This window comes from Anomaloglossus baeobatrachus, chromosome 9 (assembly GCF_048569485.1).
Source record: "Anomaloglossus baeobatrachus isolate aAnoBae1 chromosome 9, aAnoBae1.hap1, whole genome shotgun sequence".
NCBI classification, from domain to species: domain Eukaryota; kingdom Metazoa; phylum Chordata; class Amphibia; order Anura; family Aromobatidae; genus Anomaloglossus; species Anomaloglossus baeobatrachus.
The window spans coordinates 215,738,667-215,810,755 of record NC_134361.1 but is presented as its reverse complement, the minus strand read 5'-3'; the positions used below and the strand labels follow the sequence as shown (position 1 = coordinate 215,810,755).

The 72,089-nt window shown below is 49.0% G+C and overlaps 1 protein-coding gene across 1 annotated transcript; it reads left to right on the top strand.

Annotated features, from left to right (window-relative positions):
- Nucleotides 1-16,313: 16,313 nt before the first annotated feature.
- On the top strand, nt 16,314-63,048 carry LOC142251551 (ectonucleoside triphosphate diphosphohydrolase 8-like). The gene is made up of 10 exons (XM_075324454.1): nt 16,314-16,384; nt 22,277-22,403; nt 27,662-27,779; nt 31,794-31,944; nt 36,333-36,492; nt 41,453-41,683; nt 57,716-57,985; nt 60,275-60,385; nt 60,470-60,607; nt 61,003-63,048. Exons 2-10 carry the CDS (start codon nt 22,278-22,280, stop codon nt 61,180-61,182), a joined length of 1,485 nt encoding a protein of 494 aa, XP_075180569.1. The 5' UTR covers nt 16,314-16,384; nt 22,277; the 3' UTR covers nt 61,183-63,048.
- Nucleotides 63,049-72,089: the final 9,041 nt, after the last annotated feature.

Here is a 72,089-nt window from a genome sequence, read left to right as displayed (position 1 = left end):
CAGTTACCAGCTTGGTTAATTCTTGGACTCGTGTCAGTTATTGCCTTATACTGTGAGTGCTCCTGCACCACCCGGTCCAAGTGGTGGACTGCACCCGTTACTCCCCAATCCATCACACCGGGGTCCTGGGACATCAACACCCTACCCGTGGAGGAAAAATCACCACCTTGCTGCCCATTACCATCCCCGGGATCCTGTGACCGGCAGCGGCGGTGCTCTATTACCTCACCGCACACCACGGGTGGCGTCACGGAACATAGACTACCAAATCTCACCTGTATATAATGCCCCTTTTGTTGTGGTGCCTGGGATCACAGACCGGGTCACGCCACCGTGATACCTTCAGAAGCGACCCCTTGGCCCGGATCTGAGTACCCCCTATCCCTGGACGACACATCAGTATTTAGCGATTTGCAGAGTGGGTAGGGTACAGTGGTGAACCTCACATCTGTAAAGCCGCGATGCACTCGTTTAGGTGACCCCGTGTGCGCCCTCCACAGCTGTGCCCCTGCAGGGACCTTCTCCTTACAATCAGGACTTGTCAGAGACCACATCCTGTTTGTGCCAAGTGTGAATCACTTTCCACTTCTTCATAAAGTTAAACTTATGATCTTAAGAAAAGATCTTCAGGGCAAAACGTGAGGTCCTGATACTTGCGGCATGCTTGGGGTTGGCACCAATGCCTCAGCCATTGCCGGTGCTGTGGTTTATTTCTGCGCACCCTTCTTTTCGTGTTTCGTCATATTGACAAAGCTACTGATGCTTTAGAGGTGGTTGGAATGAGAAGGTTTTCATGGGAATTTCAGGGACAAAATAAACTGTTAATCTCTGGAGTCTGCAGCCTTGAGGAGCGACCTGATGGCTTAGCGAGGAGAAATCCACTCGGAATTCCATAAACTGAGCTAGGACTTGTTCCCGACCTTCCCCTTGAATCAATGAAAGCTTTTAGACCTTACTGTCCCTCCACTAAAACTCATTGTATCCCGGTAAATTGCCCGCAACACTCAATTAATGGCATTAAATAATAAACAGAACCTCCTAATAGGGGACAAGGGGTAAAGAGCATAAAAAAACAAGTTAGAAGTCCAGACCGGGGGTGATTTTAAATGTACATCTGGAACAGCTCAAAAAACCCATACAACAGGGGCCCCTCGTTATATGGATGGAGGCTTATATTGCATCAAAGGGAAGTATGTACCACTTAGAGCAGGGGTGGGCAATTAATTTTCCCATGGGGCCGCATGAGAAGTTGGGATGGTTTTAGAGGGCCAGACTAATATAATTAACTCGGTTCTACTATATATATATATATATATATATATATATATATATATACACACATATACACACGCATATATACTGTGTGTATATAATATATATACACATACACACAATGTATACATACATACACACACAATCCCCATATACTACATCACTACACCCGCCACATTCTACACCTGTAATATACATCCCTATACACTACACCTGTAATAAACTACACCTCTATATACTATACCACTATACACTACATCACTATACCCCTTTATACACTTGTATTATACTACACCCCTACACCCCTATATACACCTGTATTATACTACACCCCTACACCCCTATATACACCTGTATTATACTACACCCCTACACCCCTATATACACCTGTATTATACTACACCCCTATATACACTTGTATTATACTACACCCCTACACCCCTATATACACCTGTATTATACTACACCCCTACACCCCTATATACACCTGTATTATACTATACCACTACACCCCTATATACACCTGTATTATACTACACCCCTACACCACTATATACACCTGTATTATACTACACCCCTATATACACCTGTATTATACTACACCACTACACCACTATATACACCTGTATTATACTACACCCCTATATACACCTGTATTATACTACACCACTACACCCCTATATACACCTGTATTATACTACACCCCTACACCACTATATACACCTGTATTATACTACACCCCTACACCCTTATATACACCTGTATTATACTACACCACTACACCCCTATATACACCTGTATTATACTACACCACTACACCCCTATATACACCTGTATTATACTACACCCCTACACCACTATATACACCTGTATTATACTACACCCCTATATACACCTGTATTATACTACACCACTACACCACTATATACACCTGTATTATACTACACCCCTATATACACCTGTATTATACTACACCACTACACCCCTATATACACCTGTATTATACTACACCCCTATATACACCTGTATTATACTACACCCCTACACCCCTATATACACCTGTATTATACTACACTACTACACCCCTATATACACCTGTATTATACTACACCCCTACACCACTATATACACCTGTATTATACTACACCCCTATATACACCTGTATTATACTACACCACTATATACACCTGTATTATACTAAACCCCTATATACACCTGCATTATACTACACCACTACACCCCTATATACACCTGTATTATACTACACCCCTACACCACTATATACACCTGTATTATACTACACCCCTATATACACCTGTATTATTCTACACCACTACACCCCTATATACACCTGTATTATACTACACCACTACACCCCTATATACACCTGTATTATACTACACCCCTACACCACTATATACACCTGTATTATACTACACCCCTATATACACCTGTATTATACTACACCACTACACCTCTATATACACCTGTATTATACTACACCACTACACCCCTATATACACCTGTATTATACTACACCCCTACACCACTATATACACCTGTATTATACTACACCACTATATACACCTGTATTATACTACACCACTACACCACTATATACACCTGTATTATACTACACCAGTATATACACCTGTAATATACTACACCACTACACCACTATATACACCTGTAATATACTACACCACTATATACACCTGTATTATACTACACCACTATATACACCTGTATTATACTAAACCACTATATACAACATAAAATCCAGATATTATAGGCAACAACTCGGAGATACATATTAAACACAAGGCGCAAGAGTCTTTAAATTTACCAAAATATAGAAATACCCCATAGACACCGTGATACAAATGTATAAAACATTTTATTTTATAGTGCGCAGGGTATTACAGTACATACAAATTAATAATCATGAAAAACCAGATTGAGTAGGTGAAGGAAGAGGGGAGACCCCCACGTGACCCAGGAAATATATCAAAGTTGTGTCGGACCTGCTGAACCAAATGATTACAAAACTTATTGTGGCAACCTGATGACCATAAGGATGATCCTATATAAGGGCAAAACCATCCACTGGGCAGCTGATACCAGAACCCATGGCCTGGGCCTATGGCCTTAAATCAGGTCATAACTCAAAGGGCCTATATGTGGAGCTGCACAATGGACGGAAAACCTACTAAGGCACTGTTATCACTCAATACCAATTTACAAGGAAAAAAGGTAAAAAGTGCCCAAGCAGTATCATGTAAGTCAATCATTAATGAGGCATACAGGCTTACCACAAACAGTTAAAGCGTCCGAAAATCCTGGAGGGCATGTGGGGACCGACGTCCCGACACGTGTTTCGTCACAATGCTTCGTCGGGGGACGATGATAAAAAGAGTGCCAGGAATGGAGCTTAAGAAGGGAGCCTAATTGGTAACACGCCTCCATTACACCACGCGCACCTGAAGTGAATAGCCGCTGCAGACCGCGCCGTGGCTCGGTATCGGCGGCCGGAAGTCAACGGAGCGAGAGCTTCCGGTGACGTCACTATGCGATACTTCCGGTTCTCCGCCGCAACAGACGTTGCCACGGACGCGAATCAACAAGCGGAACCCACTGCAGTGCTGGGTAAGATGGAGCTGCCCCTGTAGAGATAACAGTCCCACCCCCATCAATAGCAGTGTGGTATATAGTACATATAAACATTATTAAATCTGTACAGAATCACATAATGACATCATCAGTGGAATACATATTATAAAGTACATACATATCAAAAAATTCTTTTGTTCATGTACAGAGAAAAAGAGAAGAATAGATAAAATGAGAAAGCAGACGTCTGCAAAGAAATGGAGAATAAAGAAAAAGATAGACAAAATGTAGGCATAAATATATCACCCACAATTCCAAATATTACATGTCCATGTATATCGCAGCTACAAGGGTAGCAGCCGACACGTTGGAGACCACATCCAAACAGGGGAGTACTTTTGGCCACATAGTGACTATGCACCAATGTATCCCTGAGACTCCTCCCCCTCCTTGCCGTCATCAGGGGGCGTTCCGGCAAATAGCCACGTAGAGAGGGCTCAGTAAGGAGAATGGCCCAATGTTTATTTAGTACAGCCCTGATTTGGTCCCACTGTCGGCAATAGGTGGAAATGAATCTTGCCACTGGACTAGATGTAGATTTTGTAATTGCATTCCCAGCTAGCAGCTGGTCCCGCTGGGAATATTTGGCACGCTGATAGCCTTTTTTAATGGATCTCTGGCTATACCCCCTCATCACGAACCTCTCCCTCATATCCCCTGATTCCGATTCAAATCTCTCATCCGACGAGCACAGCCTGCGTAAGCGCAGGAACTGGCCCGTCGGAATGGCATTCACCGTCGACCTGCAGCCTTTAACAGAGGCGTGAATTGCTGCGTAGCCCCCTATGTGTCTTCTATCATTCTTGGGATTTTAAGCGTTATTCTTTTCATGCTGTATATATTGGTGGTCTTTTGACTCTTTTAACAGTGTGTCTTTTTCTTTGTTTTGCTTTAAGGGACCTTCTTGTCATGAACCTTCCTCCTTAGCCGCCGCCCCCCCCCCCCCCCCCCACCTTTCCCGTCCAAGTGTCCCCTTCATGAGGGTTTTGTTACCAATCCTGGCCTGGAAGAAATGGAGATTCGCATATGTTTGCAGTACCTATAATTGGGAGGCCATGGAACTGCGATATACATGGACATGTAATATTTGGAATTGTGGGTGATATATTTATGCCTACATTTTGTCTATCTTTTTCTTTATTCTCCATTTCTTTGCAGACGTCTGCTTTCTCATTTTATCTATTCTTCTCTTTTTCTCTGTACATGAACAAAAGAATTTTTTGATATGTATGTACTTTATAATATGTATTCCACTGATGATGTCATTATGTGATTCTGTACAGATTTAATAATGTTTATATGTACTATATACCACACTGCTATTGATGGGGGTGGGACTGTTATCTCTACAGGGGCAGCTCCATCTTACCCAGCACTGCAGTGGGTTCCGCTTGTTGATTCGCGTCCGTGGCAACGTCTGTTGCGGCGGAGAACCGGAAGTATCGCATAGTGACGTCACCGGAAGCTCTCGCTCCGTTGACTTCCGGCCGCCGATACCGAGCCACGGCGCGGTCTGCAGCGGCTATTCACTTCAGGTGCGCGTGGTGTAATGGAGGCGTGTTACCAATTAGGCTCCCTTCTTAAGCTCCATTCCTGGCACTCTTTTTATCATCGTCCCCCGACGAAGCATTGTGACGAAACACGTGTCGGGACGTCGGTCCCCACATGCCCTCCAGGATTTTCGGACGCTTTAACTGTTTGTGGTAAGCCTGTATGCCTCATTAATGATTGACTTACATGATACTGCTTGGGCACTTTTTACCTTTTTTCCTTGTAAATTGGTATTGAGTGATAACAGTGCCTTAGTAGGTTTTCCGTCCATTGTGCAGCTCCACATATAGGCCCTTTGAGTTATGACCTGATTTAAGGCCATAGGCCCAGGCCATGGGTTCTGGTATCAGCTGCCCAGTGGATGGTTTTGCCCTTATATAGGATCATCCTTATGGTCATCAGGTTGCCACAATAAGTTTTGTAATCATTTGGTTCAGCAGGTCCGACACAACTTTGATATATTTCCTGGGTCACGTGGGGGTCTCCCCTCTTCCTTCACCTACTCAATCTGGTTTTTCATGATTATTAATTTGTATGTACTGTAATACCCTGCGCACTATAAAATAAAATGTTTTATACATTTGTATCACGGTGTCTATGGGGTATTTCTATATTTTGGTAAATTTAAAGACTCTTGCGCCTTGTGTTTAATAAACCACTATATACACCTGTATTATACTAAACCACTACACCACTATATACACTTGTATTATACTAAACCACTATATACACCTGTATTATACTAAACCACTACACCACTATATACACTTGTATTATACTACACCACTATATACACCTGTATTATACTAAACCACTACACCACTATATACACCTGTATTATACTAAACCACTACACCACTATATACACCTGTATTATGCTAAACCCCTATATACACCTGTATTATACTAAACCACTACACCACTATATAGTACACCACTACACCCCCCCCATATACCACACCTGTAAAACTACATTCCCATATACTGCACCCCTACACCCCAAATATTTGTCAACAGTTAACCCCCCCCCATTGCCCCCGCAGGTTACTAGTAACCACTCACCTGTCTTCTTATTGTCCCCTCCTCAGGCTCCTCCGTACATTCCCCCGCTGAGCGGCTTCTCTTTTACATGCCCAGGCTGCGCCAACGCTGTATTCCTAGGAGCCGCTGCTTCTCTCCGTGCGGCCCTGGCTGCTGCAGCGTCTTCTGCTGCCGGGCGGGAACTTTTCAAATGACACACGTGCGCCGTACTGACGATATCAGGGTGCGCGTGTGTCACACAGAGCATCTGCCGGGCAGGGAACAGAGGAAAGATTCCTGCGTTCCGCTGCCTGCACTGACTGTGCAGAGCTGCAGGATCTGTCCTCTGTTTCCTACCCGGCACGCAGCGTGTGATGAGGGCAATCTGACCACAGGCCTCCTGGAGTCTGGAGCTCCGGACAACAGGTCAGATTGCCCTCATCAGTGACCGGCCAGCAAGGACGCCCTGAGCCAGGCGGGCTGGTCACAGAGAGTAGGCGGGCCGGATGTGGCCCGCAGGCCGCCCCTTGCCCAGGTCTGACTTAGAGGATCTGAAATCTACACCGTGTGCAGAATTATTAGGCAAGTTGTATTTTAGAGGATTTTTTTAATTATTGATCAACAACTATGTTCTCAATCAGCCCAAAAGACTCATAAATATCAAAGCTTAATATTTTTGGAAGTTGGAGTGGGGTTTTTTTAGATTTGGCTATCTTAGGAGGATCTGTTTGTGCAGGTGACTATTACAGTGCAGAATTATTAGGCAACTGAATAAAAACCAAATATATTCCCATCTCACTTGTTTATTTTCACCAGGTAAAGCAATATAACTGCACAACATTTAGAAATAAACATTTCTGACATGCAAAAACAAAACCCCAAAACAATGAGTGCCCAATATCGCCCCCTTTCTTTCTGATGACACTCAGCAGCCTTTATCCATAGATTCTGTCATTGCTTGATCTGTTTACGATCCACATTGTGTGCAGCAGCCACCACAGCCTCCAGACACCACAGCCTCCAGACACTGCTCCCAGAGGTGGACTGTTTTCCCTCCCTGTAGATCTCACATTTTATGAGGGACCACAGGTTCTCTATGGGGTTCAGATCAGGTGAACAAGGGGGCCATGTCATTATTTTTTCATCTTTTAGACCTTTACTGGCCAGCCACGCTGTGGAGTAGTTGGATGCATGTGATGGAGCATTGTCCTGCATGAAAATCATGTGTTTCTTGAACGATACCGACTTCTTCCTGTACCACTGCTTGAAGAAGTTGTCTTCCAGAAAATGGCAGTAGGTCTGGGAGTTGAGCTTTACTCCATCCTCAACCCAAAAATGTCCCACAAGTTGATCTTTGATGATCCCAGCCCATACCAGTGCCCACCTCCACCTTGCTGGCGTCTGAGTCGGAGTGGAGCTCTCTGCCCTTTACTGATCCGGCCTCTGGCCCATCCATCTGCCCATCAAGAGTCACTCTCATTTCATCAGTCCATAAAACCTGTGAAAAATCAGTCTTCAGATATTTCTTGGCCCAGTCTTGACGTTTTATCTTCTGTTTCTTGGTCAGAGGTGGTGGTTTTCTTCCTTCCTTACCTTGGCCTGTCCCTGAGTATGGCACACCTTGTGCTTTCTGATACTCCAGTAACGTTGGAGCTCTGAAATATGGACAAACTGGTGGCAAATGGCATCTTGGCAGCTTCACGCTTGATTTTCCTCAATTCATGGGCAGTTATTTTGCGCCTTTTTTGCCCAACACGCTTCTAGCGACCCTGTTGGCTATTTGCTTGTTCGGTGATCACGCTTCAACAGTTTGGCAATTTCAAGACTGCTGCATCCCTCTGCAAGACATCTCACAATTTTGGACTTTTCAGACCCTGTCAAATCTCTCTTCTGACCCATTTTGCCAAAGGAAAGGAAGTTGTCTAATAATTAAGCACACATTATATAGGGTGTTGATGTCATTACACCGCACCCCTCCTCATTACAGAGATGCACAGCACCTGATTTACTTAACTGGTAGTTGGCTCTCAGCCTATACAGCTTGGAGTAGGACGACATGTAGAAAAAGTATCATGGGATGAAAATACTCATTTGCCCAATAATTCTATAATTCTGCACACAGTGTATATACTGTGTATATCTATATATCTCTCCCGTTTTATATATATATATATATATATATATATATATATATATACAGTTAGGTCCAGAAATATTTGGACAGTGACACAAGTTTTGTTATTTTAGCTGTTTACAAAAACATGTTCAGAAATACAATTCTATATATAATATGGGCTGAAAGTGCACACTCCCAGCTGCAATATGAGAGTTTTCACATCCAAATCGGAGAAAGGGTTTAGGAATCATAGCTCTGTAATGCATAGCCTCCTCTTTTTCAAGGGACCAAAAGTAATTGGACAAGGGACTCTAAGGGCTGCAATTAACTCTGAAGGCATCTCCCTCGTTAACCTGTAATCAATGAAGTAGTTAAAAGGTCTGGGGTTGATTACAGGTGTGTGGTTTTGCATTTGGAAGCTGTTGCTGTGACCAGACAACATGCGGTCTAAGGAACTCTCAATTGAGGTGAAGCAGAACATCCTGAGGCTGAAAAAAAAGAAAAATCCATCAGAGAGATAGCAGACATGCTTGGAGTAGCAAAATCAACAGTCGGGTACATTCTGAGAAAAAAGGAATTGACTGGTGAGCTTGGGAACTCAAAAAGGCCTGGGCGTCCACGGATGACAACAGTGGTGGATGATCGCCGCATACTTTCTTTGGTGAAGAAGAACCCGTTCACAACATCAACTGAAGTCCAGAACACTCTCAGTGAAGTAGGTGTATCTGTCTCTAAGTCAACAGTAAAGAGAAGACTCCATGAAAGTAAATACAAAGGGTTCACATCTAGATGCAAACCATTCATCAATTCCAAAAATAGACAGGCCAGAGTTACATTTGCTGAAAAACACCTCATGAAGCCAGCTCAGTTCTGGAAAAGTATTCTATGGACAGATGAGACCAAGATCAACCTGTACCAGAATGATGGGAAGAAAAAAGTTTGGAGAAGAAAGGGAACGGCACATGATCCAAGGCACACCACATCCTCTGTAAAACATGGTGGAGGCAACGTGATGGCATGGGCATGCATGGCTTTCAATGGCACTGGGTCACTTGTGTTTATTGATGACATAACAGCAGACAAGAGTAGCCGGATGAATTCTGAAGTGTACCGGGATATACTTTCAGCCCAGATTCAGCCAAATGCAGCAAAGTTGATCGGACGGCGCTTCATAGTACAGATGGACAATGACCCCAAGCATACAGCCAAAGCTACCCAGGAGTTCATGAGTGCAAAAAAGTGGAACATTCTGCAATGGCCAAGTCAATCACCAGATCTTAACCCAATTGAGCATGCATTTCACTTGCTCAAATCCAGACTTAAGACGGAAAGACCCACAAACAAGCAAGACCTGAAGGCTGCGGCTGTAAAGGCCTGGCAAAGCATTAAGAAGGAGGAAACCCAGCGTTTGGTGATGTCCATGGGTTCCAGACTTAAGGCAGTGATTGCCTCCAAAGGATTCGCAACAAAATATTGAAAATAAAAATATTTTGTTTGGGTTTGGTTTATTTGTCCAATTACTTTTGACCTCCTTAAATGTGGAGTGTTTGTAAAGAAATGTGACAATTCCTACAATTTCTATCAGATATTTTTGTTCAAACCTTCAAATTAAACGTTACAATCTGCACTTGAATTCTGTTGTAGAGGTTTCATTTCAAATCCAATGTGGTGACATGCAGAGCCCAACTCGCCAAAATTGTGTCACTGGCCAAAGATTTCTGGACCTAACTGTATATATATAGTACAGACCAAAAGTTTGGACACACCTTTTCATTAAGGCTAGTGTCACACTTGCATTGAATGGTATCCGTTGCATTGCGTTGTGTGACGGATGCAACGGATGTGTTGCATATAGTGGCACAACGGATGCAACGGGTGCTGCAAAACAACGGAATCCGTTTTGATTTTTTTTTTTTTTACAGTTTTACCGGCGGCAGACTATTGTGAACGATCAGCTGATCGCTCCCTGCAGCCGGCCGCCGGGTGATCAGCTGATCGCTCCCAGTAGCCGGCCGCCGGGTGATCAGCTGATCGCTCCCTGCAGCCGACCGCCGGGTGATCAGCTGAGCGCTGTCACTTGCCGGCGCCCGGGCATGCCGGCGGGCAGGCACTCAGCTGAACGTTCGGCAACCGCGAGCCAAAATAAAGTTTGTGATTTTAAAAAAAAAAGAGCATGCGCAGTGAAATCCAGAGGATTCCGCTGGTCAAAACAACGTTACAAGCTGTGTTCCTCCCGCTGGGCGGAAGCAACGGAGCGTCGCCCAGCGGAAGCAACGCAGGTCCTTTTGGTACAATCCGTCATCCATACAAGTCTATGGGAAACAACGGAATCCGTTAACGGATTCCGCTGTTTTCCAAAAGGGCGGATTGTAACGGAAGGAAAACAACGCAAGTGTGAAAGTACCCTGTCACGAACCACCGGGGGGGGTCACTCAGAAATCCCCCGCGCTGGCTACCAGTACGTCACAATCGGGGGGTAACAAGTGGGGGTCACCCCTCCTTTATACCTCCCGACCGACAGACAGAGCACATGACGCGCTCTCTAGCGCCCCTCTTATAGTCAGGCCAATTATGGAATTGCCCGACAATAAGCAAGGAGGCCGCTATACTACTTATGCCGATTATTGAAGGGTCCCCGGTGAGAGTAGGGTATATATTCCCCCGACCTCCGCGGGCGGAATATATAAAACCTCCCCGAATCTCACTGGCCTCCCCACAATAATCCTTGGCACAACTCGCTGCCACCAACCGCTTCACGGTAACTATTAGCCGAACACACAGACGTGGGATTCAAGATCGAGATAACAGAACAGCCCAAGATTAATTATATAATTTAATCAGCCTAAAGCACACTAGAAACTACAATATATACAATAGGGGATCTACAGAATATACATAGGTCAGAGTACAGTTACAGATAAAGCATGGTTTACAAACAGGCATACACAGTTCCAGCAGTTACCTTGTGCGTCTGGCCACAGGGGGGCGCTGCAGACCAGGTTTCTAGGATCCTTCCCACAGATGTTTCCTACACGTGACCCCCAGCGAAAGAACACTGGAAAATGGCCGAAGTAGGGTTATCAACCTGGGCAAATCCAGGTCCCCTCCTACCTTAGTGACCTCAGAGGGAGCACTGCTCCACCCCTGGCTGGAGTTATGGACAATATCCACAACAGGGGATATGGCCATAACTTGGCCTGGGAGCGTCGTAGGCAGACGCCAACGCTCTCATTGTGACAGTTATGAATTTAGCTACAGAACGAGAGGACTCATGACTTGTCTACTAGTTCCCCATTGGCTGATATCACGCCTGGGGTATTTCCCCAGGTCCTGCTCCCATAAAAAGGGTGTGCCAGCATCGTCCGCATGCGGAGACACCATTTTTATGGTTGCCATATTTATCGGAAATATGGCTTGCGAGATATGAACCATTTTTTACTGGAGTCGTTCTGTCTGGATAGTTCCATAGCCTTATAATGAGATACAACTCTTGTTACAGGGTGACGGCAGGGGGTCATCCTGCGTCCATTGTTCCCAAGTCATCTAATCTCCATATCAGAGGAGATGGCTGTTGGAGGTGTAAGTGGAACACAGACCAGTTCCTTTGACACCTATCTGCTAAACAAACAGTTTATCCCTGTGGTAAATTTTCTGATTGAAGGAGTTGTGTGAAGGAAAGGGGGGGTGACACCAGGAGAGGGCTTCCTGACATAACTTGAATATCATGATTTATCGTCATATCTCCGGATTTACCTCACATACCCTAATACAGTTTTCTTTATTTTCATGACTCTGAAAATTGTAGATTCACATTGAAGGCATCAAAACTATGAATTAGCACATGTGGAATGAAATAATTAAAAAAGTGTGAAACAACTGAAAATATGTATATATATGTATATATATATATATATATATATATATATATATATATATATATATATATATATATATATATATATATATACATATATATATATATATATATATATACACCCAGATGCAAGTGTTAAAGGAGAATTAACTTCTAGTATCTCAGTAGCATCCTGGGAGGAGCTGATATCAGTCACATATGGATGTCAGCGTCTTCGGAGGTTGCTGGCACCGACGATATGTGACATGAGGTTATCATCACGGTACCATAGGGTGCACTACTGTGAGCCTCTCCCCAGTCCAAAATTGCTGATTAGGGAGAAATAGATTATATTAAGCCGCACATGAAACTTTAAATAATATAGATCTTCTGGTTTGCGTTCAGTCACATGCAGCCACCATGCTCCATAGAGTAAAGTATTATGAAAGTGATGCTTTATAGAAGTATCATACAGAGCACATAGAGTGCCCACAGCACCCAGTACAGGGTTTCCGCTAGCCCATTTGCCCATTTGCCGCCTCTAAGCATACATCTGTCACATGCAGGACGTCTTAATGCCTCTTTACATGTTGGATGACAATTATCTAAACCCAACGATTTTTACAGGACTGAGTAACCAGTGTTTGGGGTCCTCCTGACTTTTTCCCGACAGATGATATAAGGGGGAGAGAAGGATCAGGGAGTTGCAATTTCAATAATTGATCCTTTTGCTTTCGGGTTAGAAATGTCCCTGCCAGCGCTATTTGGCAGCAGCTTTTTCTGCTCTTAAAGTGGAAAACACATGACTGCTTGGCCAAGCTGAGAGCGCCTGTGTATGGGGGAGTTGGGAGAGATAGAACATTTTGGTAACCGTTCTCTCTTCTCTCGTGTATTATGGTCAGCTTTAGGCTAGGTTCACATTTCCGTTAAAATGTATCAGTCACAATCCGCGGCTCTGGTAAACAACGGCAAACAGCCGTTTAGCGGATTCCGTTGTGTCCCATAGACTTGTATGAGTGGTGGATTGCGACTCATGACCTTGCGTTGCATCCGCTGCGTCGCGGTCCCTTTTTTGACTGACCGCCTGGCGGAAACAACGCAGAATGTAACGTTTTTCTGGCCGTCAAAATTAATGCGCCACGCAGGAATCCATTGGCATCCGTCAAGCTTGTAATGGATGTCTATGGTGCTGGATTCCGTCGTAATCCGTTTTACAACGGAATCCAGCGCAGGATTCCGTCATGCTCTACTGAGCATGCCCAGCATGTTTGGCACACCCACTGGGCTGTCCCAAACACAAACGGATCATGACTGATCTGTCAAAAAACGGACACACAGCGGATGTAACGGGCGCGACGGATCAGTTTTTTCACAGGATTCCTGTGAAAGGAATCCTGTCAAAAACACATCCGTTGCGTCAGTTGACATCTAAAAAACAACTGATCCGTTGCTGAGGGACCTGACTGATTTAAAACAACGGAAATGTGAACCTAGCATTATGAGTTATGGCTGCCATTAATGTATATCTACAGATGCGTTAGTACTGGTGAGTATATAAACATGGAAGCTTAATGGTTAGCTGTGGCATAACCTGAAGCTTATGTACTCCAATGCAAAATGTCCAACAGGGTCCCTGATTACCACAGGATTTAAATAGTACTGGTCTTCTCTTATCCAAAGGGACATTTTGGGCCCCACAAGGCTCCACCGGCGCCACTGCAGCCCATGCCCTCTCTACAGTTACACCCCTGGTGCCTAGTGCTGTGGCCTTTCATCTGAGCTATCAATCAGGCAGATCTCACCAGCGACCAGTGACCAGCCACCAGCGACTCGTGGAAACGATGCTGCTCTTGGTAACCAAGGAAAATATCGGGTAACTAAGCAAAATGCTTTGCTTGGTTACCCAATATTTACCCTGGTTACCAGCGCACACCGCTTAGCGCTGGCTCCCTGCACTTGTAGCCAGGGTACACATCAGGTTAATAAGCACAGCGCTTCACTTAGTTACCTGATGTGCACTCTGGCTACATGTGCAGGGAGCCAGCGCTGGCAGCCTGAGAGCGGCGTACGCTAGTAACCAAGGTAAATATCGGGTAACCAAGCAAAGCCCTGCGCTTGGTTACCCGATGTGTACCTTGGTTACCAGCGTCCGCAGCTTCCAGACGCTGGCTCCCTGCTCCCTGCACATTCAGATCGTTGCTCTCTCGCTGTCAAACACTGGTGCGTCACAAAAACCATGGCTCCGCAGCGATCTGGCTATGTGAGAAGTACCCCTAACTTGGTTTGAGAGCGTTTTGCAAGACAAGCAAAGCTTTCTAAAAATTTGTAACTTGGTTTAAGAGCAATGCTTTCCAATAAGAGTAAATACTCACCGCACACACTTCCGGTTCCGTCCTTTCACCACGTTCTGGCCAGATCTGGAGGTAAATTTCTGTACATCTGTACTGTATACCATTGTACAATACAGTATATACTATATAGAATGTCTATCAATTTGCATTTGTGGATACAGTATTGTACTTTCTTATTGATAACCAGTGCAGCACATTGCTTGTATTGTACTTCCCGCACACCAACAATTCTATTGTAAGATAATGTGCACTTTAATTTGCTTTATATGCTTTTACTGTACAGTATTTTGTATTAGTGTACTGTAATAGTTTTATATGAATACAGGACATTATTTTGTATTACTGTAATAAGTTTGTATAAATGCAGTAAATATTTTTGGGTTGTGGAACGAATTGTCTGAGTTCCAATTATTTCCTATGGGAAAATTCGCTTTGATATAAGAGTAACTTGGTGTAAGAGCACACTGCCGGAACCAATTATGCTCGTAATCCAAGGTTATGATAAATACCCTGTTTTTCCAAAAATAAGACCTCCCCCCAAAAATAAGCCCTAGCAGGGATTTTCAGCATTTTCGGAGCAAGGCTTAACTATAAGCCCTCCCCCAAAAATAAGCCCTAGTTGCACGTCAATAATGAATTGTCCATACAGCTAAAAAAGTTTAAGATACTGCAGGACACTTCATTATAGACCGCAGATACCCCGCAATCATACCAGACACCGAGCAGGAGGACCTGCAGTGAATCATACACCCACACACATCCGATTTCACACACAAACATCAGATCACACTCACACTCACCACATCCAGGGACACCGATTTCTTCTTGCTGGCAGAATCCTGAGAGGCTGTGCAGTGGAGCGCAAGGACCTGCCGCAATGCTAGCTTACAGGACCTGCGGACACGTGACTTCCTTCCATCATTCCCTGCGGCCGGACGCATTATGTAACGCTGGATGTGAGGAGTGTGTGTGTGATTTGCTGTGTGTGAGTGTGTCAGCCAGAAGCAGGGGAGGACGGCGTGCAACACCCACCGGAGATCACAGGGAGGACTTAGGAGCCACGCAGATGTCCAGGTCTGGTAAGTATGAGTCTACTGGGTGTCTGCTTTTTTGGGGGGTAAGCTTACCCCCAACCTCTTTCTCCAAGAATAAGACCTCCTCCAAAAATAAGCCCTAGTGCTTTTTTGGGGGGCAGAAAAAGTATAAGACAGTGTCTTATTTTTGGAAAAACACGGTATCAACATGAGATTTGCATGTAAAACAGCTCCTTGCAGCATTTGGCAATGGGAGATAGTGCAGGGCTAGGGCATCTCGACTGTGGTTTTGATAGGCTAAAATGCATCAGGAATGAAAGGAGTTAACCGTCTTTATCTAAGTATAACCCCACTTGTAGTGGCAGCACAGCTCTGGCTATGGCTGAACTTTCCCTGCGCAAAGTGGGAGGGGAAGAGGAGAATTTAAATTGAGATTTGGAGAACCAGCCTCTCACTTGTCTTCGGGTCTCCTCAGCATCTCAGGAAGGAGCGACTCTGGGTCTGTTCCAGGTTCCAGGTATGTTGGTAATGAGATCCGCAAACACTCCTTGTTTAATCTCCGATTTATTCTTCAGATTACAGTTTATTTTCTCAGCAATGCAGCAGAGGATAAGTAACCTGGGTGCAATATTATCTTACCCCGTGCCCTTCTTCAATAATAATATTCTGACACTTTATCAATTAAGCTGCATTTCTTCACCCTCTTAATAAGACGTTGGTATATGCTTTATTGCTCCACCAAAAAAATCTGTGCCAGAAGAGCTTACAATCTGATTGTTATTTTTTTATATCAACTCCAAGAGTCATTCAATGGGATTAAACGACTAAAAAAAACTCTCACAAAGAACGTAAAACTCCAGAAAGATATCGCAGGGAGCCGGATTAGAAGCTTGGAACCCATAGGCGTCTTGTTACTGACTCTCCTCAATAAATCATGGGGGGTCCCAAAAGATCTGAATACCCCAATCCTAACAGAAAATGAAGTTTACTTATAGTATCTTTCCAATAGTTATCCTGATACTTATGTGATGAAGGTTATTAGGTGCTAAATGTGATACAATGTTTCATAATGTACTAGTGTAAATATAGAGAAAGAAGCGTCCAGGTGCTCGGATTCCCAGAGAAACGTCCTGTGTTACCGTGTGGAAGTGTCCATGACCGAGCCGTGTACAGGATATTCTATATATTAGTAAATATATTACAGGAATAGCCCATATCACTATATACTTATATACAGGAGATGCCCAGGTTATACCGACTGTACATATATAATTATATACAGGAGATGCCCAGGATATACCGGCTGTACATATATAATTCTATACAGGAGATGCCCAGGTTATACCAGCTGTACATATATAATTATATACAGGAGATGCCCAGGTTATACCGGCTGTATATATATAATTATACACAGGACATGCCCAGGTTATACCGGCTGTACATATATAATTATATACAGGAGATGCCCAGGTTATACCAGCTGTACATATATAATTATATACAGGAGATGCCCAGGTTATACCGGCTGTACATATATAATTATACACAGGACATGCCCAGGTTATACCGGCTGTACATATATAATTATATACAGGAGATGCCCAGGTTATACCGGCTGTACATATATAATTATATACAGGAGATGCCCAGGTTATACCAGCTGTACATATATAATTATATACAGGGGATGCCCGGGTTATATCAGCTGTACATATATAATTATATACAGGAGATGCCCAGGTTATACCGGCTGTACATATATAATTATATGCAGGAGATGGCCAGGTTATAGCAGCTGTACATATATAATTATATACAGGAGATGCCCAGGTTATACCGGCTGTACATATATAATTATATACAGGAGATGCCCGGGTTATATCAGCTGTACATATATAGTTATATACAGGAGATGCCCAGGTTATACCGGCTGTACATATATAATTATATGCAGGAGATGGCCAGGTTATAGCAGCTGTACATATATAATTGTATACAGGAGATGCCCAGGTTATAGCGGCTGTACATATATAATTATATACAGGAGATGCACAGGTTATACCGGCTGTACATATATAATTATATACAGGAGATGCCCAGGTTATACCGGCTGTACATATATAATTATATACAGGAGATGCACAGGTTATACCGGCTGTACATATATAATTATATACAGGAGATGCCCAGGTTATACCAGCTGTACATATATAATTATATACAGGAGATGCCCAGGTTATACCAGCTGTACATATATAATTATATACAGGAGATGCCCAGGTTATACCGGCTGTACATATATAATTATATACAGGAGATGCCCGGGTTATACCGGCTGTACATATATAATTATATACAGGAGATGCACAGGTTATACCAGCTGTACATATATAATTATATACAGGAGATGCCCGGGTTATACCGGCTGTACATATATAATTATATACAGGAGATGCACAGGTTATACCAGCTGTACATATATAATTATATACAGGAGATGCCCAGGTTATATCGGCTGTACATATATAATTATATACAGGAGATGCACAGGTTATACCAGCTGTACATATATAATTATATACAGGAGATGCCCAGGTTATATCGGCTGTACATATATAATTATATACAGGAGATGCCCAGGTTATATCGGCATGGTGCTCATATCATTGCATCGATGTCTTCCCCTGCTGCTGTTTGGTCTGTGCCAGCTGTGGTTTTGTATGGGATGTATACTTAGTATCATATATTGGAGCAGGCGGGGGGGGGGGGGATGTCTTTTATGTCTTTTCTGCATAGTTGCTTCATCCTTTTCCAGCTACATGGTAACACCTCCGCACAACACAGGCTTGTAAATGGGTCACACTATGCGGCGCTCGCAGGCACGTGCAAATTCACCACGTGTGGCAGAAATACCTGACTCTGGAATCTCATGCGTTGGTTATGACACGTACATGGCACCGCTACCCTCATCCTAATGTGGACTGGGTTCATAACGCTTAAAGGGGTTGTCCATGAGTTGTGTCTGGTCGTGCAGATAAGCTTCACTGAAGTAACAGAGGATAAGCTGCAATACCACATACCGCCTGTGGACAGGTGTGGCGCTGTTTTGGGGATGAGATCAGCCATGTCTTTCTAGTCCCGTGTTGATGGTTATGCTGTTTCCTAGTACTTTTATCTCACTTGCAAATGCAGTCTGCGCTGGTGGGTGTTGTACCGCCTGTGATATTTACATGGCTTATTTCTGAATTACGCAGGGTTAATCTCACTTCCTTATGTAACTTCTTTGCAATGTGCTAAGAATCTGCTAAATGTGGAAAGACTAATTTTAGTTTTCTAGTTTCAGCAAAAAAACAAACAAACCGCTGGCTCAATCTGTCATTGAAAAGTTGTGCAATTTTTGTCATATACTCTGTATAGTCCTGCTTGCTGTCAATGAATAGAAAAACTGAAAATCTGTCCTGGTCATGACAAGTTCATGGTGCGGGGAGAGTATTGTAGCAAGGTGTGGGGATGATCATCAGACCAACAGGACAGGCATCTCGGCTGAACGATGCTTTGTCCGATTGTACGGCTGACAGTCGGATGGTGCCCCAATACACATTAGATGGTTGTCAGCTGAACGATGCTTTGTCCGATTGTTCAGCTGACAGTCGGATGGCGCCCCCATACACATTAGATGACTGTCTGCTAAACAAAGCTTTGTCTGATTGGGGGCCCCTGCTGACCATCATCCGAGCAAACACATTAGATGACTGTCAGTTGAACAATGCTTTGTCGAATTGTTCAGCTGACAGTCAGATGGCACCCCCATACACATTAGATGGCTGTCGGTTAAACAGTGCTTTTTCCGATTGTTCGTCTGATGGTCAGCCGGTGCCCTCAAACACATTAGATGGCTGTGGGCTGATAGATGGTTTGTCCGATTGTTCGGCTGACAGTCGGACGGTGCCCCCATAAACATTAGATGGCTGTCAGTTGAGTGATGCTTTGTCCGATTGTTAGGTGACAGTCGAATGTCGCCCCCATGCACATTCGATGGTTGTCGGGTGAACGATACGTTCTGCGCTTGTTCGGCTGATAGTCGTATGACGCCCCCATACACATTAGATAGCTGTCGACTGAACGATGCTTTGTCCAATTGTTCGTCGGACGGTGCCCCCATACACATTGGATGACTGTCAGCTAAATAATGCTTTGTCCGATTGTCCAGTTGACAGACAGATGGTGCCCCCATACACATTAGATGATTGTCAGCTGAACGATGCTTTGTCCGATTGTTCGGCTGACAGTCGGATGTTGCTCCCATACACATTAGATGGCTGTTGTCTGAACGATGTTTTTCTTGATTGTTCTGCTGACAGTCGGATGTTTCTCCCATACACATTAGATGACTGTCAGCTGAATGATGCTTTGTCCGATTGTTCGGCTGACAATCGGATGTTGTTCCCATACACATTAGATGGCTGTCGTCTGAACGATGTTTTGTTTGATTGTTCGGCTGACAGTCGGATGACGCCCCCATACACATTAGATGGCTGTCGTCTGAACGATGCTTTGTCCGATTGTTTGGCTGACAGTCGGATGTCGCTCCCATACACATTAGATAGCTGTCGACTGAACAATGCTTTATCCGATTGTTCGTCGGACGGTGCCCCCATACACATTAGATGACTGTCAGCTGATCGATGCTTTGTCCGATTGTTCGGCTGACAGTCGGATGTCGCTCCAATACACATTAGATGGCCGTCGGCTAAATGATGCTTTGTCTGATTGTCCAGTTGACAGTCGGATGTCGCCCCCCCCCCCCCCCATCAGCCGACATTAGTCTAATGGGTATGGGGATCCTAATAATTAGGGTTGGCAACACAATCTTTAAATGTTTGGGAATTCTGAATAAACAAGGTGGGGTAGACATTTTTTTTATTTTTCATTGACTTCATGTGGTTTGAGGTTTCCCTTCCATCTTGAAGTCATAGACTTGATGTGGTAAAATTCACCTTGATGAATGATTCCCATATGAAAGCATAAAGTGAGTGAGGTATTTGGGCCCGGGTCAGACCATATCTCAGCTTGTTATTGTAAGCATCTGGAGTTTAATGGGTGGAAGATTAAAATGTCTTCAATATAAAGTGCAGCTGGTGAATGCGCCCAGGTCTAATGCTCCACAGACAGCGCATGGAATGCGAAAAATTAGAGATATACACTAATTGCAGGGGATCCTTATACTAAGGGGTACTTCTCACATAGCGAGATCGCTGCTGAATCATTGTTTTTGTGACGCAGCAGTGACCTCATTAGCGATCTCGCTGTATGTGACACTGAGCAGCGATCTGGCCCTGCTGTAGGATCACTACTCGTTACACACAGTGCTGGTTCATTTTTTGGACGTTGCTCTCCCGCTGTGAAGCGCCCATCGCTGTGTTTGACAGCGAGAGAGCAACGATCTGAATGTGCAGGAAGCAGGGAGCCGGCTTCTGGCAGCCTGCGGTAAGCTGTAACCAAGGTAAATATCGGGTAACCAAGCGAAGTGCTTTGCTTGGTTACCTAATATTTACCTTGGTTACTAACGTACGCCGCTCTCAGGCTGCCAGCGCTGGCTCCCTGCACACGTGGCCAGAGTACACATCGGGTAACTAAGCGAAGCGCTGTGCTTAGTAACCCGATGTGTACCCTGGGTACGAGTGCAGGGAGCAAGCGCTAAGCGGTGTGCACTGGTAACCAGGGTAAATATCGGGTAACTAAGCAAAGCATTTTGCTTAGTTACCCGATATTTACCTTGGTTACCAAGCGCAGCATCGTTTTCACGAGTCGCTGCTGGCTGGTGGCTAGTCACTGGTCGCTGGTGAGATCTGCCTGATTGAGCAGGGAGCCGGCTTCTAGCAGCCTGCGGTAAGCTGTAACCAAGGTAAATATCGGGTAACCAAGCGAAGTACCTTGGTTACTAGCGTCCGCCGCTCTCAGGCTGCCAGTGTTGGCTCCCTGCACACGTGGTCGAAGTACACATCGGGTAAATAAGCAAAGCGGTTTGCTTATTAACCCAATGTGTACCCTGGCTACGAGTGCAGGGAGCCAGCGCTAAGCGGTGTGCACTGGGAACCAAGGTAAATATCGGGTAACCAAGCGCTTGGTTACCCGATATTTACCTTAGTTACCAAGCGCAGCATCGCTTCCACGCGTCGCTGGGGGCTGGTCACTGGTCGCTGGTGAGATCTGCCTGATTGACAGCTCACCAGCGATCCTGACAAGGTCAGATCGCTGGTGGGATCGCTGGAGCGTCGCTAAAGTGTGACGGTACCGTAAGTGCAAGAGTTCTCATCTAATTTACAGCAAAGCTTCAGATTTGTATTAGGATTTGCCTTCTGCATCTAATTATCTATATCTAATCTTCTACCTTTATCTCTGGCAGGATGGGAGTAGACGCCAAGCAGACGGGCATCCTGGTGCTATTGGTTGCGTTGGGTGTATCTGTAATAATTGCCCTCGTTCTGTCCCTGGTGAGAAGTGGTGAGGTCCCTGTTCCCCCTGGAACCAAGGTAATTAGAAGTTGAGAACTATATAGCGATTCCATAAAACCCCTTAAAACTGTTGTTTTCTGACATGACTCCAGAACGAGATCTGGTTACTCATAAAATCGTATCTCGTAAAGTGAACGGTTTACGAGTCCTGCCCGGGCTCTGGCTGGACTCGTAAACTGCACATTTCAGGTCCAAAAGTTTTATTGTTCATTATTTGGGGAGAAAATGGTCAACAATAACTTCAGAAAGCGCCAATCTGAATATTCCCAAAGCTGGGGATCAAAGAAAATAGATACAAAAGAAAAGATATCCAGAAGAAGAAGAGAAAGGAAGAGTAACGCCGGGTTTAGACAGGCAGAATGCATTTAGAGGGACTCTGTTACCGCCCAAATTTTAATAATACTATTGAGACCTTCATATGTAACCTCTATGAAACATTTTAAGTTACTGTAGATTTTAGTAAATTTCTTAAAAGTTTACTTACAAAAGTAAATGAGGGGGATCTGGTGCACCCTTGGTGTGGCCAAGTGCTCGGTGCACAGTTCCGCCCCCTCAATTACTATATCCTCACCCCACTGGCGGATACAGACAAGAGTGGTCCTATAAAGCTACCGCTAGGTGGCCCTGGGCCTCCGGTAGAAACAGAACTCCTGAGTGCAGTAAGACAGAAACCCACTAGAGGTCGCTAACAGAAGAGGAGCGATAGTCAATCAGTCAGGGTCTATGCTGGGGTGACACGTCTGTACTGAGGAGAGAAGAAGCCAAAGTCAAAGAACAGAGCCGAGGTTGGATACCGGGAGAGCAAGTAAGCAGAGGGGAGGGAGTGGAGGACATGGAACAGGACAGGAGGACAGGGAGGAAAGGCGGTAAGGTCGGGAAGGGGGGGATGGAGGTCAGGACAGGCTCGGGAATCGGAGGTCAGGTCAGGGAAACGGAGGTCAGGTCAGGTCGGGCAGGAGGGACGGAGGTCAGAATGAACAGTTCTGGGTAACAGGACAAGAAATAGAGAACTTCTCTTAGGAACAGTGCACGCAGCAGAGCCGGAAATATTACTGGTGGCGTCCCGGAGGTAGCAGCACCACTATATGGCGGCGCGACTCCCGGAACAAAGCCAGAATGAACAGGCCCCCTCCCAAGGGACCTAAACCCCGGAGGCAGGATACATGCACCGGCTCAGAAACAGCAGAGCCCTGTGTGAATCATGACAGCGCCCACGTGCATTAATACTATATTGGCCATTTTCAATCCAATAATTTATCAAAATACACAATTACACCTGCTTTGGAGGCAGAAATTGGCCCCCTAATCTCTTGGGCCCCTGTGCGGCTGCAGCAATCATATGTCCGCCCCTGCTTATGGTGATTGACAGAGCTCACTTTGGGACACTACCTGATCTAAATCCATAGCCCTGCGCACACTGACACTGCACGGGTTGAGTTTTCAGCTCCTTCCCTGTATGTAGTGGCCGCCCACTGAACACAGGATCACAAAGCAGGAAAGGGAGATGAGAGCACGCACAATGTCAGTGTGTGTGCGCGTTCCCGATGCCCTCTCCTGTGTGCAGCCAGCACCTACTGCTGTGTGATCCTCTGTGGTCTAAATCCAACATGATTCTTCCTTTCTCTGCTATGTTTCTTCTGGATATATTTTCCTTATTTTTCTTCTTTCTGTTGTACAATTATCCTTGAACCCCTGTAGGGGGAATATTGAGATTGGTGCACTTGGAACATACTTTTCCAAAAATCAGCAAATAGGATTAAACTAAGGAAAGATACAAAGCCAATTGTCAAGCATTTTATTATGTACAAAACCTTTTACTATCAGGCAGATCCACCACACATGCCATACTGTACTAGGATGCTGAATCCAGGCAGTGCCATACTGTACTAGGATGCTGAATCCAGGCAGTGCCATACTGGTACTAGGATGCTGAATCCAGGCAGTGCCATACTGTACTAGGATGCTGAATCCAGGCAGTGCCATACTGTACTAGGATGCTGAATCCAGGCAGTGCCATACTGTACTAGGATGCTGAATCCAGGCAGTGCCATACTGTACTAGGATGCTGAATCCAGGCAGTGCCATACTGTACTAGGATGCTGAATCCAGGCAGTGCCATAGTGGTACTAGGATGCTGAATCAAGGCAGTGCCATACTGTACTAGGATGCTGAATCCAGGCAGTGCCATACTGTACTAGGATGCTGAATCCAGGCAGTGCCATACTGTACTAGGATGCTGAATCCAGGCAGTGCCGTACTGTACTAGGATGCTGAATCCAGGCAGTGCCATACTGTACTAGGATGCTGAATCCAGGCAGTGCCATACTGTACTAGGATGCTGAATCCAGGCAGTGCCATACTGGTACTAGGATGCTGAATCCAGGCAGGCCATACTGGTACTAGGATGCTGAATCCAGGCAGGCCATACTGGTACTAGGATGCTGAATCCAGGCAGTGTCATACTGTACTAGGATGCTGAATCCAGGCAGTGTCATACTGTACTAGGATGCTGAATCCAGGCAGTGCCATACTGTACTAGGATGCTGAATCCAGGCAGTGCCATACTGTACTAGGATGCTGAATCCAGGCAGTTCCATACTGTACTAGGATGCTGAATCCAGGCAGTTCCATACTGTACTAGGATGCTGAATCCAGGCAGTGCCATACTGTACTAGGATGCTGAATCCAGGCAGTACCATACTGTACTAGGATGCTGAATCCAGGCAGTGCCATACTGTACTAGGATGCTGAATCCAGGCAGTACCATACTGTACTAGGATGCTGAATCCAGGCAGTGCCATACTGTACTAGGATGCTGAATCCAGGCAGTGCCATACTGTACTAGGATGCTGAATCCAGGCAGTGCCATACTGTACTAGGATGCTGAATCCAGGCAGTGCCATACTGGTGCTAGGATGCTGAATCCAGGCAGGCCATACTGGTACTAGGATGCTGAATCCAGGCAGTGCCATACTGGTGCTAGGATGCTGAATCCAGGCAGGCCATACTGGTACTAGGATGCTGAATCCAGGCAGTGCCATACTGTACTAGGATGCTGAATCCAGGCAGTGCCATACTGTACTAGGATGCTGAATCCAGGCAGTGCCATACTGTACTAGGATGCTGAATCCCGGCAGTGCCATACTGTACTAGGATGCTGAATCCAGGCAGTGCCATACTGTACTAGGATGCTGAATCTAGGCAGTGCCATACTGTACTAGAATGCTGAATCCAGGCAGTTCCATACTGTACTAGGATGCTGAATCCAGTCAGTGCCATACTGTACTAGGATGCTGAATCCAGGCAGTGCCATACTGGTACTAGGATGCTGAATCCAGGCAGTGCCATACTGTACTAGGATGCTGAATCCAGGCAGTGCCATACTGGTACTAGGATGCTGAATCCAGGCAGTGCCATACTGTACTAGGATGCTGAATCCAGGCAGTGCCATACTGGTACTAGGATGCTGAATCCAGGCAGTGCCATACTGTACTAGGATGCTGAATCCAGGCAGTGCCATACTGTACTAGGATGCTGAATCCAGGCAGTGCCATACTGGTGCTAGGATGCTGAATCCAGGCAGTGCCATACTGGTGCTAGGATGCTTAGTCCAGGCAGTGCCATACTTGTACTAGGATGCTTAATCCAGGCAGTGCCATACTGGTACTAGGATGCTTAATCCAGGCAGTGCCATACTGGTGCTAGGATGCTTAGTCCAGGCAGTGCCATACTTGTACTAGGATGCTTAATCCAGGCAGTGCCATACTGGTACTAGGATGCTTAATCCAGGCAGTGCCATACTGGTACTAGGATGCTGAATCCAGGCAGTGCCATACTGTACTAGGATGCTGAATCCAGGCAGTGCCATACTGTACTAGGATGCTGAATCCAGGCAGTGCCATACTGGTGCTAGAATTCTGAATCCAGGCAGTGCCATACTGCACTAGGATGCTTAATCCAGGCAGTGCCATACTGGTACTAGGATGCTGAATCCAGGCAGTGCCATACTGTACTAGGATGCTGAATCCAGGCAGTGCCATACTGTACTAGGATGCTGAATCCAGGCAGTGCCATACTGTACTAGGATACTTAATACAGGCAGTGCCATACTGTACTAGGATGCTGAATCCAGGCAGTGCCATACTGTACTAGGATGCTGAATCCAGGCAGTGCCATACTGGTACTAGGATGTTGAATCCAGGCAGTGCCATATTGTACTAGGATGCTGAATCCAGGCAGTGCCATACTGGTACTAGGATGCTGAATCCAGGCAGTGCCATACTGTACTAGGATGCTGAATCCAGACATATCTGTTGTAGAAAGATCGGAAGCTTGGTTGCTGAAATATCCTTGATCAAAGTTGCAGAAATGACCTGCACTTTGATAGAAAGGTGCATTGGGGACGGGCCTTTGTGGGTGGGGTTCTCAGTGTATATTCTACCTCCTGCGTCTTGTATTGCACGCCAACAGTACCAATGGTGGCGTGGTGTGCATGCAATACAATTTAAATAAAGCAAAGAGTGCATGCAATACAAGACGCAGGAGAAGGAATATACACCGAGGACCCAACTCACAAAGTCCCACCCCGATGCACGTGTGAATCAAAGTGCAGTGCATTTCTGCAACTTTACAGTAGCCCATGAGTGTGTCTGATAAAAAAAAAAAAAGATTCTGAGAGTTTCCAATAACACCTAGCAGAATTATAAATGTAGCTCTGGAGTACAATACAGACTATAAATGAGGTTTAGTACGAGATATCTTATTGTGGACATGCCCTTTAAGTATATGAAAGCACCCTTGCAGTACTATAGCCTGGGCATGTGGTCTTGTACAGTCACTTGATATATGGCATAATTGCAGATTCTTCAATATCAAAGTCCAATGAATATAAATAGCCCAAAATAATCACGTAATAAAGTTTGAGAAGTTAATGTTCTTTTAATTTCCAGCTTTGCTCCAGTTTCTGCCTGTGTGGACGTCCTCTATGTAGCGAGCTGATTACTGCCGTGGGAACGCGTATAAGTCATGTGTTTTCAGAGGACACAGCTCAAGAACAAATATTTAGAAAGTGCAGGGATTCTGCAGAATTGCAAATTATAAGCTGGACATGGGTTACGGCACCGCCCAGAGATTAAACAGTCACCGGCCTCATATAGTCCTGTCCGAAAAAGAATGTGACCTCCCTGTAATCCAGAATCCCATACGATCACTGCCCATTACTATAATACTGATTGATGGGACACTGTACACACAATGCCCGCTTGTGTCTTTTGCAGTATGGGATGGTGTTTGATGCCGGCTCGTCCCACACATCGCTTTTCATCTATCAATGGCCTACAGACAAGGAGAACGACACTGGGATTGTGAGCCAGACTCATGTGTGCGATGTGGACGGTGAGTATGATGGGTCAGAAGTCGCATATTTGTTATAGTCGTTGATTGAATCTTTGAGATAGTTGTAGCATCAGAGACCGATCTGCCCTGAAAGATATCTAAAGGGGTTTTATTATATTCATATATATATATATATATATATATATATATACACATACACACACACACACACACACACACACAGTATATACACAGTGTGTCCACCCATATCCTGTCCACCGCCATTAACTTGAGAACGGCGGCAGCTATAGGCATAGATATGCAAGGTGTCGATTCGTATTGAATTGATGATGCACTACAACTTTGTAATTCACTTTTTTTCTCTATCTCGTTCCATTTTCGAAATAAAAATGCAAACTCCGTTGTTTTCCACCAGGTGGCGCTATAGGTGGTTTCATTGCGTAACGCATGGCTACTTTACTATACCTAGACACAACTTCTATGCCTATAGCTGCCGCCGTTCTCAAGTTAATGGCGGTGGACAGGATATGGGTGGACACAATGTATGTATATATATACGTATATATATATATATATATATATACTAGCTGTACTACCCGGCTTCGCCCGGGTTAATAACTGCTGTTAACAAAATAGAATGTATTAACAAAAATGTATTCTGCACACAAAAACCACAAAACAAATAGATATAAATGTAATTATAATGTCTGTCTCCCCCTCTGTATATATCTCTCTGTCTGTCTCTTTCCCTGTCTGTCTCTTTCCCTGTCTGTCTCTGACTGTCTCTGTCTCTTTCTCTGTCTGTCTCAATCTCTTTCACTGTCTGTCCATCTCTTTCCCTGTCTATCTATCTATCTTATCTATCTCTGTCACTTTCCCTGTCTGTCTCTTTCCCTGTCTGTCTCTTTCCCTCTCTTTCCCTGTCTATCTCTTTCCCTCTGTCTCTTTCCCTGTCTGTCTCTTTCCCTCTCTTTCCCTGTCTATCTCTTTCCCTCTGTCTCTTTCCCTGTGTCTGTCTCTTTGTCTGTCTCTTTACCTGTCTTTGTCTGTCTCTTACCCTGTCTGTCTCTTTCCCTCTCTTTCCCTGTCTGTCTGTTTCCCTGTGTCTGTCTCTGTCTCTTTGTCTGTGTCTGTCTCTTAACCTGTCTCTCTCTTTCCCTCTCTTTCCCTGTCTGTCTCTTTCCCTGTCAGTCTGTCTCTTTGTCTGTGTCTGTCTCTTTGTGTCTGTCTGTTACCCTGTCTGTCTCTGCCTCTTTCCCTGTCTGTCTCTGTCTCTTTCCCTGGCTGCATTGTGACACGCCAACATTCCATATAAGGGCGTGGCTGCGCATTCTTCTGAAGTTTTGGCTGCACTGTGGCTCCCAGCTCCATTCGCTTTAATGGAGGCAGATTTTTTGGTGAATAACTGTAAAGCGCGGGGTTAAAATTTCCCTTCAAAACAGCCTATGACGCTCTCGGGGTCCAGAAGTGTGAGTGTGCAAAATTTTGTGGCTGTAGCTGCGACGGTGCAGTTGCCAAACCCGGACATACATACATACATACATACACACACACACATTCAGCTTTATACATATATATATATATATATATATATATATATATATATATTTTATTTAATTTACTTAATATATTATCGCCCTCAGAAGAGCACAAGGTTAGTCCTGTCCTGAGGATACAGTAGTATCCGGACAATACTCTATGAGCTACTCTAAATTATTGCTACAATGTATCAGTTTGCGGTCCAGAGTGTTGCTAAAAAAAAAAAAAAAAAGTATCTTCCCTTTGATCACGATCACATGTCCAGCGCTGAGACCCTCAGAGCCATGCCAGTGGCTCATCTTACAATGCTGCTCTGTAATAAACCACTGGTGAGATTTACAGCGCGACCATAGCTCGATGATGAAGCACCTGCACCAATCCCCAAAATATGAGACCCCCCAATCCCCATCCCTCCTGCTGAGAGTCAAATCCAGGCATAGCTTGTATAGAGAAGCAATCTTACTCTGTTCATTTTGTCTATGACAGGACTACCCCTTGGTGTGGACTAAAGGCCCCGTTACACGCGTCGATTTATCGTGACACGCCCAGATCGTATTTACGATTTACCGGTATCGCTTATAGGTCACTTATTTGCTGTCACACGTAACGATCTCAAAATCGACGCATCAGCGATCAACGATATATTGTTGGACCCCGGCGGTCGTTTGCATGTTGTTCGACGTTAGCAGGGTGTCAAACGGAGCAATATGTCGGCTGCTTCCCCAAAGCAAACAATTTTTTAAAAATGAATGATGTGTCAACGATCCACAATTTTCATCCTATTTGCGATCGTTCAGAGACGCTCGTAGGTGTCACACGCAACGACGTCGCGAACGATGCTGGATGTGCGTCACAAAATCCGTGACTCCAACGACATATCGTCAGATAAACCGACGCGTGTAACGCGGCCTTAAGAAGCAGCAGTAGTGTTAGATCCTCAGAAATTCCTCGTGTTCTCCTTACTGATATGATAAAAATAGCATTTCCTCATATAATTGTCTTTCCATCTTCCACAACTCCTCAGCTCTCCTTCCTATAAACCAATGGTTCCTCTAGTTTTCAGCTCATGCGTCATTGACTGCATTCCAGAGTCTCGTCCATCTGCTCTTTGTGAGTCGTTGGGTCGTGGTTATTCTCATCACTCCCTGATTTCCTCCGCTCGGGTCCTGCCTTGTATACACATCTGGATATCCTAGGGACAATGCTCTGCAGTCTAGTAATACAATGAACAGACTTCTTCTGCCCATTTACTGGTGTGATAAACCCCATATGACCAGCTCTCCACATTCGGCTTCCACCTGCCGGGTGTGTGTTCTTCATATGTTTCTAATATTTTTCATTTATGGGAATTAAAACGCCCTTTTGGTAATGGATAAGTGTTTCCAGGAACCCTCTAGATTTTAGCCAAAGTGATGTTGGATGATTGCTGATGCCCCTCGAACTCAACGACACAGACTTTTTCAATGTGTGTCGTGGGTTAAAATTTCTTACATTAGCCAGACGTATTGTTCTTCTGTGTGCTAACTCATGTTTGCTAAACTATTGTTTCTACCAGACCCTTCGGAGCAATCATTGTAATGTAGTTGTGTATTGCTAATCTAATGTAAATTACCTTAGTAGCCATTGTCTAGTCTGTGACTTGCAGACTACATGTAGATATCCTCAGTCTTTCTATCCACACCATTTAAATGAACATTATCCATGCAGCTTGAAATTGATCCAATAAGAGAAGCAATCTTGTACAACCAATCCGATAAGGGCACAGTATATCCGAAGGGAAGGCTATGGCTATAAAAAGGGACTTCTTTAAGTCACCCGCTGTTGATGGATTTTGCATGATCCAGTCTAAGCTCTTAGGAGCTGGCTAGAGGATCAGAACCAGGATACCTTGTGAACTCGGTCTAGGGACTTTGGCTCCGACTAGAGGAACACTTGGCTACATGACCACAAACCAGAGACTACTTAAGGAGGAAACACAGGTTGGAACAATTCAGTCACCTGGTACAGACTTTGCAGACCTCAGCCAGCTTCCTAAATCTGGCGTTATTCCAGTCTCGGTGGGTGCCCGCCGAAAGCGGGGTGCTGCTGGATTGGAGTAAGTAGCCCTTGAACCTCTGAGGCATGAACATTCTAATCCCTGGTGAGCCAGCGGAAGGGGGAGACTCTGCTGCCTGTTACATTTGTGTGTTTTGCTGGTTATGTGTTATGTGCCGTTAATTGTTTGGGGATCCAATAAAGTCTTAATATTGTGGTTCCCTCACCCTGTGTTGTCTGAGTAGTGTTCCGCCCACGGTTAAGGAGGCCGGCGTTCAGTTGGGATGAGCCCTGAGCCACGCTGTCTTTCTAAAGGCGGCCGCTTCAGCGGACGAGAGCACCCACTGAGCCCCGTGTCTCCACAGGAGAGCACCCACTGACCCCGTGTCTCCACAGGAGAGCACCCACTGACCCCCGCGTCTCCACAGTGGGTTCCAAACAATATGACGCTGGGTGACGTTCTAATGTCTCGTTTTGCAGGTCCTGGTATCTCCAGCTATGCCAAAGACCCTCCTGGTGCTGGGAAGTCCCTGGTTCACTGCCTGGATGAAGCAATGTCCATTATTCCTGCAGATAAGCAGAAAGCGGCCCCCGCTTATCTTGGAGCCACAGCCGGGATGAGACTGCTCGAGTAAGGGGGTCTGATTACTTGTCGCGGGGCTCATAAAACCAACCCTACGTCAGCACAGTTTTGAGGTTGTCACTTTCGTTTCCCCTAACGGCCCGTGAGAGGAAATTATTAATTTTTATATATAGCTTTAATAGAGGAACATCATAAGATACATTTTGCACTTTTGCTAATCCCCCTTTGCTCCTTCCGTGGGTCTCCCCGAGTAGGAGCCGGACGTCTTCCCTTCTGCAGAATTTAATTAAATAGTGGAAAGTAAAATACTCATTTGGAGCGAGGCCAACGGCGAGGCTGGCCCGATTCCCTGTACACCTCTCCGGGACCCGGGATAGACGGAAAGTCTGTGGGAATACAAGTTGCGCTGCGGTGCCAGATTACAGGAAATCTGTTTAACCCCTTTGTGACTCGTTTATCGGGGTGTGAGTATAATAGGTCTGTGTGGTTTGGGGCATGTAATACCTGAGGAATATGGCTGCAAACAATGTTCAGCTTGTTCCAGCCTTTAGGTTACTTTTCATTATGTCAGGTATTTCTGCCTTTAATTAGACATGTAAACTTTATGCATAGGATTATACATTGCAACAATGGAATGATTTACCTTACCCTACATGGCCTCCGCTCGGTCTACCCCGAGGCAAGAAAAAAGCAAAACCCGAGACAGATCCACCATCTCAAACCAGGAGAAAGTCAGTATATATTCCATAGGTGCAATATCCCCTGGGAAGTTTGCCACCCCCCAGTACCTCTAATTCACCCCCTAACACCAACCCACACCCCCCTAACCCCCCCCCCCACCCAAGCTGTAAGTGACTTGTCTGCTACAGCTTCATCCCTATGATGTGCATTGTCTGCAGGCATGGCTCCTACATTACAGGTCAACGCCGGTATATTAGGACTCTGATGGTCAGTGGTAAATTCAGATCCTGATGGTCAGTGGTATAGCCTAATCAGGGAAGTCATGGTGTATATAGACCCTGATGGTCAATGGTGTATATAGACCCTGATGGTCAATGGTGTATATAGACCCTGATGGTCAATGGTGTATATAGACCCTGATGGTCAATGGTGTATATAGACCCTGATGGTCAATGGTGTATATAGACCCTGATGGTCAATGGTGTATACAGATCCTAATGGTCAGTGGTATAGTCAGACCCTGAAGGTCAGTGGTATAGTCAGATCCTTGATGGTCAGTGGTATAGTCAGATCCTGGTGGTCAGTGGTATAGTTAGATTCTTATGGTCAGTGGTATAGTTAGATCCTGGTGGTCAGTGGTATAGTTAGATTCTTATGGTCAGTGGTATAGTTAGATTTTTATGGTCAGTGGTATAGTTAGATTCTTATGGTCAGTGGTATAGTTAGATCCTGGTGGTCAGTGGTATAGTCAGATCCTTATGGTCAGTGGTATAGTCTGATCCTTGATGGTCAGTGGTATAGTCTGATCCTTGATGGTCAGTGGTATAGTCTGATCCTTGATGGTCAGTGGTATACTCAGATCCTGGTGGTCAGTGGTATAGTCAGATCCTTGATGGTCAGTGGTATAGTCAGATCCTGGTGGTCAGTGGTATAGTCTGATCCTTGATGGTCAGTGGTATAGTCAGATCCTGGTGGTCAGTGGTATAGTCAGATCCTTGATGGTCAGTGGTATAGTCAGATCCTTGATGGTCAATGGTATAGTCAGATCCTTGATGGTCAGTGGTATAGTCAGATCCTTATGGTCAGTGGTATACTCAGATCCTGGTGGTCAGTGATATAGTTAGATCCTTATGGTCAGTGGTATACTCAGATCCTGGTGGTCAGTGGTATAGTTAGATCCTTATGGTCAGTGGTATAGTCAGATCCTTGATGGTCAGTGGTATAGTTAGATCATTATGGTCAGTGGTATAGTCAGATCCTTGATGGTCAGTGGTATAGTCAGATCCTTGATGGTCAGTGGTATAGTCAGATCCTGGTGGTCAGTGGTATAGTCAGATCCTTGATGGTCAGTGGTATAGTTAGATCATTATGGTCAGTGGTATAGTCAGATCCTGGTGGTCAGTGGTATAGTCAGATCCTTGATGGTCAGTGGTATAGTCAGATCCTTGATGGTCAGTGGTATAGTTAGATCCTTATGGTCAGTGGTATAGTCAGATCCTGGTGGGGAGAGGTATGTATAGATCCTGGTGGGGAGAGGTATGTATAGATCCTAGACTATGTCAGTGAGGTGTATAGATCCTGATAGTCGTACAGTATCTATAGGCTCTGATAATCGGTGGTAGATATAGACCCTCATGGTCTTCTTGGTCAGTAGTACACTCTGGTATCGGCTCTCTGGTGGTCAGCGCGTGATCTTTCAGCTTTTATTCCCGATTATTCTCAGAGCCCATCACAGATAGTCCAGTGGACCGCTGACCAAATAGGGTCAAATGTGCGTCTCCTGCGCTGCATGCCCCGGCCAGGAATAGACCAGGGGAAGGAGCCACGGTTTTTACTTTTTACGCCTAATCTTTGGATAAAAATACTCCTTGGGAAGCCGGATGTCTGCGCTCACAGAGCGTTGCAGAAGGGATAGTTTCTTTTACTCCATTGTGCTTTCATCCTAATTTTCATTTTATCTTCAGAAATTACTGAACAGTTACTGATAAAGTATTTATATAAAGCTGTAGTCAAAATAGTCACAGTAAGTAGGATAGTGTATGTAGAAGGCATGGTGGCTCAGTGGTTAGCACTGCAGTCTTGTGGTGGCTCAGTGGTTAGCACTGCAGTCTTGTGGTGGCTCAGTGGTTAGCACTGCAGACTTGTGGTGGCTCAGTGGTTAGCACTGCAGTCTTGTGGTGGCTCAGTGGTTAGCACTGCAGTCTTGTGGTGGCTCAGTGGTTAGCACTGCAGTCTTGCAGCGCTGGGGTCCTGGGTTCAAATCCCACCAAGGACACTACTGCAAGGAGTTTGCATGTTCTCCCCGTGTTTGCGTGGGTTTCCTCCGGGGTCTCCGGTTTCCTCCCACACTCCATAGACCTACAGATAGGGACTCTAGATTGTGAGCCCCAATGGGGACAGTGTTGCCAAGGTATGTAAAGCGCTGTGGAATTAATAGCGCTATATAAATGAATAAAATTATTATTATTATTATTATTATTATTATTATTATTATTATTATTAAGGCTCGGGCATAGCTATGGGGGGTGGAGGGAAGAGGGCACATGTTTCCCCTGCCCATGTCACCACGGGGGGCACATGATACTGAGATACAAGACTGGGGCAGCATATTAAATGGAAAGCCTTTTTACTACTGGCAAATGGTCCTTTCGTCACAGGGTCAGTACCCGGACTAGTACCCCATGTTAGTATAATTATCAGTCCCTTACAATATGGTGTCTGGAGAACAATACTATGTGTTAATGCTGCACACATGGAATACTAAGTAACAGTTCCACACAATGCCGCCATACCATGCTGAAATAATACCTATATACAGTGACCGGCTAACCGCTCCATACATTTCCCATTTGCTAGATCTGGGTGATGGTGGATCCTCTGGGCTGTGTACCGGACTCCCCCAGTGAGGCAACCTGGAGCTAACCCCTATACAGGGACTGTCCAGTCACCCCACCAGAGGGCCTAGGTACACGGTAGCCGGAGTACTAGCGGGACCGGGGTAGCGTCCCTCAGGGAACGGGTAGAACGGAGTCTTTGGAGCCACAGAGTCCTTGGAGACAATTACGGGAGTCCGGTACGGGTGCCGGTTAGGAAGCTCAGGCGGGATCCGGGTTAGCTGGGTGTGACGGGAAGGCAGCCGGGTGAAGTCGGAGATCACAGACAGGCACAGGCTGACGTAACGGTGGTAGGATTCCCTGCCGACGGACACCGGAGGACCTCTTGGCAATAGGGGATTCAGGGACCGGTTACGGAGGCAGAGCAGACTCTACGGAAGAGACAAAGTTAGTACGAGCAAGGCACATGGGGACCTGGACTCCTAGCTTGCAGAACTCGACGAACAGGCAACACCCCCATAGCAGGAAGATCCCTATATACCCTACACCTGATTTAAGCAATATCCTGTTTCCGGACACTGGCCCTTTAAGAGGAGGTCAATGACCGCGCGCGCGCCCTAATGCGCATGTGCGATGCCCGAGTGCCGGAGGCCAGTGCAGGAAGCGGTGCAGAGGATGCAGGGGAGCCCGTGTGTGTGTCCTGGGTCGCAGAGGAACGCGGAGAGCAGGGAGCATGGGGGACGCAGAAGAGAAAGAGCGGGCTGTGCAGCTGCGGGCTGAGGGAACGGGGACCGGAGCGGTGAGTGGGACACGGCGTCGGGGACCGGGAAGCGTGACACCATTCGAGGACGTTCTTTCTTGATCCGTGCACATCCCGTATGTGCCATACTGACTATGACATGACCATTTCTGTCTCTCTAGTCTGCAGGACAAGGCTGCATCAGATCAGGTGCTCGCCGAGGTCTCAAAGACCATAAGCCGCTACCCCATAGACTTCCGCGGTGCTCGGATCATCACCGGCCAAGAAGAAGGCTCCTACGGTTGGATCACTATTAACTACCTCTCGGAGTCCTTCATGAAGGTGAGTGTCATTTTTTTGCAGTAGCAAATGAAGACCTTGATGCATTGTGGGTAGAGGCGGATGGACGGCGGTGGGGTCCTATAGATTTTGTGACTCGCCCACCCCAGGGCTATGGGACACCCGGTGCCGGGCCGGATTAGTCCGGTGGTAGTCAGTGGTGGCTGGGCCCGGCTCCGTGGCCCTGGTGGGTGTCAGTAGAATATGTGGCTTGATGAATAAAGTTTGTGTTCGTGACGCCACCTGTGGTCTGCGGCTATGAAGCCGCCGCTGCTGTGTGAGGCCTCCGGGATGATGTTATGGCAGCAATGGTGGTACTGCTCCCCACAGGTGGAGCAATGCCCGGGGCACAGTTGGTGCTTGTGAATGTCTATGCAGCTGAAATAACAGAGACCACTCCAAGGGTGCAGTTCAAGTTCTTTACTCACAGTTCTTGTCACAGCGCTGTAGGGACCCTTGGACTGCTGGGACCACTGTCAGGGACCTCCGCCGTTTCTGGGGGATTCTGAGAGTGAAAGCCGGTACCCTTCTCTTAAGTGTCTCTTTCTTCTGCTGTCTTCCTTAGCCTTGCCTTTGATAGGATAAACCTGGCTTGGCCTCCACTACAGCCTCCAGGCTGGGGGGTCACCTGTCGGCTGATTACCCCATTTCTGGAAGTTCTGCTATGGGTTCTGGCCCTGGGAGTCTACAACGTTCCCTGGGCCTCGGTTTTTACTGTTTGGAGATGATCTTTGCACTCCTCCGGTTTCTAGGGACCGTCCCCTATCGCAGCTTGATCCCTCCACCAATGTTCTTGTGGACCAGGCCACCGCAGCTCTAAACTGCCCCGACAGCTATACAGACTGCCCGTGGCCCTGCGACTCCTTCTGTCTCCTACGTGGTGTCACCTGGACCTCTGGGTCCCAGGATCTTCACCAGGAAGCGTCTCCTTCTGTTTCTCTGCTCCTGTCTGACTTGGAGCTTCTTTTCCTTCTTTCTTTCTTTTCTTTCTTTCCTCCTTGCCTGCCTCCAGCAGGCCTCCTCCTCCCTCCTTTCTCTCGTTCTTCTTTCCCAACTACATGCTGGCTCCTCACACTCTCCCTCCCTGAGGTAACTGAAACTAACTTGACCTTCCTTTCTCTATCTGCTCTCTTGTGGCACCTCCCACCTCCCCAATTGCCCTGTTCTACCCTATAGGAGCAGGGATGGGTCTTACGACCCCTCCCAGCATGCAGCATGGGAGGGCTGTCTGCCACTTTCCCTGGTCCCAGTGTGTTCCTAGCAATGGGTGTAGTGTGGATTTACCAGGGGACCGGAGTTCACTCTCTTCCTCTCCCAGAATGGGGCATCACACCGCTGGATGGGGTGCAATGACCTGTGGCGACGGAAGCCTCAGGGGCGCCACACTCCCCCACAGCAAATCCCAGCACGTCCTCGGGCTGAAAAACAACAAAAACATGTGGAAGAACTGCAAAATATTTTTGGTATAATTAACAGTAAAACAGTAAAACATTTCTTCCCTTTATGGGAGGCACATATTAGTAAACGTTGCAAACTTCTTATAAAGAAAGCTATGTGTGCACTTCCAGTTCATTGCACGGTTCGGGCACATCCCCCATAATTCTGGTAGGGGGCACAACGGGTGCAACTATATACATTTTCGACTACAACAAGTACAGTAGCCTGGCAGTTCGTTTCCTTTCAAACAACAATGGGGCAAATACTCAACCAGCCACTAAGTCCAGTGGCCTGGTTACACAGGACACATAAGACATCACATTTACCGGGGCCCACATTCCAGTTCCGTGGCCCGGTACACATAAACATGGGGGTGACATCTTCGAAAAGCATGAGGGGCAGTACAGCAGGAAAGGGTGTCATCTTCGAAAAGAACATTGGGGCAGAACACAAGGGACTTCTTCAAAAAGAATGAGGGGCAGACAGGGGCTATATACAGTTCAGCTGCTTCTTATTTCTTTACTCTTCATTGCTGGGGTCCTTCTTTGGCAGGGCCCTGGGCAGCATGTAGGCCATGGAGATCCTGGTCTGCGTTTCTTGCATGGCTGTCGCAGGACCTCTGCTCAGTTCTGTGGCCTGGGTCTGCCTTGAGGTAGTGCTGCTGCTAGGGGAGAGGCTGCGCGCTTGCATCGTGCGGCGCCACTCTGGTTCTTCTGGGGCCGCTTCTTCCCTTAGGATACGCACATGCAGCGCATACCATCCACGGCTCCCCATCAGCCGTGTGTACTCTACCACATCACCCAGCTTAGCATCTCTCCCTGGGTGGCCTCTGGGCAGGTGCTCCTCGATGTCGCGTCGGGCCACAAATACGTCCTTGCCCAGACCGGGCTCCCTGATGAAGCCCCAGCCGCCTTTCTGCTGAAAATCGACTACGGTGCCCCGTCTCACTGGGCCCTCGGATCCCTTCAGGGCCTTCCTGACCTCTTCCTTGGAGGCCAGATTAGCGGCTTCTCTGGCCCTCCGCTTCTCCTCCCGGAGTTCCCGCTCCCGCTGGTACTCTACCACCAGCCTCCGGCACGTTAGCTCGCTGGCCAGGGGAGTCTCCTTGGGGCGCAGCGGCCACTGCAGTCCCCCGCTTTCGATGGGCGCTGCGTCCCAATTCACTCCCGGGGATACCATTCCCAGGAAGCTCACAGGAGGACTCGGCAGGGGGCCCGCTAGCTGTTCGGGGTCCACCCCTCCCCAAGCTCCGTCTGTGGGGGTCTCAGGCAGGCCTCCGGTGCCCCACCGGGCGTCAGCGGGGCTGGCGGGTAAGGCCAGGGGGTCGGTGAAGGGGCTAGTCGGGGGCGCGTGGCGGGGCCATGGGTCCGGACGGGTCGGGGGTTCATTCAGCTCACCCTGGTGCTGCTCCGCGGCATCCATCCACTGGCCCAGGCCCTCCGGTATCAGCGGTGTTTCTCTCTGCCGGTCCGCTTCTACTCCCACGCTGCTCAGCCTCCGGGCCAGGACTCGCATCTCCTCCCGGAGCAAGTTCAGCTCAGGATCCATTCTTCCGGTCCCTGGTGCACTTTGCTGCAGCTCCTCCGCCATGCTGCCGACCTGGGGAATGCTGACTGGAACACTGCTCGGGTGCTCGACCACGCCACTCGGCTGCTCCCTTTCCCTTCTCGGAGGCGGGGCCGGAGGCTGCACTAGCATCTGGCGCCAGACTGGCGCCCAGCCCATCACGACCGGCACCACTCCGCTTGCGATAAGGTACATTTTCTTTATCTGCTGGTCTGGCATTTAGACTCTCTCTGCCAGCCGGCCAGCTTATCTAGTCGCCACTTCTTCTTCCTCCGCCTTCTATGGCGGCCACCACTTTGCGCCCTTTTCTTGGACAAGGGGGTGGGGCTTCTCTTTGCGCCCTTTCTTCTTTCACGCCCCCCTTCTTCCCGCGCTCAGTGTCTTCAATGGCGGCAGTTTCTCACAGTAAACACAGGCTATTTCACGATTTCTGCAGGCGCACAGTACCCGGTGGAACCGGGCACGTTATCCTGTTCGTGACGCCAAAAGTTGACTCGCCCACCCCAGGGCTATGGGACACCCGGTGCCGGGCCGGACTAGTCCGGTGGTAGTCAGTGGTGGCTGGGCCCGGCTCCGTGGCCCTGGTGGGTGTCAGTAGAATATGTGGCTTGATGAATAAAGTTTGTGTTCGTGACGCCACCTGTGTGGGGCCACCGGGATGATGTTATGGCAGCAATGGTGGTACTACTCCCCACAGTTGGAGCAATGCCCGGGGCACAGTTGGTGCTTGTGAATGTCTATGCAGCTGGAATAACAGAGACCACTCCAAGGGTGCAGTTCAAGTTCTTTACTCACAGTTCTTGTCACAGCGCTGTAGGGACTCTTGGACTGCTGGGACCACTGTCAGGGACCTCCGCCGTTTCTGGGGGATTCTGAGAGTAAAAGCCGGTACCCTTCTCTTAGTGTCTCTATCTTCAGCTGTCTTCCTTAGCCTTGCCTTTGATAGGATAAACCTGGCTTGGCCTCCACTACAGCCTCCAGGCTGGGGGGTCACCTGTCGGCTGATTACCCCTTTTCTGGAGGTTCTGCTATGGGTTCTGGCCCTGGGAGTCTACAACGTTCCCTTGGCCTCGGTTTTTACTGTTTGGAGATGATTTTGCACTCCTCCAGTCTCTAGGGACCGTCCCCTGTCGCAGCTTGATCCCTCCACCGATGTTCTTGTGGAACAGGCCACCGTAGCTCTAAACTGCCCCGACAGCTATACAGACTACCCGTGGCCCTGCGACTCCTTCTGTCTCCTACGTGGTGTCACCTGGACCTCTGGGTCCCAGGATCTTCACCAGGAAGCGTCTCCTTCTGTTTCTCAGCTCCTGTCTGACTTGGAGCTTTCTTTTCCTTCTTTCTTTCTTTCTTTTCTTTCTCCTCCTTGCCTGCCTCCAGCAGGCCTCCTCCTCCCTCCTTTCTCTCCTTCTTCTTCCCCAACTACATGCTGGCTCCTCACACTCTCCCTCCCTGAGGTAACTGAAACTAACTTGACCTTCCTTTCTCTATCTGCTCTCTTGTGGCACCTCCCACCTCCCCAATTGCCCTGTTCTACCCTATAGGAGCAGGGATGGGTCTTATGACCCCTCCCAGCATGCAGCATGGGAGGGTTTTCTGCCACTTTCCCTGGTCCCAGTGTGTTCCTAGCAATGGGTGTAGTGTGGATTTACCAGGGGACCGGAGTTCACTCTCTTCCTCTCCCAGAATGGGGCATCACACCGCTGGATGGGGTGCAATGTCCTGTGGCGACAGAAGCCTCAGGGGCGCCACATTTGCACTGGATAAATTGGATAAATTGGCCTTCAAACTCCCATCAGGGTGCACCTATGGACTGAGATGGCCATTGACAAGATCTCTTTTGCAGCAGATCCTCCTGATCTGGCCGGTTCTCTATGACGCCATGTTTGTGTTATTGTGGGCATATTTCGGTTGGTTTCTCGTTCCAGTATCTCAGCTTTGTACCGTTATTTCTCCCCAGTATTCTTTCAGTGGTCAGTGGATAAGACCATTCGCTTACAAAATATTCGGAGCTCTGGATCTTGGTGGCGCCTCCACGCAGATCAGCTTTATACCAACGGTGAAGATCGAGGACACGAAGGAAGAAGCCGAATTCAAGCTCTACGGCGTCCCGTACACCATCTACACGCACAGCTTCCTGTGCTACGGGCAGAACCAGGCGCTGAAGAGGATGATGGTGGAGGCAACAAAGGTGAGATCCATAGAAATCAAAGGGCTACAGGTCTCAATCACACTGATCAGTTGTGGCCAGTAAGTCACCACCGATCGGCTGACGTTAAGTAGCCTGTTTAGATACAAGAGCAGCGCACTCCAGAGTGGTGTATGGAGCATGCAGGAGCAGCGCACTCCGGAGCAGTGTGTGGAGCATGCAGGAGGAGCGCACTCCAGAGCAGTGTATGGAGCATGCAGAAGCAGCGCACTCCAGAACAGTGTATGGAGCATGCAGGAGGAGCGCACTCCAGAGCGGTGTATGGAGCATGCAGGAGCAGCGCACTCCAGAGTGGTGTATGGAGCATGCAGGAGCAGCGCACTCCAGAACAGTGTATGGAGCATGCAGGAGGAGCGCACTCCAGAGCGGTGTATGGAGCATGCAGGAGCAGCGCACTCCAGAGCGGTGTATGGAGCATGCAGGAGCAGCGCACTCCGGAGCAGTGTATGGAGCATGCAGGAGCAGTGCACTCCAGAGCAGTGTATGGAGCATGCAGGAGCAGCGCACTCCAGAGCAGTGTATGGAGCATGCAGGAGCAGCGCACTCCAGAGCAGTGTATGGAGCATGCAGGAGCAGCTCACTCCAGAGCAGTGTATGGAGCATGCGGGAGCAGCGCACTCCAGAGCGGTGTATAGAGCATGCGGGAGCAGCGCACTCCAGAACAGTGTATGGAGCATGCAGGAGCAGCGCACTCCAGAGCAGTGTATGGAGCATGCAGGAGCAGCGCACTCCAGATCAGTGTATGGAGCATGCAGGAGCAGCGCACTCCAGAGCAGTGTATGGAGCATGCAGGAGCAGTGCACTCCAGAGCAGTGTATGGAGCATGCAGGAGCAGCGCACTCCAGAGCAGTGTATGGAGCATGCAAGAGCAGCGCACTCCAGAGCAGTGTATGGAGCATGCAGGAGCAGCGCACTCCAGAGTGGTGTATAGAGCATGCAGGAGCAGCGCACTCCAGAGCAGTGTATGGAGCATGCAGGAGCAGCGCACTCCAGAGCAGTGTATGGAGCATGCAGGAGCAGCGCACTCCAGAGCAGTGTATGGAGCATGCAGGAGCAGCGCACTCCAGAGCAGTGTATGGAGCATGCAGGAGCAGCGCACTCCAGAGCAGTGTATGGAGCATGCAGGAGCAGCGCACTCCAGAGCAGTGTATGGAGCATGCAGGAGCAGCGCACTCCAGAGCAGTGTATGGAGCATGCAGGAGCAGCTCACTCCAGAGCAGTGTATGGAGCATGCGGGAGCAGCGCACTCCAGAGCGGTGTATAGAGCATGCGGGAGCAGCGCACTCCAGAACAGTGTATGGAGCATGCAGGAGCAGCTCACTCCAGAGCAGTGTATGGAGCATGCAGGAGCAGCGCACTCCAGAGCAGTGTATGGACCGTGCAGGAGCAGCTCACTCCAGAGCAGTGTATGGACCGTGCAGGAGCAGCGCACTCCAGAGCAGTGTATGGAGCATGCCGCAGCAGCGCACTCCAGAGCAGTGTATGGAGCATGCCGGAGCAGCGCACTCCAGAGTGGTATATGGAGCATGCAGGAGCAGCGCACTCCAGAGTGGTATATGGAGCATGCCGTAGCAGCGCACTCCAGAGTGGTATATGGAGCATGCAGGAGCAGCGCACTCCAGAGCAGTCTATGGAGCATGCAGGAGCAGCGCACTCGAGAGTAAATGTATGGAGCATGCCGGAGCAGCGCACTCCAGAGCAGTGTATGGAGCATGCAGGAGCAGCTCACTCCAGAGCAGTGTATGGAGCATGCAGGAGCAGCGCACTCCAGAGCAGTGTATGGAGCATGCAGGAGCAGCGCACTCCAGAGCAGTGTATGGAGCATGCAGGAGCAGCGCACTCCAGGGCAGTGTATGGAGCATCCAGGAGCAGCGCACTCCAGAGCAGTGTATGGAGCATGCAGGAGCAGCGCACTGCAGAGCAGTGTATGGAGCATGCAGGAGCAGCGCACTGCAGAGCAGTGTATGGAGCATGCAGGAGCAGCGCACTGCAGAGCAGTGTATGGAGCATGCAGGAGCAGCGCACTCCAGAGCAGTGTATGGAGCATGCAGGAGCAGCGCACTCCAGAGCAGTGTATGGAGCATGCAGGAGCAGCGCACTCCAGAGCAGTGTATGGAGCATGCAGGAGCAGCGCACTCCAGAGCAGTGTATGGAGCATGCAGGAGCAGCGCACTTCCAGAGCAGTGTATGGAGCATGCGGGAGCAGCGCACTCCAGAGCAGTGTATGGAGCATGCAGGAGCAGTGCACTCCAGAGCAGTGTATGGAGCATGCGGGAGCAGCACACTCCAGAGCAGTGTATGGAGCATGCAGGAGCAGCGCACTCCAGAGCAGTGTATGGAGCATGCAGGAGCAGCACACTCCAGAGTGAATGTATGGAGCATGCAGGAGCAGCGCACTCCAGAGTGAATGTATGGAGCATGACGGAGCAGCGCACTCCAGAGCAGTGTATGGAGCATGCAGGAGCAGCGCACTCCAGAGTGAATGTATGGAGCATGCAGGAGGAGCGCACTCCACAGCAGTGTATGGAGCATGCAGGAGCAGCTCACTCCAGAGCAGTGTATGGAGCATGCCGGAGCAGCTCACTCCAGAGCAGTGTATGGAGCATGCCGGAGCAGCGCACTCCAGAGCAGTGTATGGAGTATGCAGGAGCAGCGCACTCCAGAGCAGTGTATGGACCGTGCAGGAGCAGCTCACTCCAGAGCAGTGTATGGACCGTGCAGGAGCAGCGCACTCCAGAGCAGTGTATGGAGCATGCCGCAGCAGCGCACTCCAGAGCAGTGTATGGAGCATGCCGGAGCAGCGCACTCCAGAGTGGTATATGGAGCATGCAGGAGCAGCACACTCCAGAGTGGTATATGGAGCATGCCGTAGCAGCGCACTCCAGAGTGGTATATGGAGCATGCAGGAGCAGCGCACTCCAGAGCAGTGTATGGAGCATGCAGGAGCAGCGCACTCGAGAGTAAATGTATGGAGCATGCCGGAGCAGCGCACTCCAGAGCAGTGTATGGAGCATGCAGGAGCAGCTCACTCCAGAGCAGTGTATGGAGCATGCAGGAGCAGCGCACTCCAGAGCAGTGTATGGAGCATGCAGGAGCAGCGCACTCCAGAGCAGTGTATGGAGCATGCAGGAGCAGCGCACTCCCAGAGCAGTGTATGGAGCATCCAGGAGCAGCGCACTCCAGAGCAGTGTATGGAGCATGCAGGAGCAGTGCACTGCAGAGCAGTGTATGGAGCATGCAGGAGCAGCGCACTGCAGAGCAGTGTATGGAGCATGCAGGAGCAGCGCACTGCAGAGCAGTGTATGGAGCATGCAGGAGCAGCGCACTCCAGAGCAGTGTATGGAGCATGCAGGAGCAGCGCACTCCAGAGCAGTGTATGGAGCATGCAGGAGCAGCGCACTCCAGAGCAGTGTATGGAGCATGCAGGAGCAGCGCACTCCAGAGCAGTGTATGGAGCATGCAGGAGGAGCGCACTCCACAGCAGTGTATGGAGCATGCAGGAGCATCTCACTCCAGAGCGGTGTATGGAGCATGCCGGAGCAGCGCACTCCAGAGCAGTGTATGGAGCATGCAGGAGCAGCGCACTCCAGAGCAGTGTATGGAGCATGCAGGAGCAGCGCACTCCAGAGCAGTGTATGGAGCATGCAGGAGCAGCGGCACTCCAGAGCAGTGTATGGAGCACGCAGGAGCAGCGCACTCCAGAGCAGTGTATGGAGCATGCAGGAGCAACGCACTCCAGAGCAGTGTATGGAGCATGCAGGAGCAGCGCACTCCAGAGCAGTGTATGGAGCATGCGGGAGCAGCGCACTCCAGAGCAGTGTATGGAGCATGCGGGAGCAGTGCACTCCAGAGCAGTGTATGGAGCACGCAGGAGCAGCGCACTCCAGAGCAGTGTATGGAGCATGCAGGAGCAGCACACTCCAGAGTGAATGTATGGAGCATGCAGGAGCAGCGCACTCCAGAGTGAATGTATGGAGCATGCCGGAGCAGCGCACTCCAGAGCAGTGTATGGAGCATGCAGGAGAAGCGCACTCCAGAGTCAATGTATGTAGCATGCAGGAGCAGCGCACTCCAGAGTGAATGTATGGAGCATGCAGGAGCAGCGCACTCCACAGCAGTGTATGGAGCATGCAGGAGCAGCTCACTCCAGAGCAGTGTATGGAGCATGCAGGAGGAGCGCACTCCAGAGCAGTGTATGGCGCATGCAGGAGGAGCACACTCCACAGCAGTGTATGGAGCATGCAGGAGCAGCTCACTCCAGAGCAGTGTATGGAGCATGCCGGAGCAGCGCACTCCAGAGCGGTGTATGGAGCATGCCGGAGCAGCGCACTCCAGAGCAGTGTATGGAGCATGCAGGAGCAGCGCACTCCAGAGCAGTGTATGGAGCATGCAGGAGCAGCGCACTCGAGAGTGAATGTATGGAGCATGCAGGAGCAGCGCACTCCAGAGCAGTGTATGGACCGTGCAGGAGCAGCTCACTCCAGAGCAGTGTATGGACCGTGCAGGAGCAGCTCACTCCAGAGCAGTGTATGGAGCATGCCGGAGCAGCGCACTCCAGAGCGGTGTATGGAGCATGCCGGAGCAGCGCACTCCAGAGCAGTGTATGGAGCATGCAAGAGCAGCGCACTCCAGAGCAGTGTATGGAGCATGCCGGAGCAGCGCACTCCAGAGTGGTATATGGAGCATGCAGGAGCAGCGCACTCCAGAGCGGTGTATAGAGCATGCAGGAGCAGCGCACTCGAGAGCAGTGTATGGAGCATGCGGGAGCAAGCGCACTCGAGAGCAGTGTATGGAGCATGCGGGAGCAGCGCACTCCAGAGCAGTGTATGGAGCATGCGGGAGCAGCGCACTCCAGAGCAGTGTATGGAGCATGCGGGAGCAGCGCACTCCAGAGCAGTGTATGGAGCATTAATATAACATAACTCACACCAAGAGCCATTAGATAATGAGCACCAAGCCTCCCTCAATACGGCAGGGTAGGTGCCAGCACTACTCATGACAGGAATAATGAACAGGAGAACAAGAGTAAAGTGCAAAAAATAGACAAAATTTATTGAATACACAACAAGACATAAAATTCATTAAAATAGAGCACTACCAGTATATCCTGGGGATGCCAATATAGAATAGACCAGTTTAAATGGCCAAAACAGATCAAAGATACATGCAAGTCGCAGTCTATAGAAATGTGGCTACAGCTGGCCTGAACAAATCACAAATATTGGGAACATACCCAATAACCAGGGAACTGTTAAATGGAAAATAAATAGAGGTCAAATCAAACCGTGATTGCCCACCATGTTAGGGTGGGGAATCATGGTGATGTCACTGGCTGCGCTGCAAATAATCATAGAACAATAGCAGGGAATAAACATACCATAGCTATATAGCACAAGTGTGCCATTACGATGTATTCCCTTACCTAAAGTGCTGAAGTGCAAGTTACACAAATGCCGGACAGCCAGGCGTAGACACAGACAGTTCCTATAGGGTAGGGGGTGGAAGGTGGAAAACCAAGGTACCTTGGTTTTCCACCTTGAAAAAGCTATCCCCGCGAAACGCGCGTTGGATGGAGACCTTTTGACACCTGAGGATGCCTTTCCCTACCCTATAGGAACTGTCTGTGTCTACGCCTGGCTGTCCGGCATTTGTGTAACTTGCACTTCAGCACTTTAGGTAAGGGAATACATCGTAATGGCACACTTGTGCTATATAGCTATGGTATGTTTATTCCCTGCTATTGTTCTATGATTATTTGCAGCGCAGCCAGTGACATCACCATGATTCCCCACCCTAACATGGTGGGCAATCACGGTTTGATTTGACCTCTATTTATTTTCCATTTAACAGTTCCCTGGTTATTGGGTATGTTCCCAATATTTGTGATTTGTTCAGGCCAGCTGTAGCCACATTTCTATAGACTGCGACTTGCATGTATCTTTGATCTGTTTTGGCCATTTAAACTGGTCTATTCTATATTGGCATCCCCAGGATATACTGGTAGTGCTCTATTTTAATGAATTTTATGTCTTGTTGTGTATTCAATAAATTTTGTCTATTTTTTGCACTTTACTCTTGTTCTCCTGTTCATTATTAGTGTATGGAGCATGCAGGAGCAGCGCACTCGAGAGCAGTTTATGGAGCATGCAGGAGCAGCGCACTCCAGAGCAGTGTATGGAGCATGCAGGAGCAGCGCACTCCAGAGCAGTGTATGGAGCATGCAGGAGCAACGCACTCCAGAGCAGTGTATGGAGCATGCAGGAGCAGCGCACTCCAGAGCAGTGTATGGAGCATGCAGGAGCAGCGCACTCCAGAGCAGTGTATGGAGCATGCAGGAGCAGCGCACTCGAGAGCAGTGTAAGGAGCATGCAGGAGCAGCGCACTCGAGAGCAGTTTATGGAGCATGCAGGAGCAGCACACTCCAGAGTGAATGTATGGAGCATGCAGGAGCAGCGCACTCCAGAGTGAATGTATGGAGCATGCAGGAGCAGCGCACTCCAGAGCAGTGTATGGCGCATGCAGAAGCAGCGCACTCCAGAGCAGTGTATGGAGCATGCAGGAGCAGCGCACTCCAGAGCAGTGTATGGCACATGCAGGAGCAGCGCACTCCAGAGCAGTGTATGGAGCATGCAGGAGCAGCGCACTCCAGAGCAGTGTATGGAGCATGCAGGAGCAGCGCACTCCAGAGCAGTGTATGGAGCATGCGGGAGCAGCGCACTCCAGAGCAGTGTATGGAGCATGCAGGAGCAGCGCACTCCAGAGCAGTGTATGGAGCATGCGGGAGCAGCGCACTCCAGAGCAGTGTATGGAGCATGCAGGAGCAGCGCACTCGAGAGCAGTTTATGGAGCATGCAGGAGCAGCGCACTCCAGAGCAGTGTATGGAGCATGCAGGAGCAGCGCACTCCAGAGCAGTGTATGGAGCATGCAGGAGCAGCTCACTCCAGAGCAGTGTATGGAGCATGCAGGAGCAGCGCACTCCAGAGCAGTGTATGGAGCATGCAGGAGCAGCGCACTCCAGAGCAGTGTATGGACCATGCAGGAGCAGCGCACTCCAGAGCAGTGTATGGCACATGCAGGAGCAGCGCACTCCAGAGCAGTGTATGGAGCATGTAGGAGCAGTGCACTCCAGAGCAGTGTATGGAGCATGCAGGAGCAGCACACTCCAGAGCAGTGTATGGAGCATGCAGGAGCAGCGCACTCCAGAGCAGTGTATGGAGCATGCAGGAGCAGCGCACTCCAGAGCAGTGTATGGAGCATGCAGGAGCAGCGCACTCCAGAGCAGTGTATGGAGCATGCAGGAGCAGCGCACTCCAGAGTAGTGTATGGAGCATGCAGGAGCAGCGCACTCGAGAGCAGTGTATGGAGCATGCAGGAGCAGCGCACTCCAGAGCAGTGTATGGAGCATGCAGGAGCAGCGCACTCGAGAGCAGTGTAAGGAGCATGCAGGAGCAGCGCACTCGAGAGCAGTTTATGGAGCATGCAGGAGCAGCACACTCCAGAGTGAATGTATGGAGCATGCAGGAGCAGCGCACTCCAGAGTGAATGTATGGAGCATGCAGGAGCAGCGCACTCCAGAGCAGTGTATGGCGCATGCAGAAGCAGCGCACTCCAGAGCAGTGTATGGAGCATGCAGGAGCAGCGCACTCCAGAGCAGTGTATGGCACATGCAGGAGCAGCGCACTCCAGAGCGGTGTATGGAGCATGCAGGAGCAGCGCACTCCAGAGCAGTGTATGGAGCATGCAGGAGCAGCTCACTCCAGAGAAGTGTATGGCTCATGCAGGAGCAGCGCACTCCAGATCAGTGTATGGCTCATGCAGGAGCAGCGCACTCCAGATCAGTGTATGGAGCATGCAGGAGCAGCGCACTCCAGATCAGTGTATGGAGCATGCAGGAGCAGCGCACTCCAGAGCAGTGTATGGAGCATGCAGGAGCAACGCACTCCAGAGCAGTGTATGGAGCATGCAGGAGCAGCGCACTCCAGAGCAGTGTATGGAGCATGCGGGAGCAGCGCACTCCAGAGCAGTGTATGGAGCATGCAGGAGCAGTGCACTCCAGAGCAGTGTATGGAGCACGCAGGAGCAGCGCACTCCAGAGCAGTGTATGGAGCATGCAGGAGCAGCACACTCCAGAGTGAATGTATGGAGCATGCAGGAGCAGCGCACTCCAGAGTGAATGTATGGAGCATGCCGGAGCAGCGCACTCCAGAGCAGTGTATGGAGCATGCAGGAGCAGCGCACTCCAGAGTGAATGTATGGAGCATGCAGGAGCAGCGCACTCCAGAGTGAATGTATGGAGCATGCCGGAGCAGCGCACTCCACAGCAGTGTATGGAGCATGCAGGAGCAGCTCACTCCAGAGCAGTGTATGGCGCATGCAGGAGGAGCGCACTCCACAGCAGTGTATGGAGCATGCAGGAGCAGCTCACTCCAGAGCAGTGTATGGAGCATGCCGGAGCAGCGCACTCCAGAGAGGTGTATGGAGCATGCCAGAGCAGCGCACTCCAGAGCAGTGTATGGAGCATGCAGGAGCAGCTCACTCCAGAGCAGTGTATGGACCGTGCAGGGAGCAGCGCACTCCAGAGCAGTGTATGGAGCATGCAGGAGCAGCGCACTCCAGAGCAGTGTATGGAGCATGCCGGAGCAGCGCACTCCAGAGCGGTGTATGGAGCATGCCAGAGCAGCGCACTCCAGAGCAGTGTATGGAGCATGCAGGAGCAGCGCACTGCAGAGCAGTGTATGGACCGTGCAGGAGCAGCTCACTCCAGAGCAGTGTATGGACCGTGCAGGAGCAGCGCACTCCAGAGCAGTGTATGGAGCATGCAGGAGCAGCGCACTCCAGAGCAGTGTATGGAGCATGCAGGAGCAGCGCACTCCAGAGCAGTGTATGGAGCATGCCGGAGCAGCGCACTCCAGAGCAGTGTATGGAGCATGCCGGAGCAGCGCACTCCAGAGCAGTGTATGGAGCATGCTGGAGCAGCGCACTCCAGAGTGGTATATGGAGCATGCAGCAGCAGCGCACTCCAGAGTGGTATATGGAGCATACAGGAGCAGCGCACTCCAGAGCAGTGTATGGAGCATGCAGGAGCAGCGCACTCGAGAGTAAATGTATGGAGCATGCCGGAGCAGCGCACTCCAGAGCAGTGTATGGAGCATGCAGGAGCAGCGCACTCCAGAGCAGTGTATGGAGCATGCAGGAGCAGCTCACTCCAGAGCAGTGTATGGAGCATGCAGGAGCAGCTCACTCCAGAGCAGTGTATGGAGCATGCAGGAGCAGCGCACTCCAGAGCAGTGTATGGAGCATGCAGGAGCAGCGCACTCCAGAGCAGTGTATGGAGCATGCAGGAGCAGCGCACTCCAGAGCAGTGTATGGAGCATGCAGGAGCAGCGCACTGCAGAGCAGTCTATGGAGCATGCAGGAGCAGCGCACTCCAGAGCAGTGTATGGAGCATGCAGGAGCAGCGCACTGCAGAGCAGTGTATGGAGCATGCAGGAGCAGCGCACTGCAGAGCAGTGTATGGAGCATGCAGGAGCAGCGCACTGCAGAGCAGTGTATGGAGCATGCAGGAGCAGCGCACTCCAGAGCAGTGTATGGAGCATGCAGGAGGAGCGCACTCCACAGCAGTGTATGGAGCATGCAGGAGCAGCTCACTCCAGAGCAGTGTATGGAGCATGCAGGAGCAGCGCACTCCAGAGCAGTGTATAGAGCATGCAGGAGCAGCTCACTCCAGAGCAGTGTATGGAGCATGCAGGAGCAGCGCACTCCAGAGCAGTGTATGGAGCATGCAGGAGCAGCGCACTGCAGAGCAGTGTATGGAGCATGCAGGAGCAGCGCACTCCAGAGCAGTGTATGGAGCATGCAGGAGCAGCGCACTCCAGAGCAGTGTATGGAGCATGCAGGAGCAGCGCACTCCAGAGCAGTGTATGGAGCATGCAGGAGCAGCGCACTGCAGAGCAGTGTATGGAGCATGCAGGAGCAGCGCACTGCAGAGCAGTGTATGGAGCATGCAGGAGCAGCGCACTGCAGAGCAGTGTATGGAGCATGCAGGAGCAGCGCACTCCAGAGCAGTGTATGGAGCATGCCGGAGCAGCACACTGCAGAGCAGTGTATGGAGCATGCAGGAGCAGCACACTGCAGAGCAGTGTATGGAGCATGCAGGAGCAGCGCACTCCAGAGCAGTGTATGGAGCATGCAGGAGGAGCGCACTCCACAGCAGTGTATGGAGCATGCAGGAGCAGCTCACTCCAGAGCAGTGTATGGAGCATGCAGGAGCAGCGCACTCCAGAGCAGTGTATAGAGCATGCAGGAGCAGCTCACTCCAGAGCAGTGTATGGAGCATGCCGGAGCAGCGCACTCCAGAGCAGTGTATGGAGCATGCAGGAGCAGCTCACTCCAGAGAAGTGTATGGCTCATGCAGGAGCAGCGCACTCCAGATCAGTGTATGGCTCATGCAGGAGCAGCGCACTCCAGATCAGTGTATGGAGCATGCAGGAGCAGCGCACTCCAGATCAGTGTATGGAGCATGCAGGAGCAGCGCACTCCAGAGCAGTGTATGGAGCATGCAGGAGCAACGCACTCCAGAGCAGTGTATGGAGCATGCAGGAGCAGCGCACTCCAGAGCAGTGTATGGAGCATGCGGGAGCAGCGCACTCCAGAGCAGTGTATGGAGCATGCAGGAGCAGTGCACTCCAGAGCAGTGTATGGAGCACGCAGGAGCAGCGCACTCCAGAGCAGTGTATGGAGCATGCAGGAGCAGCACACTCCAGAGTGAATGTATGGAGCATGCAGGAGCAGCGCACTCCAGAGTGAATGTATGGAGCATGCCGGAGCAGCGCACTCCAGAGCAGTGTATGGAGCATGCAGGAGCAGCGCACTCCAGAGTGAATGTATGGAGCATGCAGGAGCAGCGCACTCCAGAGTGAATGTATGGAGCATGCCGGAGCAGCGCACTCCACAGCAGTGTATGGAGCATGCAGGAGCAGCTCACTCCAGAGCAGTGTATGGCGCATGCAGGAGGAGCGCACTCCACAGCAGTGTATGGAGCATGCAGGAGCAGCTCACTCCAGAGCAGTGTATGGAGCATGCCGGAGCAGCGCACTCCAGAGAGGTGTATGGAGCATGCCAGAGCAGCGCACTCCAGAGCAGTGTATGGAGCATGCAGGAGCAGCTCACTCCAGAGCAGTGTATGGACCGTGCAGGAGCAGCGCACTCCAGAGCAGTGTATGGAGCATGCAGGAGCAGCGCACTCCAGAGCAGTGTATGGAGCATGCCGGAGCAGCGCACTCCAGAGCGGTGTATGGAGCATGCCAGAGCAGCGCACTCCAGAGCAGTGTATGGAGCATGCAGGAGCAGCGCACTGCAGAGCAGTGTATGGACCGTGCAGGAGCAGCTCACTCCAGAGCAGTGTATGGACCGTGCAGGAGCAGCGCACTCCAGAGCAGTGTATGGAGCATGCAGGAGCAGCGCACTCCAGAGCAGTGTATGGAGCATGCAGGAGCAGCGCACTCCAGAGCAGTGTATGGAGCATGCCGGAGCAGCGCACTCCAGAGCAGTGTATGGAGCATGCCGGAGCAGCGCACTCCAGAGCAGTGAATGGAGCATGCTGGAGCAGCGCACTCCAGAGTGGTATATCGAGCATGCAGCAGCAGCGCACTCCAGAGTGGTATATGGAGCATACAGGAGCAGCGCACTCCAGAGCAGTGTATGGAGCATGCAGGAGCAGCGCACTCGAGAGTAAATGTATGGAGCATGCCGGAGCAGCGCACTCCAGAGCAGTGTATGGAGCATGCAGGAGCAGCGCACTCCAGAGCAGTGTATGGAGCATGCAGGAGCAGCTCACTCCAGAGCAGTGTATGGAGCATGCAGGAGCAGCTCACTCCAGAGCAGTGTATGGAGCATGCAGGAGCAGCGCACTCCAGAGCAGTGTATGGAGCATGCAGGAGCAGCGCACTCCAGAGCAGTGTATGGAGCATGCAGGAGCAGCGCACTCCAGAGCAGTGTATGGAGCATGCAGGAGCAGCGCACTGCAGAGCAGTGTATGGAGCATGCAGGAGCAGCGCACTCCAGAGCAGTGTATGGAGCATGCAGGAGCAGCGCACTGCAGAGCAGTGTATGGAGCATGCAGGAGCAGCGCACTGCAGAGCAGTGTATGGAGCATGCAGGAGCAGCGCACTGCAGAGCAGTGTATGGAGCATGCAGGAGCAGCGCACTCCAGAGCAGTGTATGGAGCATGCAGGAGGAGCGCACTCCACAGCAGTGTATGGAGCATGCAGGAGCAGCTCACTCCAGAGCAGTGTATGGAGCATGCAGGAGCAGCGCACTCCAGAGCAGTGTATAGAGCATGCAGGAGCAGCTCACTCCAGAGCAGTGTATGGAGCATGCAGGAGCAGCGCACTCCAGAGCAGTGTATGGAGCATGCAGGAGCAGCGCACTGCAGAGCAGTGTATGGAGCATGCAGGAGCAGCGCACTCCAGAGCAGTGTATGGAGCATGCAGGAGCAGCGCACTCCAGAGCAGTGTATGGAGCATGCAGGAGCAGCGCACTCCAGAGCAGTGTATGGAGCATGCAGGAGCAGCGCACTGCAGAGCAGTGTATGGAGCATGCAGGAGCAGCGCACTGCAGAGCAGTGTATGGAGCATGCAGGAGCAGCGCACTGCAGAGCAGTGTATGGAGCATGCAGGAGCAGCGCACTCCAGAGCAGTGTATGGAGCATGCCGGAGCAGCACACTGCAGAGCAGTGTATGGAGCATGCAGGAGCAGCACACTGCAGAGCAGTGTATGGAGCATGCAGGAGCAGCGCACTCCAGAACAGTGTATGGAGCATGCAGGAGCAGCTCACTCCAGAGCAGTGTATGGAGCATGCAGGAGCAGCGCACTCCAGAGCAGTGTATGGAGCATGCAGGAGGAGCGCACTCCACAGCAGTGTATGGAGCATGCAGGAGCAGCTCACTCCAGAGCAGTGTATGGAGCATGCAGGAGCAGCGCACTCCAGAGCAGTGTATAGAGCATGCAGGAGCAGCTCACTCCAGAGCAGTGTATGGAGCATGCCGGAGCAGCGCACTCCAGAGTGGTGTATGGATCGATTGGTATTAAGACCTGAACCCCAAACGATCAGCATCACTATTTAGAGCCTGTAATATTTTTTTAAAGAAATACTCTATAAGATTGCTTAAAAATCATTTCATCCTATAAAGTAGCTTTTTGATAGTTTGTCCGTTGATTGCTGGTCTGCAAAGACAAAGCCGAGTGTTCTTTGCAGCGCTTGTTCCAGTTTCTGGCCTGTGTAGGGGCTTGTTCACACGTTGCATTTTTGACATGTGAGTTGCAGAGAAAATGCAGCATTTTACAGTTCCAGAAAAGTGAATGAGATTTCTGAAATCTCATCCACATGTGAAGGAAGGAAGGATGGATGGAGCGATGGATGGAGGGATGGAGGGATGGAGGGATGAAAGGATGGAGGGATGAAAGGATGGAGGGATGAAAGGATGGAGGGATGAAAGGATGGAGGGATGAAAGGATGGAGGGATGGATGGATGGAGGGATGGATGGATGGAGGGATGGATGGAGGGATAGAGGGATGGAGGGATGGATGGAGGGATGGATGGAAGGATGGATGGAGGGATGGAGGGATGGGGGGATGGATGTAGGGATGGATGAAAGGATGGAGGGATGAAAGGATGGAGGGATGAAAGGATGGAGGGATGAAAGGATGGAGGGATGAAAGGATGGAGGGATGGATGGATGGAAGTATGGAGGGATGGAGGGATGGAAGGATGGAGGGAGGGATGGAAGGATGGAGGGATGGATGGAAGGATGGAGGGATGGATGGATGGAAGGATGGAGGGATGGTTGGATGGGTGGGTGGTTGGATGGAGGGATGGATGGATGGATGGATGGGAGGGTGGTTGGATGGAGGGATGGATGGGAGGGATGGAGGGATGGATGGATGGGTGGATGGGTGGGTGGTTGGATGGAGGGATGGATGGATGGAAGGATGGATGGATGGATGGAAGGATGGATGGATGGGTGGGTGGTTGGATGGAGGGATGGATGGGAGGGTGGTTGGATGGAGGGAGGGAGGGATGGAGGTAGGGATGGATGGGTGGGTGGTTGGATGGAGGGAGGGATGGATGGATGGACAGATGGATGGATGGATGGAGGCATGGATGGAGGCATGGATGGAGGCATGGATGGATGGATGGAGGGATGGATGGATGGATGGGTGGGTGGTTGGATGGAGGGATGGATGGATGGAAGGATGGAGGGATGGTTGGATGGAGGGATGGATGGATGGAAGGATGGATGGGAGGGTGGTTGGATGGAGGGATGGAGGGATGGATGGGAGGGTGGTTAGATGGAGGGATGGAGGGATGGATGGAGGGATGGAGGGATGGATGGATGGAGGGATGGAGGGATGGATGGGAGGGTGGTTAGATGGAGGGATGGAGGGATGGATGGAGGGATGGATGGAAGGATGGATGGAGGGATGGAGGGATGGGGGGATGGATGTAGGGATGGATGAAAGGATGGAGGGATGAAAGGATGGAGGGATGAAAGGATGGAGGGATGAAAGGATGGAGGGATGGATGGATGGAAGTATGGAGGGATGGAGGGATGGAAGGATGGAGGGAGGGATGGAAGGATGGAGGGATGGATGGAAGGATGGAGGGATGGATGGATGGAAGGATGGAGGGATGGTTGGATGGGTGGGTGGTTGGATGGAGGGATGGATGGATGGATGGATGGGAGGGTGGTTGGATGGAGGGATGGATGGGAGGGATGGAGGGATGGATGGATGGGTGGATGGGTGGGTGGTTGGATGGAGGGAGGGATGGATGGATGGACAGATGGATGGATGGATGGAGGCATGGATGGATGGATGGAGGGATGGATGGATGGGTGCGTGGGTGGTTGGATGGAGGGATGGATGGATGGAAGGATGGATGGATGGATGGAAGGATGGATGGATGGGTGGGTGGTTGGATGGAGGGATGGATGGGAGGGTGGTTGGATGGAGGGAGGGAGGGATGGAGGGAGGGATGGATGGGTGGGTGGTTGGATGGAGGGAGGGATGGATGGATGGACAGATGGATGGATGGATGGATGGAGGCATGGATGGATGGATGGAGGGATGGATGGATGGATGGGTGGGTGGTTGGATGGAGGGATGGATGGATGGAAGGATGGAGGGATGGTTGGATGGAGGGATGGATGGATGGAAGGATGGATGGGAGGGTGGTTGGATGGAGGGATGGAGGGATGGATGGGAGGGTGGTTAGATGGAGGGATGGAGGGATGGATGGAGGGATGGAGGGATGGATGGATGGAGGGATGGAGGGAGGGAGGGATGGAGGGAGGGATGGATGGATGGATGGATGGAGGGAGGGGTGGATGGATGGATGGACAGATGGATGGATGGAGGCATGGATGGATGGATGGAGGGATGGATGGATGGGTGGGTGGGTGGTTGGATGGAGGGATGGATGGATGGAAGGATGGATGGATGGAAGGATGGAGGGATGGTTGGATGGGTGGGTGGTTGGATGGAGGGATGGATGGATGGATGGATGGATGGGTGGGTGGTTGGATGGAGGGATGGATGGAGGGATGGATGGATGGAGGGATGGATGGATGGAGGGATGGATGGACAGATGGATGGATGGATGGAGGGATGGATGGATGGATGGATGGATGGATGGAGGGATGGATGGATGGATGGATGGAGGGATGGATGGATGGATGGAGGGATGGATGGATAGTTGGATGGAGGGATGGATGGATGGAAGGATGGATGGATGGAAGGATGGAGGGATGGATGGATGGGTGGGTGGTTGGATGGAGGGATGGATGGATGGAAGGTTGCATGGATGGATGGATGGAGGGATGGAGGGATGGATGGATGGAGGGATGGATGGATGGATGGATGGAGGGATGGATGGATGGATGGATGGATGGAGGGAAGGATGGAGGGATGTATGATATTAAATAATAGAATGTTCAATACTTTCTTTTTCCAGGGAAAGGACCTCGCTGATCCTGTGAACATTCCTTGTTATCCAAAGGGCTATGAGGAGACCCTGGAGGTGCAGTCTCTGTATGACAGTCCTTGCACTGAGAAGTTTGCCCCGTCCACACCGTCCACACCAACATTCAGCATAAAGGGAACCGGCAATGCTACCGAGTGCTCTCAAGTTCTCAAAACCATCTATGATTTTAATTCCTGCACTGGTAATTCGTTCTGCTCGTTTGACGGAGTCTATCAGCCGCCGGTCGCTGGAAACTTTTTTGTAAGTAACTTTGTGATTTACACTAACCCTTATTCTCATGAAGACATTAAAGGGAACCAACCGCCAGGATTTTGCTACAAGAAGTAAATGCGGTGCCATACTGGCATTACGATACTGATCGCAGGCATACCTGTTGTAGAAAAATCGGATGCCTCATTGATGAAATATCCTTAACCAAAGCTGCAGAAATGCCCTGCACTTTGAGTGACGACTGCAACATGGGTGGGTCTTTGTGGGTCGGGTCCTCAGCGTTTATTCCTCTTCTTGGCTCCTCCCCTTTTCTATTTTTGAATATCGCTCCTCGCCGCTATTACCACAGTAATTATGTCTTCATTACAATGGCGCCGGAGTCCACACATGCCCGTACCGTGATCTCCGGTGCCATTTGATTGAAGACACTGCACTAAAGACTATGAGAGGCATTGGCGCATGCGCAGATATTTCTTTTTCCCGATGCCTCTCATAGTCTTCACCGCGGTGTCTTCAATAAAATGGCACCGGAGACTGCAGAACACGCATGCGCAGACTCCGGCGCCATTTTAATGAAGACGTAATTGCTGTGGCAATGCACATGCGCCGCCAACCAGTACACGCATGTGCGGACTCCGGTGCCATTTTAATGAAGGCGTAAGTACTGTGGCAATGCGCATGCGCCGCCAACAACAGCAGCGCGATATTCAAGGGGGCGAGCCAGGAGGACGCTGGAGGAGGAATGAACGCCAAAAACCCGACCTACAAAGGCCCGGCCCGGTAGCACCCATCAAAGTGAAGTGCATTTCTGCAACTTTGATTAAAGATATTTCATCAACCAAGCATCCGATCTTTCTACAACAGGTATGCCTGGATTCATCATCTTAGTGCCAGTATGGCACTGCCTTTACCTCATATAGCAAAATCTTAGTGGTTGGTCCTCTTTAAATGTTCTAGTTTATAGAGAGCATGAGCAATTGATTTGTCATACACAATTGTATTCCATCCACTGGTGCTGAGGGCCCCAATATATCAGAAGGTTTGGCCATCTCCAGAAGAAAGGCTGCTGTACGCCTATTCTGGGGCAATCTGGATTCATGTAGGGGCGCACTGTCCATCAATAAATTGGGGAGGAGCAGAGTGGCCAGAATAAAAGCTCTGGACCGCCCATGGTGCACCGAGCACCTAATTTACATATTTCTTAAGAGAGTATTTCTGAAAACATCAGCCCAGAGATTTTGGATCTACAGCCATGTTTCTTCTCAGGGCAAATGATGGGCTTACTTCATGTGATGCTAGTCACTACTTACGGATAGTATAGATGGAAGGGTAGTCAGAGAAGGCGAGGTCAGGAAACAGGACATGACAGAACACAGGGATTAAGCAGAAATACAGTCAAGTCACAAGAAGAGGATCAGAATTCCAGGAGAATACGTACTAGATTCAGGGAGCAGACAGAGACGTGGTCAGGTAACGGTCCAAGGTCAGAAGCCAGAAGGAAATTACAAGAACAGGGAGCAAGAAGAGATGGGTATGGGATCAGGAATCAAGATGACAGGACACAAGGAGTAACAGTAACACAGTCAAGTCACAAGAAGAGGATCAGAATTCCAGGAGAATACGTACTAGATTCAGGGAGCAGACACAGATGTGGTCAGGTAACGGTCCAAGGTCAGAAGCCAGGAGGAAATTACAAGAACAGGGAGCGAGAAGAGATGGGTCTGGGATCAGGAATCAGGAGGACAGAACACAGGGAGTAAGCAGTAAAACAGTCAAGTCACAAGCCGAGGATCAGAATTCCAGGAGAGTACGTACTAGATTCAGGGAGCAGACAGAGACGAGGTCAGAAGCCAGGAGGTAACGACAAGAACAGGGAGTGGGCATAGAGGTGTCAGTAAACAGTCCGAGGTCAAGAAACGTAGATCAGAACACAAGCACAAACACAAGCCAAGAGCACAACTACAGTTCCAGACAGTATGACTGGCCAGATTCTGGGAGAGCATGCTCAGTAATGAAACCATTACCATGAAGGTGGAACACCTGAGTAATCAGCACCTCCCAGAACCTGCATGGAATCCTGCGCTGTCAAACAACCTGTCAGCTAGTGCTCAGAGAAACACAGCAGAGCATCTCCAAATACAAGATGCTCTGCACAAAGAAAGCATGTCACTGCCGGCTCTGTAGTTCAGGAAGGCGCAGCAGAGCATTATCTGTGTGCAAGATACACTGCACAGAGGAATCGGGACACTTCACAATGTAATCATTCCCTTTAAATTGGCAGCCCTCTAATGGGAATGTGTTTGTGTCCCCCCCCCTCAGGCTTTCTCTGCTTTCTTCTACACATTTGACTTTCTCAACCTGACCTCAGGACAGAGTTTGTCTACAGTGAAGAGTGCGGTGGAGACTTACTGCGCCCGAGACTGGAGCGAGGTAAAGTGATCCTCTGGTGGAGACATAACATGTACAAAGTGATCACACGTCTTCATTGTATGGACTTTTTTTTATTGTTCGCAGCTTCAGTCGACTTTCCCGAAGGAAAGACCAGATCGTCTCCGAGATTACTGCGCTAATGCCAACTATATTCTGTCTCTGCTGCTGGAGGCCTATAAATTCACTGAGGAGTCCTGGACATCCATCAGCTTCATGAAACAGGTGAGCGCAGTCTAAAAGGAGATCAGCTTATGTATTAATGAGCCCTTGTTCACACCAGAAGGCAGTTTTTGGTGGTTTTCGTTACATATGATTGTGTTGGAATAAGTGGTGGTGCTCTGAGGTGCGTAAAGGGTCATTTGGTGGCTTAGTGGTCATCACTGCTGGGTTACAGCACTGGGGTCCGAGAAAGGGGGTTTTAGATCAGGGTTCGGACAGGAGTTAGGGTCACTCTAGCGGTCCAGACCTGGCTACCATCAAGCCTACCTCTGGGATAAGGGACAGCACAGGGCCAGTTTAGAAGTCCCTGCTCCAGTTACTCCGACACCTCTGTGACAGATAGGCACGGCCTGACAGGTTTTCTGCCATCACTCATGTGTACCTTTCCACTTTTATAGGCTGCAAACACCGACATTGGCTGGACATTGGGCTACATGCTGAACCTGACCAACATGATCCCATCGGAGGCTCCATCCACCAGGAGAGTACAGACGTACAATGTCTGGGTGGCGACCGTGTTCTTCATCGTCTTCACCTTGGCTCTTGTATTGGTCAAGCTGTTCTTATATTTTCGGTAGCGGAGATCTTTTGAACAATTAGTGGAACATGAAGGATGAACTGAGATGTACGTCACATCATATTTAACTATGCTGAAGTCAAAATCAAATGACCCAATGGCCGTTATATATTACTGATATTGAAAGTCGGTGTAGCTAAGAAACCAAAAATTGGCTGCACAGTCTTATGGGGTCCACACTTTACAACCTACCCTTCATCGTCAGTACAGATATGACCACCCAGCCTTCTATTCCACCATGGAAAATAAACTTACATTATCTGAGCCGAGATGGACCTTTCCTCCGAGCTCGGATGGCCCCAAGCAGTTCTCCATCAATGTCAGGACTTCTGGCTTTGGAGGACTGATTCCTGGATCAGAGGATGACACGAACTGACATCTTTCCAAAGAGAAAGGCTCCACGTTCCTCAATCATCGCCTTAGAGCTTAAACAGACTCCATCAAACTGGAAATAAATGAGAAACAGAGATGGATGTTGATGTGAAGGTATATACAACCGAGATGAAGGAAGCAATTACTAACAAGAATGATTATTGCAGAGATTTTGGTCCACTCTTCTTTCAGTCTCTTCCACACTTCTTTGACTGTTGTGGGTTTCATGGCCATAACTTTGTCACCAAGGTTTTCTATTGGGTTTAGATCAGGACTCTGGGCTGTGGCCATTTCATTGCTTCCAAGAGCTGCTTTCCCCATTAGAGAATTGGGATCTTGATAACCACTGGACAGCCCTCAGTTCTGGTCCAGGAGGGCACGGTGCTTGCCTATTCCATGTAGGAGGGGAACTCCAGTTACCACCTTTCCTTATTTACTAAAATTGTGAGCAGTTCTGCACAAGGGGACGTGGAAAGGAGGAATGTCATCAACCAGAACTGGAAGAACCCCATCAAAGAACCTTAAGGCTACCTGTATGGTACATGCACCCTTTACTTGTATTCCACCACAAAACCAAATTTACAAAAAATGTCATTCTGATTTAATATTTTAAAAAAGTGGTCACTATTTATTTATTTTGTTTTTGACATAGTCATCTATATACCCCTGGATAGCATTAAAAAAAATATATTTACTGCAATCACCACTAGGGGGAGCTCACTGTAGACTGTTTGCATTAAACTCTTGATCTCCCCCTAGTGGTGGCTGAAAACTGCCAGAGTTTTATTATTTACAAGGGTTTTCCAATGCAGTTTGCTTAAAAAAGGATCTAGAGTTATATAAAATTGTTTTTTTTTTCACTGTATCCTTCTGTTAAAAAGTTATGCCAATCAATGTTTGCTAACCTAGCAAGTACGGAAAGGACATTTTGGATGCATTCGGCGTAAGCACCAAACGTTTTCCAGGCACATACCCGAAATATAATGAGAAAATTAGATCTGAACAGAGCTGGACTCCCAATCTTAGGCTGGAGTCACACTTGCAAGAGACTCGCGAGAGTCTCGCATTGCATCACCCGGCGTGACATGCAGCCAACCCGCTCCTGTTAGAGAGTGTGGCCGTGCCGGGTGTTGCAATGCGAGACTCGCGCGAGTGTGACTCCAGCCTTAAAGATTACCATGTCATAATGGAATTGAATATTTGGCCTCGGCCGACATGTTGGAGCCTATAGGGACCATAGGTGGATGGGTCGCCTCTGTCTTTACGGGTAACCTGTCAACAAATCATAGCAGGTTTCTCCGCACTGATTTTACTTGCCACTTTTCCACATAAATGTAGTGTAGATTGTTCACGTTTTAGCTTATGTTTTACATCACTCGATTACCTGCAAGTAACTTTTTTATCTAGTTTTACAAATTGAACGCATTACTTGAATGTACGAGACGACTGCTCCTCTCCAGTGACAGAGGATGTTTACAATGAACCCTATGGCAATAAATACATATTCACTGTTATCTATTTGCCTCTAAGACTCCTCTATGAGAAATAGACTGTACTCTCTCACACTGCTCTGGTGGGATTTTGGCCCACTCTTCTTCCAGTCTCTTCCACCTGACATCACTAGTCTCTCACATTGCTCTGGGGGGATTTTATCCCACTCTTCTTCCAGTCTCTTCCACAGGACATCACTAGTCTCTCACACTGCTCTGGGGGGATTTTGGCCCACTCTTCTTCCAGTCTCTACCACAGGACATCACTAGTCTCTCACACTGCTCTGGGGGGATTTTGGCCCACTCTTCTTCCAGTCTCTTCCACAGGACATCACTAGTCTCTCACACTGCTCTGGGGGGATTTTGGCCCACTCTTCTTCCAGTCTCTTCCACAGGACATCACTAGTCTCTCACACTGCTCTGGTGGGATTTTGGCCCACTCTTCTTCCAGTCTCTTCCACAGGACATCACTAGTCTGTCACACTGCTCTGGGGGGATTTTGGCCCACTCTTTTTCCAGTCTCTTCCACAGGACATCACTAGTCTTTCACACTGCCCTGGGGGGATTTTAGCCCACTCTTCTTCCAGTCTCTCCCACAGGACATCACTAGTCTCTCACACTATTCTGGGGGGATTTTGGCCCACTCTTCTTCCAGTCTCTTCCACCTGACATCACTAGTCTTTCACACTGCTCTGGGGGAATTTTAGCCCACTCTTCTTCCAGTCTCTTCCACAGGACATCACTAGTCTCTCACACTGCTCTGGGGGGATTTTGGCCCACTCTTCTTCCAGTCTCTTCACAGGACATCACTAGTCCCTCACACTGCTCTGGGGGGAATTTGGCCCACTCTTCTACCAGTCTCTTCCACAGGACATCACTAGTCCCTCACACTGCTCTGGGGGGATTTTGGCCCACTCTTCTTCCAGTCTCTTCCACATGACATCATTAGTCTCTCACACTGCTCTGGGGGGATTTTGGCCCACTCTTCTTCCAGTCTCTTCCACAGGACAGCACTAGTCTCTCACACTGCTCTGGGGGGATTTTGGCCCACTCTTCTTCCAGTCTCTTCCACAGGACATCACTAGTCTCTCACACTGCTCTGGGGAGATTTTGGCCCACTCTTCTTCCAGTCTCTTCCACATGACATCACTAGTCTCTCACACTGCTCTGGGGGGATTTTGGTCCACTCTTCTTCCACGCTCTTCCACATGACATCACTAGTCTCTCACACTGCTCTGGTGGGATTTTGGTCCACTCTTCTTCCAGTCTCTTCCACATGACATCACTAGTCTCTCACACTGCTCTGGGGGGGATTTTGGTCCACTCTTCTTCCACGCTCTTCCACATGACATCACTAGTCTCTCACACTGCTCTGGGGGGATTTTGGTCCACTCTTCTTCCAGGCTCTTCCACATGACATCACTAGTCTCTCACACTGCTCTGGGGGGATATTGGCCCACTCTTCTTTCAGTCTCTTCCACATGACATCACTAGTCTCTCACACTGCTCTGGGGGGATTTTGGGTCACTCTTCTTTCAGTCTCTTCCACATGACATCACTAGTCTCTCACACTGCTCTGGGGGGATTTTGGGTCACTCTTCTTTCAGTCTCTTCCACATGACATCACTAGTCTCTCACACTGCTCTGGGGGGATTTTTGTCCACTCGTCTTCCAGTCTCTTCCACATGACATCACTAGTCTCTCACACTGCTCTGGGGGGATTTTGGTCCACTCTTCTTTCACTCTCTTCCACACTTCGACTGTTGTGGGTTTCATGGCCATAACTTTGTCACCAAGGATTTTCCAGAGGTTTTCTATTGGGTTTAGATCAGGACTCTGGGCTGTGGCCATTTAATTGTTTCCAAGAGCTGCTTTCCCCATTTTGCTGTGTGACAGGGGGCATTGTTCTGCATGAAAATTGCTGGCTTATTGAGTGATGGACACAAGTAAAGAGCCGCGTGTTGTGAAGAAGGTTCTGATCCACACTTGCATTCACTCTGCCATGTAGCTGTATGAGACGTCCAACTCCTGCTGCAGAAAACATTCCCCCAAACCATGACCGTTCCTCCACCGCCTTTTATTAACTTATCACACTTTGTGTTTAGTCTTTCCCCAGTTTGTCAACGAAAATAATGTTTCCCATCAGACCCAAATAAAATAAAATTGCTTTCTTCACTAAAATGAACTGTGGACACTTCTCCCGTGTCCACACAACATACTCCTCATTAAAGGTGAGTCTGGTCTTGTGATTGTTTCTGCTAATGAGAGGTTTGGTCAAAATAGAGTGGGCTTTCAGTCCAAATGCTCTTACACGTCGTGACCCTGTATGACAAGACAGATCCTTACCTTGTTCAGTGCCGAACTGGCGGCAATTCCAGCTGCAGTGTTGAAAAGACTACTTATGGAGATTCTCCGCATTATCCTGTCCTCTCTTGCATTTGTCTTTCGAGGGTAACCAGCCTTCTTGGGAGGCTTGAAAGAGTTTGTGATGTTGTAAAGATGCAATATTCTTGAAATCACAGACTTGGAATGACCAACTTCTCTTGCTATGGCTGATAGGGTCACCCCTTTGGCCTTCATTTGGACAACCTGCTGCCGGTGGCTTTCAGTCACTTTGGAACGGCAAAGTCCGTGCAAACTGGAAAGTTAGGCTGCCAGTTACATACGGTTTGTCAGATAATTAAGGAAATTAGCACTAGGTGCCAGATTAACACCAAAAACTTGCAGGGATCTGACAGTGTTCTCTAATTTTGATCCATTTATCTCATTTACATTTTTATTATTTGCTTTACAATAAATTCAATTTATGAAATAAGTGGAAAGTCCTGTGACTTTTCTCATGTTGGGATATAATCACATAGGACGATACAATTTCCGCAACATTTAGGAAATTGTGTGTTGTTCTCTAATTTTGATTTCCAGTATATACTGTATATATATATATATATATATATATATATATATATATATTATGTACATTTTATGGAAGTATAAAAACCCTTTTAAAGGAACAATAACCCTAAAGTTCACATCTTATCTCTGGAGATATGTGGTGTAAGGTAGAGCTCTTGAGGACAGGATGCTTCTTGGACTTCCCGTCAATCATCCCATTATGTCACCACTGTCCTCTCCCCCACAGCTCACACTGCTGATAACAGAAAGCAACAGATATCAGATAGCGACAAGGTTTCATTTCTTTAAATTTTACAGAACATGTTCTGTTCATTATATCCGGTCTGAATAGTATCTCCTTTTTATAATCTGGCTCTTGTCGTCAGCCCTCCAGTTATATGGCATCGTGAAGTCAGCTGCTAGATCAGAGGTCGAACGCTGCAAGATCTCGTCATTGTATCGTGTTGTGTAACTCTCCGGTTTTGGTTTACAGCGCTTGTAAACATTTAACACAAGTGCAGCGTTCTTGATATCCGCTGACTTTCCCCAGAATGAGGTGGAACCACATTTATTGGAGTAGAACATTAATTTCTTCCTATATTTTCTTTAAATAGAATCTGTCGCCAGATTTCTCGGTACAAACATCTCGTAAACCTGATGAAGCTGGTGTACTTACTGTGAAAATGTAACCTCAAACACTGACCCCCTAGCCTAATTGACAGTTCATCCATGTCCCTCTTCCCTGCTGATGCATCTCTGCCCACATAGCCTTACTGACAGCCCCTCAGCGTCCCTCCTCCCTGCCACTGCTGAGATCTCACACTGCTCAGTATAAGCCGCAGCTATCAGTCAGGCTGCTTTGGGTGAAAACTAAATACACTGGGACTAGTGAACTCTCTCCCTCGTAGCTGGACTCATAGAGTGCTCCATTTAATATCAAAGTGCAGGTATTCCGACATGTAGTTTCAAAGCAAGTACACCAGTCTCATCAGGTCTAAAAGAGCTAATTATTCTCCTACATAGTCTGGTCTCGGCTCCTACATAGTCTGGTCTTCTCTGTAGTCAAATATGGATGCGAAACTTGGGCAATAATGAAACAAGACAGAAGAAGAATCAACACCTTTGAAATGTGGTGCTGGAGAAGAATGTTATCAATACCATAGATGGTAAAAAGAACAAACAAATCAATTTTGGAACAAATCAAACCAGACATGTCACTGGAAGCAAAGATCACCAAGCTACGACTTGTCTACACAGCATATGGAGAAGGACATCATAGTTGAAAGAGAGGAACAAAAGACCAAAAGGATATAGTATCAGGGGTATCAACTATTAAACCAAACAAAAAGACTGCTAATAAAAATGTATACTTTATTTCTATATCAATTAAAAAGGTTATATTCATCCAGCCAGAGACACACAATGTGCATATAGTGTTAGATACACCGGATATGGAAAGTGTAAGGGTAATTGTATCTAGGGGCCGTGCAGATCAATGGTATAGAAACCTAATAGATGTAGATGCTAGACCCTAGGGGATAGGACTCACCCTTAATTGGTCCTTGCCTAGCAATGGGGCTTTAAGCACCCTAACTTTCTTGGTGCCCCCATTCCACGGCAGCTGCCCCTATTGTATCCCTTACTAACTTGAAGATAACCATCACCAAATTTACCAGAATAAAGTGCTAAGTGCAAAACCACATATACACATACAACAGACACAAATTAGTAGAGCAGTTGCTACCCAAAAGAGTCAACTGCTGTTGACTGTTATCTTCAAGTTAGTAAGGGATACAATAGGGGCAGCTGCCGTGGAATGGGGGCACCAAGAAAGTTAGGGTGCTTAAAGCCCCATTGCTAGGCAGGGACCAATTAAGGATGAGTCATATCCCCTAGGGTCCAGCATCTAAATCTATTAGGTTTCTATACCATTGATCTGCACGGCCCCTAGATACAATTACCTTACACTTTCCATATCCGGTGTATCTAACACTATATGCACATTGTGTGTCTCTGGCTGCATGAATATAACCTTTTTAATTGATATAGAAATAAAGTATACATTTTTATTAGGAGTTTTTTTGTTTGGTTTAATTGAAAGAGGAAACATGGCGAAGAGGAAGACCAGCAACCTGATGGCTTGATACAATCAAGATAACGGCAGAGAAGACCTAGTGGACCTATCTAGGAGGAGAAGTCCCCCGGTGGACCTATCTAGGAGGAGAAGACCCCCCGGTGGACCTATCTAGGAGGAGAAGTCCCCCGGTGGACCTATCTAGGAGGAGAAGTCCCCCGGTGGACCTATCTAGGAGGAGAAGTCCCCCGGTGGTCCTATCTAGGAGGAGAAGACCCCCGGTGGACCTATCTAGGAGGAGAAGACCCCCGGTGGACCTATCTAGGAGGAGAAGACCCCCGGTGGACCTATCTAGGAGGAGAAGACCCCCGGTGGACCTATCTAGGAGGAGAAGACCCCCGGTGGACCTATCTAGGAGGAGAAGACCCCCGATGGACCTATCTAGGAGGAGAAGTCCCCTGGTGGTCCTATCTAGGAGGAGAAGACCCCTGGTGGACCTATCTAGGAGGAGAAGACCCCCGGTGGACCTATCTAGGAGGTGAAGAGTCCCGGTGGACCTATCTAGGAGGTGAAGACCCCCGGTGGACCTATCTAGGCTGCACAAGATCAATCTTCCTACAGAGCGTTCATCCATCAAGTCCCCTCGAGATCGAACTGATGGATAATGGTTTTAGCTCTTTCACTTGCCAATGGATGAGCAACCTTCAGACACAATCTGAAAACTTAGCTGTCATTTCAGGTGACTTTTCAGAATCAGCTCGCATTTTGGTCATTTATACGGCTTTTTAGTTGTTTCGTAGCTCAGGGATGGTGTCTCACTGCTACAATGTCTCCCATACACAGTAAACAGATATGAGGGTGTCCTGCTCTAGCACACCCTCAAAAGCAACAGCAGCAGGCAGGAGACTATACAGCAGTACTGAGCAACGTAGCTGTGAATCCAGCTCTGGGAGAGATAACGCACGCACTGTGCCTTTCTACCTGTCTCTCCTTGTAGCTGCTTCCTTCTCCCCACGTCACAGGCATCCGAGGGCAGCATATAACCTAAACTCTAAGGGGCACTTTGCACACTACGACATCGCAGGTGCGATGTCGGTGGGGTCATGTCGAAAGTGATGCACTTCCGGTGTTGCCATCGACATCGCAGTGTGTAAATCCTAGATGATACGATTAACGAGCGCAAAAGCGTCGTAATCGTATCATCGGTGCAGCGTCGGCGAATTCCATAATTACGCTGCTGCGACAGGTACGATGTTGTTCCTCGCTCCTGCGGCAGCGCACATCGCTGTGTATGAAGCCGTAGGAGCGAGGAACATCACCTTACCTGCTTCCCGCAGCTCATGCCGGCTATGCTGAAGGAAGGAGGGAGGCGGGATGTTTACGTCCCGCTCATCTCCGCCCCTCCGCTGCTATTGGCCGCCTGCCGTGTGACGTCGCAGTGACGCCGCACAACCCGCCCCCTTAATAAGGAGGCGGTTCGCCGGCCAGAGCGACGTCCCAGGGCAGGTGAGTGCATGTGAAGCTGCCGTAGCGATAATGTTCGCTACGGCAACTATCACTAGATATCGCAGCTGCGACGGGGGCGGGGACTATCGCGCTCGGCATTGCAAGCATCGGCTTGCGATGTCGTAGTGTGCAAAGTGCCCCTAAGGGTACTTTCACACTTCTGGTTTTTTTTTTTTTTGGCGCAATACGCTGTCTTGGGAATCGGCGGAATCCATTAACGGATTCCGCTGCTTCCCATAGACTTGCATTGATGACGGATTGTGCCAAAAGTACCTGCGTTGCTTCCGTTTGTCAACGCTCGGCGGAAGCAACGTTGAATGTAACGTTATTTGCTTGCGTCAAAATGACGCCGACCAGCGGATTCCGTTGCTTCCGTTAAAATTTATAATGGCTCCCTATGGTAGCGGATTCCGTTGCAAAGTGCTTTACAACGGAATCCGCTGCTGGATTCCGCTAATTTCTACTGAGCATGCCCAGAATGAAAAAAATGAAAAAAAAACAAAAAAAACAAACAGAGCCGACGCATTCCGTTAGACGGACGCCTAACGGACGCAACAGATGCAACGGGTCAGTTATTTCACAGGAATCAGCTAACGGATTACTGTGAAATAATGGATCCGTTGCATCCGTTGACACCACAAAAATAACGGATGCGTCAAAACGACGCAGCAACGGACCCAGCGGATTTCGCCCAACGGAAGTGTGAAACTAGTCTAAGATGAAAGCCTTTCTCCTCATTGAGGGTGGCTTTCTTTCCCAAGCTCGGCCCGTGGTCCAGATCAGCGCTCACTGGCCGTTGACTGGACCTGGGCCAATTTCCTTAGCCTCTAGCATCTCAGGTTCAGCCTTTGCTTGCTGAGCGGTCACCTGTGTGCTACACACCGTACAGGTGAGATCACGCCAGGCTGATGAATCAATAGTCATGTCGGGGAACCCGGAAGCTCAGAAAATGAGTGCAACTCCTGTTCACAGCCAGAGAGACCTGGATCAATGCGCAAAGTGATCCCCTTATCTCTACTGCCAGATCATGAGATGATATGGAGAAAGAAAGGGGTTAACATTAACACCCGCATTGCCAAATGACTAAAACTGGAGGTCGATGAAGAAATTATAGGGATTTTATTCTTCTACGCATTTCGGACTCAACGCTCCTTCAGGAGAAATCACTGATGCACTTTTTTTTCCTAAAATAATCACAAATCTACAATTGACTCTATACAAAGTATCTTTATACAACAGTGATCATTATATGTAATAGCCCATTCCTTTGAATATATCATTTGAATTTGCAAAATATACCTGTAGTAATCATAATGTGCCAGCAGGTGGCGCAGCAGTCCCCTGCCTGCATAGAGCACATATGTGATATCCCGCAGAGATGTCTCAAGACACAAATTATTTCTAGTGTTCTAGAATTTGGAGCCTGAAAATGTCATGGATATTTGGAAGAAATAATACCTGATAGTAATTCCACGGTGGTGCAGGAGGATTAGTGGCTGCCAGATCCATGGCGGTGCAGGAGGATTAGTGGCTGCCAGATCCATGGCGGTGCTGGAGGATTAGTGGCTGTCAGATCCATGATGGCAGTGCAGGAGGATTAGTGGCTGCCAGATTCATGGCGGTGCAGGAGGATTAGTGACAGCTAGATCCATGGCGGTGCAGGAGGATTAGTGGCTGCCAAATCCATGGCGGTGCAGGAGGATTAGTGGCTGCCAGATCCATGGCGGTGCAGGAGGATTAGTGGCTGCCAGATCCATGGCGGTGCAGGAGGATTAGTGGCTGCCAAATCCATGGCGGTGCAGGAGGATTAGTGGCTGCCAGATCCATGGCGGTGCAAGAGGATTAGTGGCTGCCAGATCCATGGCGGTGCAAGAGGATTAGTGACAGCTAGATCCATGGCAGTGCAGGAGGATTAGTGGCTGCCAGATCCATGGCGGTGCAGGAGGATTAGTGGCTGCCAAATCCATGGCGGTGCAGGAGGATTAGTGGCTGCCAGATCCATGGCGGTGCAAGAGGATTAGTGACAGCTAGATCCATGGCAGTGCAGGAGGATTAGTGGCTGCCAGATCCATGATGGCGGTGCAGGAGGATTAGTCTCTGCCAGATCCATGGCAGTGCAGGAGGATTAGTGGCTGCCAGATCCATGGCGGTGCAAGAGGATTAGTGACAGCTAGATCCATGGCAGTGCAGGAGGATTAGTGGCTGCCAGATCCATGGCGGTGCAGGAGGAATAGTGTCTGCCAGATCCATGGCGGTGCAGGAGGAATAGTGTCTGCCAGATCCATGGCGGTGCAGGAGGAATAGTGTCTGCCAGATCCATGGCGGTGCAGGAGGATTAGTGGCTGCCAGATCCATGGCGGTGCAGGAGGATTAGTGGCTGCCAGATCCATGGCGGTGCAGGAGGATTAGTGGCTGTCAGATCTATGGCGGTGCAGGAGGATTAGTCTCTGCCAGATCCATGATGGCGGTGCAGGAGGATTAGTCTCTGCCAGATCCATGATGGCGGTGCAGGAGGATTAGTCTCTGCCAGATCCATGGCAGTGCAGGAGGATTAGTGGCTGCCAGATCCATGGC

Excerpts from the sequence above, each read along its gene's own strand:
- LOC142251551 (XM_075324454.1), top strand. The coding sequence starts at position 22,278 with ATGGGAGTAGACGCCAAGCAGACGGGCATCCTGGTGCTATTGGTTGCG. Across the intron at positions 22,404-27,661 it reads CTGTTCCCCCTGGAACCAAG|TATGGGATGGTGTTTGATGC; the intron begins GTAATTAGAAGT and ends TGTCTTTTGCAG. Across the intron at positions 36,493-41,452 it reads TCTCGGAGTCCTTCATGAAG|TATTCTTTCAGTGGTCAGTG; the intron begins GTGAGTGTCATT and ends ATTTCTCCCCAG.